This window comes from Typopeltis vanoorti, chromosome 14 (genome assembly GCF_054136105.1).
Source record: "Typopeltis vanoorti isolate ZY-2024b chromosome 14, IOZ_Tvanoo_1.0, whole genome shotgun sequence".
Lineage (NCBI taxonomy): Eukaryota > Metazoa > Arthropoda > Arachnida > Uropygi > Thelyphonidae > Typopeltis > Typopeltis vanoorti.
The window spans coordinates 71,334,908-71,406,996 of NC_143562.1; the positions used below are offsets into that span (position 1 = coordinate 71,334,908).

Genomic DNA, 72,089 nt, shown 5'->3' on the forward strand with positions numbered 1-72,089 from the left:
CCGGGTTTCTTGGGGTATGACTATGCGGTGGGGAGGATTCAGAGGCAAATGACCAAGATGGTGAGTGGCCTGTGGAATGTGCGTTATGAGGACTCTATGGAGGGTACTATTATTATTATTATTATTATTATTATTATTATTACATCCAATAATAATAATAATAATAATAATAATAATAATAATAATAATAATAATAATAATAGTATTCTCCAGAAACATCTGAATTACAATATACACCGTTGAGTTTTGCAGGCGTAGTCATTTCGCAATTATGTTGAATCCGAAAACATAGGAAAAGTATAGTGGTCAAAATATGTTGATAATAGAAACAACCATATAAGCTGAAAGGAATCCAAATTTTCATGCAAAATTTATTAAGTGCTTTGAAATATGCAGATAATCTGTATCGCATTATACACTCCAGAATATCAAACGGGTTACGACTTCTGCTAAGTTTTGATGGTTGTAATATACTGTTTATTCTCGATCATGTGTTAGGTAAATAGCCTGCAGTTAATTGAACCCTATAATTAAAGAAAGTAAAACTATAATTATTTTTAATTTCAGTTTTATCACAAACAAACATTAATGTATTGCACATATAAAGTTTGCTATATTATAGCCAATCAGATTTGTGGTAACTATTTTTTGTTCTTGTTTTCATTACAGGAAGTGGACACATCCCAGACCGACTACGATGTGAGTATTGGATGATTGAATATTTATGTATTCTATTCAACTAACAATTGCCGAACATATTTCGCAAAGAATTAGTGATTGTCTTATTTACTTAAAAGAGATATCTAGAATATTTATTTAAATAAACTATTTAAATACTTGGACCATATGAAATTTGATGCCAACTAAATTTCTACTGTTTTTGGATAACACTGCCAAATGCAAATAAGTAGAAGAAAATCTTTCGTAAATCTTATTTATACGTTTACTCCTAAAGAATACTCTCTCTGTCTCTTCACTCAATTTCCCCAAGTAATCCATTCTTTCTTTTACAAATGAAGCTAGTAGTATGTTTTCAAATTCAGGTATTGTCCCAGAACTGGCGTCCATACTGCCTGTTTGTTTTAGTTTTAAACCTTATGGTTAGCTGGATATTATTTTTATTTATTCTTTGGATTGGTGTTAAACTCTCAAATATGATGAGATGTGGTACATCTTTTGTTTTTAAGAGACTTTCTAAATGCTTAGGTGTTAAGGGGCTCAATGTTGAAATAAATCAGTAGTTTAAAAGCTAACAGGTGATTCAGTTTAGATTCTAACTCATGACTAATTATTTATATAATTTTTATATAAATATTGTTTATGGTTAATATCTTATTATTACTTTATTATATTCTTATAATAAAACAATATAGTGTTTTATTAATTTTTAAATTAATAACGCTATTGTAATTCTGCTATCACTCTTGTATATAGATGTAAATAATTCCTTCACTGATAAACTTTTAAATTCTCTTTTAGAGAATTCGAAGAGTTTATACTGGTTCTATGGATTTATTTTTTTCGTCTTTATTTGCATGCAAAAAAATAATTGCAATTTCTAAAGCGTGTTATGTTGAAGGTATTCTTAAGCCACAGAACCATGATTTCCATAACTGGCCATAATAATGTCAGGACATGTTTAATTACTCTTATTAAAATTCTTATAATCTGATATACACATTGATATTTTAAGGAATGTATAAGTAATCTCAGAAGTGGATATCCCGACTACCAATTATACGATGAAACTCTAGACGAAGATTAAGAAGATTTCAAAGGAAAACCACTTCGCCTGCCAAATGAATATTCATCATCAATATTGAATAAAAAAAACAGTAGACACTCTATTAGAATCTTAAATTAAGTTACTGTATTCAATTTTTTAATTTGACTATTAAAATCTGTAATTTGTTTCGTATATTTTTACGTCTAATTTCCAGAATTAAGCATTGTATTAATTCGTGTACTAGAAAATAAAACCTTGCACTTTGGCCAAGTTATATTGTATTTGCACCATATCACTGAATCCAAGTGATACGGCGAATGCCTCCCTTACACACACACACACACACACACACACACACACACACACACACACACACACACAAAGAAGGAAAGAGAGAGACATTCATTACGGATCATTCATAAGTTTTTTCGAAAGACATGGACACTGTTGTGGGTTTCGTAATAACAAAGTGCATTCGGTAGACGAACATGCTGACCGAAAAATAAGCTTTCAAATTTTAACCTTGATAATTTTATAGTCGCTCATATCCAAAAACACTACGAAGAAGAAATAACTAGCACGTAATCACTTAGCAAAATGAAGTAGAGAAAATCTCGAAGAAATGAAAACAAACCTAACCAGTTCTGCAAATAACTTGTACGACAAACAAGAAAGTGACGTTAATCTTGGATAACGCATACAATTTTTGGACTCTGGAAAGACAAAGAAAGAGGAAAAAACTAAACATGATAGAATATGATGGCAATTAAAGTAAAGTAATTTTAAAAGTTTACCAAAGTGATTCGTAAGCATATCAATTAAATGTGCATAGAAGCGTGCACAACTTTACAGTAATACTCATTAACAGCTGATTAGAAATACAGAAAACCATATCATCACACACACACATAAAACAAATAGAAACTATATAATGCAACTTTTTCCCAGGGATTATTTCAAGGGCTACATGAAGCTTTTTGCGATAACCCAAAAGATAAAGAAATATGCCGGAATTAAAAATAAAAACAGAACAGACAGTTAAACTAAATGATTCTGAAAAAAAAGCATAAGGAATTAACAATATATATTTAGAGTTGCTTTAAGATGATTTGGCAAAGAAGTTAAATCTATTATTTAACACCATCCTTTATTCTGTCGCAATCCCCAACTGGAAAAAATAAAGTTCAATTCAAAGAAAGAACAAATACAAAGATTAATGTCCAGCAACTCTACTAGGTATATATGTCAAACGTTATTAGAATTCTGCAAAACTGAATAACAAAGTGTGTGAGCAATCCGATGGATAAGGGCAAGCTGAATTTAGAAAAGCAGATCTACTACTTGCCCGATCTTCTCCCTGCATAGAACTGCAGGTCTAGCTTGACAAAAGACATTAATCTTTATTTTTATTTGGTAATTTCAAAGATGCATTCATCCTCTTAAAATACCAAATGAATATTACCAGAACCCCAAAATAATCATACAAACTATACATAATCATTCCTCAGGAAGAGAATTGTGATTCAAAGATATCCATTCTCACCTTCCATTTTAATGTCTTTATAGAAGATCTTATTAATAATGCAAAAGAGAGGAAAAAGAAATAATAGGTAAGCAGATCATTCGTATAAAATATGATATATAAATGGAATTATCACAAGTGTAGATAATTAATATCCTTATTCTTTAACTATCAGTAAATATCACTTCTAATGTGAGTCTCGCCCCCAACTAAGCCTAGAGTATTAGACTTTGTAAAATAGGGATAGACTTAGGGTAATAAACATGTAGACGCCTTATGGAAGTTTTTAAGCCTTTGCAGACATATTGTGAGTTTTAGTTTTTCCTTTAGTTTCATGAAATAGTAATAAAACATATCTGCAATATATGATGATCTAAACAAATATCATGTTAGAGAGTTTTACAATAATAACAGCTCTTTAATAATGAAAAGTCCCAGTTTGTTGATGCACAATGTTTATAAATTGTTATGCTTACACAATCCAACAAATATCTAATAATATAAAATGAAGCACTTCCTAATTCTTCATTTCTGTATGTTTACAAGTCATCCTAATTGTTCCTTTCTTGCCTTATTTGTATGGACTACTACTTTAGATCTGCCTTCATTAGGTATATTTTCCATGGAATCCTGCAGACGCACTTCATTTAGAATTCCTAACTTATGCAGAATAGCAAGCACAGACATTTCCATAATGATTAGGAGTATCACTACTTCTTGAAATTTTCTTAATTCTCTCTGTTCTTTCATCATTGGGCAGGCAGGGATGAAATGTATTTGGTGTAATCGTTCCTCAAATTTAGAGGTGATAAATTCTGCGTCTCTTTCATATATTTCGGTGCGGTTGACAATGAAATGTATGTTATGTAAATTCACATTTCGCTAGCATTCAGATTCTACGCTTGCAGTTTAGATTAAAATATGAAATCTATAACCTAGCAGAATTCACCAATATGAAATGTTATTTACTTACAATATATCAGTTTAGATCCGTTTCGATGACCGAAAGAGAAATGAATCAATTAACTCACAAAATAATCAGTTATTTCATCCATTCATTTCGTATGGCGATTCAACGTTAGTAACCCCCTTTTACGGGGAGGTACGGCACCACCTCGATCTCCCCCCATTTTTATCCGGCCTCTGGACTGGATAATTCTGACAATATAGCTGATATGATAGCTGACAATTCAGACCTATGGCTGGAGGGATTATCTTAAGTATTCCTGACTGTATCCGTGTGTGTTCACGGGGCCGATTTGCCTGGATGAAAACTTCCAGGTAAACTGGGGAAAAAAACCTACTTCCCGCGCCCAAGACCGGCTAACTTGGCTACGGCTGATGAAGATCCTTGAGCTCCTCACGTCACCAACGGGAATCGAACCTAGGACAATCCCACCTCAGGCATATGGTTACGAAGCGCATAGCCACTAGGCTAACCGCGCGGACGTGTAGTTAGTCTAATGGCTGTTTGGTATATGTGTTTGAAGGGAATCAAGCAGGTCTATGTGGTGGCCATGTCTTCACCATCCACGTAGATTTTGGTGATAGTCCTTTCTTTGCGGAATTTGATGAACTTTGTATTGAAGAAAGCTGCTGGAGGGCTATCTACAAAGTGCTGCTGTATTATTATTTAAAATTTTTTCTTCCACTTATTTTTGCCTTTTCACTTTTTTTCTCCATGCTGATCTTTCTAATGATACTGCTGCATTCTATACCATCTCTTCTCTTTTTGTACGTTTTTCTTTTTGAACTTTTTCCTATCCTTTCCTATCCCCTGTTCAAACTTTTCTCTGTTTGAACAGGGGATCAGAAGTTTAGTTGAAATTATCAATGGGAAATTCGGTGAAAGTCGCCATGGCCTGTAACTGATCCCTACTTATTATATTGAGTGGAATATAAATAGAACTGGATTATGATCTGATATGTTGATGTTAAGATGTTTTATCTGAATTACTCTATTTTTATGGGAAGGGGAGATAAATGTGATCAAGCATGTGCAAATACCTTGATTCATGTAAGTGTAAGCCTGGAGTTTAGGGTTTCGATTCACCCATATGTTTGCTAGTTGAGCATTGTCAAGTCATATTTTAAACTGTTAATATCTTTTTCACTTTTCCACTTTTGGGGTGTGTGTGCTCTTATTTTTCTAATGTTTGGTTTTAAATGCAGTTCCAATCTCCAGCTGCTATGATGCAAGGTACTGTATATATAAATATGGCTACAGTACCTGGAAGATTTTCGTCTAACTGTTCTGTTGCACTGGATGGAACATAAACATTTGTAAACTTTATTACACATCTGGTATTAACAGACTATTGTCAAGATTCTCCCCATCTGCATCCCTTTGAATATTACACAATGAAGCAAGTAGGGGAGAGATAATAAAAGTCCCTTCTAAAACTCTGTTAACTCTTCCACAGCTCCAATAAAAAAGAAGTGGATATCTATGCATTTTAATATCTCTATATGTGCTGAAGTATGTTTCTTGGAGAAACAAAATTTTCATATTATGCGTAGTATAAGTTCCCATACAGTTTCTCGTTTAACTGGCCTATTGAAACTTCATAAGTTTAATAAGACTATTCATGAGGGGAGATGATGTGATTAGTGAAGTGTCGGTGGTAATTCTTTAACTTCTAGATTTTGGATGAACCTGATGAGGCTTTTACATGAAGGAACAATTGTGTATACTGCTTTTCGTGAATTCTTTTCCAATTTTTTTTTACAGTTGCTTACAATTATAATAATTTCTTGTCTATCGTTCTTGATTTGGAAGCTAGTTATTTCTTTCATGTAGATGATAATCCTAATGAGAAGACTGTGCGTCAGTAAACGTTTTTGCTTTTTAAAGACAAAAAGTATTTTGCCTTTGATTGAATCTCTCACTTTCCCTTTATCAGCATCAGATGGCTCCTCATGGTCCATAAACTCCTCTGAGTGAAGAGTCGTCATTTATCAATCCACATCCTTCTCCATCGTTTCATTTTTATATCATTTCGTCTCCTTTTAGATTTCATTCGTTTTTTTTTAGTTAGTATTTTATTTTATTTTTTGGTTTATCTTTAATTTTATTATTAATTCATCTTTTCTTTTTAATGATCTTGTCTGCGTATTATGTTTTTTGGATATCTTACTTCTTTTTTCTATTTATTTTCCTCCGCTTTCTCCTTGTATAATAGTTTCATTTGTTTGCATTTGATTTGTGCATTTCTTATATTAGATTCATTATTGGAAATTTCAGATAATGTTATTCCATCTAGATTTGTTTGGAAAAGTGACTCCTGCAATTCTGATTTTGTGGCGCAACTTTTATGATTTCGCCAAGTATAGTTTGTTTAACACGTTCATTGCCAAATTGTTTAACACGTTCAGTTTTCAATATATTCCATTGAAAATCTCTTGATTTTTATTGGTTTAACCTGGTTTCTTACTATTACGCCGGCTTAGTTTGCCGAGTGGTTAGCGTATCCGCTCTCCAGACAAGAGGCTACAGGTTCCAATCCCAACTAGGACATTGCTTTCTGCGAGTGTCTTTCATTTTCATATGGTCATTGATACAAATGTGTATGCACTCTCTGAAGATGGACTTGGTCACCATGAGAGAAGCAGACCCAAATCTTCCGCAATGGGAGAGGCCTTCACCCCGCAGTTGGTGAAATGCAGGCTGACCATCATTATTCTTACCATTACAGGAATTATTATGTTACCTTGTGCTACCGTCTGTCGTACGGCATGAAAGAATAAATCTTGCTAGCTCCAATTATCTCTTTTAAAACCTCAGTAATTTGTCTTGCTTCTTCACATTCTGGAATTTTAATTGTTAGAAGTTCGCACCCATAGAGGAATTATTAGCATTACTTCGGGAGTAAAACCCTCTGCGTTTGATTACAAGGGAAATGTTTTAGTCGTAAGACTGAAAATTAAACAATCCCATAATATAGAAAGAATTCTTCATTTGGATATGTTAAAGGACGGGGATACTTCTCCACAAACTTAAATGATATAGACGATCGCTCTAATTATCACTGAGTGAGCCTAAAGCATTGCTACTAAACTCATCGCCAGTACAGGAAACGCAGCGGTGTCTCCATCCAATGTAAACCAAACTCCTACCGCCGAGCAGAGCCTCTCTACTCGTCATTAAGCAAGCAGATCCAAAGTCGAACTCTGCCAAATGTCATCAGTGGGAGACAGGCTCAGAAAAGACGGCAAGGCTGAAGTAACGCAGAATTCATATATTTCCCATATATAAACAATGAAAAGGTGTAACACATTATTATTAATATGTTCTGGATTAGAAATATTCTGGGCTTTTTGGAGGCCAGTCAAGTGTTGTGACGTTCATATCCATAAACCACATAATTAAAGAGACATATCTGAATAATTGGCATCTTATCTTGATGAAAGAGACAATGATCAGTACCGAAAAAAGCCATAACGTAGGAAGCATTGCATTATCCAGAATGTTCAGATACCTCTCGGAGTTCAATGCTCGTTGTATCACAAACAGAGGTCCAAAGGAAAAACAAGACTATACCATCACACCGACCGCCACCTCCGAATTTCGTAGTTGGGGTTACGCTTTTGCATATTATCATTATGTGGTTAATCCAATCAGGGTGGTGGTTCGTCCACTGCAGGTATCACTTGCAGTGGACGATTATTATTTCTTGAGAATCATTTTTGTTTCTTGATTTTAAAAAATGAACCTTGAAAATTAGGTGTATTAAGTGTTCTGTCGTATCAATGATTTTGGGAGTGACTACATGCATCTTCGAAGACAGACTCTTTTCGGAAGGCATTATGTATGTAGAATTGGAAGTGGAGACATTCCCTAAATAGCATAGAATTATACTTTCTACTGACATGATGTTAGTTCTCTCTTCCCGGCTAGTATCGTTAGGCATAAAAGATTGAAATGAAATGACGCCTATCGCTTTTACAGAAATTTTACATGAATTCTATTTCGTATATATTCTGTAATCAAAGGGATGTTCTATCGTTTTCGTAGGATGGTGTGTACATTAGTAGAATAATATACACCTAGTGGTTACTGAATTAAAAAAAACTTTAAGCAGATGTACATAAACTTCACTTACGCAGCGTATATGCAAAATACTTGGTCACATGCGTCACCACTTGAGCTAGACAATTATTTAAGCATGCTGCTGCTCAGTAATTATCAACGATGTTGATCACAATGGGAAAAAAAACAAAAGTATCTTATTTTGGGTGCCCGTCTGGCTGGAGACACGATTTTGAAAATAGCAGAACTGATTGGTTTCTCAAAAGGTAAGATATCCCGAGTGTTTAATCAGTAAAATAATAATTTACATTGCTTTTCTAAGAGAAGTAACTGTGGCCATAAAACATTCTGTCAGAAACAGCATCGCCTGAGAAGGCGTGTATCTTACGAAACGCTCTTCCTGATCCATATGTCAACGAACTATGAGCAGAAAATTGAAGGTGATCAGTATTAGCAGTCGCATGCCTAAAAGTAACCAATGATCAAAGTATTTAATTAAGTTGCCGGTATCTGTATATATATCGCACAGAGCTTAGAAACACGAATAGAGAGCACAGAAAATAATACATAAATCAGATCTAACAGACGAAATTTATAGCCCAGTCAATTTAAACAATATTAACTGCTAAATACTTATGAGATTGTTTGTTCCATTTTCATAAGTATAGCCGACTTGAAGGGAAATGAATTCTTAAGCTTATGGCAAATATATAGCCATTTATTAGGTCATAGAAAAAGTTTATATTTGCAGAATTAAAGAAATTCATTTTGACGTAGAATAGAAATATAATTCCGAGATATTGGTACAAGAGTCACCCAAAAATTATGGAACGTTTGGCTTTGTTTTCATTCTTTATTTCATGTTTAACAATACCATACATTAGAAATGAATTAGAGTATAGTGAATGTATATATTATATGAATAAATCTAACCAACTTTACGATAGATTTACAATCATAGATCATTATTTATTGGTTTTTACAATTCTTTATATAGCATAGCCTTTTTAGTTGTTTTGGTTATTTTTGTAACAAAAAAGCTCGGAGCACAGAGCATACATATTAATATTAGTTACTGTTAAAATATTAGTTTTTTTCTTAGTTACAGGATGCGTATAATTGATTAATAAAGGAGTCTTATTAATTAAGAAGGTGATTCATTTCCTACTGCTCATTCCTCCGTCAGTGAAAATTCTTCATTTCAGGGGGGTTTCCATTAACCAGATTTACTATGCAGTCCTTAAAAGATAAAACAATAGATTTTTATCGCAGTTACACAGAAACATGAGAAAAGTAAAGCCACTTTTATTTTTAATTTCTTGTTCTTATTTGTTTCTTTATTTATAGTTTCATCAGTGACCAAGAAAATAACACTCAGTTGGTTTTAGAGTGATGTAAATGCGACTTCAAAATTTTCAAATATAATACATGGAAATGACAAGAAATACAAAACAAAAAATTACGTTACACCGCAAATTCAGATCAATCGATTGGCGTAACTGACGATTACAAGTAGAAAGCGGGTACACACTCAAATTTTCGATTCGCGAGCGAAGGAGTCACGTTGTAACACTCAACGGGATTAAAGGCAAAACAGTGCGCTAAGCGAGTGTTTGAAGGATGATCCTTTCGTTAAGGAATAAAGTTGCAAATTTCGATGTTTTGTAATGTCTCAAAGACATTGTCTAAACGATTTCAAGCGGGAATTATTAGAACGCTTAAAAAAGAGCGCAGAATAACTGATATTGCCAGAGAGTTTAGAATCTTATATAGCGTAGTATCCAGCCGCCGTGCAGCGTTTCAAACGAACGGAATGTAATCCTTTGCTAAGAGACCTTCCTCGCTCTACCAGAGCATGAAGACAACATTTTGCTTATAACAGCAAAACGTAATTGAGACACCACGAAAGGTCACCTTGCAAGTCGGCTCCATTCAAGCACAGAACGTGGATATATCGACAAACTGTGGCAAGGTATCTGCAACAGTTATGCCTATACTCTCGACGACATATATCTGCGCCCCTATATTCACAGTTTATCGTAGAACACATTTTCAGTGGAGTTGTATGTATAAAAATTGGACGAGATTCCAATAAGCTAATGCATTCTTTACAGTTGAGATTCGTTTTAGTCTTTCCTCCGATTCTGGACAACACTGGATCTGGCATGAAATGGTGCTGCTTACCTTCGCGAGAATGATCTTGAAAGAGATAGATATGGCTGTGCTGGGGTTATGGTGTGGAGAGAGTATGCAATGGTCGCAGCGAGCTACAAGTGCTGGGAAAAGGGACTATGACTGGTAGACGATATCGTAACGAAGTTTTTCAACGTTATATTAGATTATTCCGTGGTGTTGTAGGCGAAGATTTCATTTTTATGGATGAAAAGGTCACACCAGATCGCACATGAGTAGTGAAAATACTTATGGGGACCAAGGATATTAGTCGAATCGAGTGGCCAGCACGCTACCTAGATCTCATCCCCAGAGAACACGTTTGGGACGCAATAGGGAGATGCTCTGCTACTCGAAATTTCTCTCCAGAAAACAATAATAAGGCCTAATCCATGTTCTGAAGGAAGAGTAGGACATTTTGTCTCAAGAATTTCTGAATCGCTTGCTACTAATTAGCATGGTACAACGTTGTCAGAGCGGTATCACAGTTCGAAGTGAACATCTTCCATACTGAAATGTCTCGCTGCATAGTTTTCTATAAGCACTGTATATTAATTCCTTAACTAGGTCCTTAGAAAATTTGTAACGTTTACGAAAAACGTACTGTAATTTACTGTTTACGAAATGTATAACATATTTTTGTATAAAATAATTTATTATTATGCTGACAATAATAAATTTATGTCCACATTTGGCTGTCGCAATGATTTTTTTTCATGTCCATGTAAAACTATAGTTCCTCCTTAGCTCTTGAACACCAGCGCAAAAAATTTTTAATTAATGAATACAATGATCGGATTCACATAACCATATCAGAAATGGCATGCTTAGGTGAATGAGGGTGAACTCGAGGTTATCCACTGAATTCATTACACTCTCTCGAGTGAGCCATCATATAGTGCATGTAAGCGTCCATACTCTTTCGAAAACTGAAGGAACATTTAGAGGCTATCATTTCGTCTAAGATGATGAATCCCAGATAGCGACAAATAGGATATCAAGGAAATGCTCGATTCGATCCGACAGACTGAGGATAGAATTGATTGGTGAAAATTATAGAATAAATCTCAACCAATAATATTCGTTTTTAATACAGTACCTACGTTGATGTAAACAAAAATGATAAGGAGATATAACTTTTAGCACCCGTTTATACATAAAGATAGCTAACCTTAGTGGTTTAAACATTAACATTAATTTCGGTTTCAGATGACAATGAACAAAAGACATTCGAGAGAGAAACGTATTAACAAAATTAAAATTAAATAATTTTAATTTTGTTTTGATTTTAATAAAATTAAAATCAAAACTATACATTTTGGAGAAGATTAGGATAAAGAATCGATCCTTATATAAAGATCTTACTATAAGTACCTTGAGATTTCTACGAAGAAGCTTTTCAAATGCAAATAATATATTTTTTTTCTTTTTTGAATATTGAGCAGTTTGCCAGAGTCAAAGCTGAAGGGATTCGATTAAATACACTGATCTGAATAACGAATAAAGAGAATCCCGTGATTTATCTACCAGACTTACGTGGTGAATTCCTTAAGTGGCTTTAGGCAACATGGATTCCAATTTGTAACTAAAGGATCAAGGAATCTAGCAGACCAAAAATAAGAACGTCTTCTACTAGTTTGTCAGCTGCAGTAGTTAAAATTTAGATAACAGAATTAATGCTGCATGAATGTGCTACAGGTTTACAATATTTCGTAGGTGGTATTTTCTTTAAGCCACTCCAGGCTTCACATCAGCAATGTGGTAGCCTCTCGGCTCTGGAAATTAAAATTATCTAAACACTTTCTGCAGTACATGTCACATGTACTGAATGTTGAATTCCAACCTACTTTGGAAAAGAAGGAAGACAATGTGCACTCAGCCACACTGCAAACACATAAATCGCATTAAATGTGTCAGTCTAATGCTATCTTAACCTAATGCAAATCAACTTTAATTAACAATACTTACAAAGTAATCCTTTTCTTTTCTCAGATCTATCACTGGCTGGAAAAATAAACAACAATGAGACAATAAAAATTGATCAACACATCTTTGTATACTACATCCATATTGAAGTGGTTGATTTGTTATCAGTTGGGATTTCTGAAACGAGCTCTCTTCTATTCCCATTTTTATACTAATTTGTAATAGCAAAATTTATTGCACACTAAGTTATTCTATTCCATATCATTTCATTTATTATAAACGTAATCATGCTTTGCCCTAAAAACCAAGGAAAACTAAAAGCAGCTGCAATTCGTGACATCAGCAACACATAAACAATTAAATAAAAAATTTAGTGAGCCTTACACTTTAGAGAGTACGGGCATGGCAAACCCGAGGTACCTGATGCTGGACCATGCCTTATTTCATGTAATATATATCTGTTATATTATTCTGTAGACTGGTCCCTCCTCTTCTTTCTTTGCTTCTTTCTCCTCTCCTTGCTCCTTCCCCCTGATGCCATTAGAGTATTCGAGGGCTAGAGGTGAGTCTTTCCTATCTTGCTAAGTCATTTCGTCTTATGCAGCCACGGAAGGAGGCAAGCTAGCCTCAATAGGTCCCAATCCCGGATAAATGCGAGGGTTGATGTCAGGAAGGGCATCCGGTCGGAAAACTTCAGTGCCAACTCAAACTATGATTATGAGTCGAAGAGAAAATGATATAAGGGCTAGGGCGTACCCCTTAAGCGACGCGCAGCCACATCGCCCTACAGCTGTGAGAAGTGGACGAGGGCTACCGCATCTAGGGCGGGTGCGGATAAAGAAGCGAGCCCAGCAGGTGGAGAGGATGTTGCGAGTGGGAACACTGAATGTTGGAAGCATGACTGGAAGGGGAAGAGAGGTGGCAGACATGATGAGGAAGAGGAAGTTGGACATTTTATGTGTGCAGGAGACAAGGTGGAAAGGGGGAAAGGCAAAGGAACTGGGAGATGGATATAAATTGTTCTACTCTGGAGCGAATAACGAGGGAAGAAATGGTGTAGGAATTGTGGTGTGTGGCAGAATGAAGGGTAAAGTACTGGACATGGGTAGAAGGAACGACAGGATTATGCGAATGAAATTGGGTCTTGGAGAAGAGCGGGTGGTCGTATTATGTGTATATGCCCCGCAAGTTGGTTGTACAGCAGAGGAAAAAGATGAGTTCTGGAACGTGTTAGATGAAGAAATGAGGGAATTGGAAGAAAATGAGATGGTGATTGTCGGAGGAGACTTGAACGGGCACATAGGAAGACAGAATAGAGACTGTGAAAGGGTGCATGGTGGCCACGGAGTGGGAATGATGAACCAGGAAGGAGAGAGGGTTGTGGACTTTGCAGTAGCGTTTGATCTGGCAATTGTGAACTCGTTTTTCTTCAAGAGGGAAGAACATTTGATAACATTTAGAAGTGGTAACAACAGCTCACAAATTGACTACATTTTGACTAGAAGAAAACATCTTAAGGTTGTGACAAATTGTAAAGTAATTCCAACAGATCAAGTAGCACAACAACACCGACTGCTGTGCGCAGACTTTAAAATAAGATCGAAGATAAGAACTTCTGGTTGCCGTGGGATGAAGACAATTAAGTGGTATTTCGCTTAAAAGAGGAGAGTGTGAGGAATCGTTTTAGGGAGAGAGTGTTAGAGAGGATTTCGGATGGACTGGAAAGTGTACAAGATTGGTGGAAACATAATTCAAAAGTAATCCTGAGCTGTGCAATCGAGGTGCTTGGTGAGACATCTGGAAAGATTAGAGAGCAGAAGGAGGGTTGGTGGTGGAATAATGATGTACAAGTGGCAGTGACAGCTAAGAGGAAGGCAAAGCAGAAGTGGGATGAGTCAAGAGTGGAAAGGACAGAGAGGTGTACAAAGAGAGAAAGCAAGAAGCCAAGAGAGTTGTGGCACAGGTGAAGGCCATGGCATATCAAGATCTGTATGATCAATTAGAAACAAAGGAAGGACAGAGGAAAATTTACCAACTAGTGAAATGTAGAAATAAAGCAGCTAAGGACATCTTACATGTGAGGCAGATCAAAGATGCTGAAGGAAGAGTATTATGGAGGGATGTGGACATAAGAAACAGATGGAAAATATACTTTGAGGGACTTTTGAATGAGGAAAATGCAAGGACTCACAGAGGAGATGGGCAGCCTTCTGAGGGGATGGTGCAGAACATCAGTAGAATGGAAGTGACGGAGGCCATGAAGAAGATGAGGAATGGAAAAGCGGTGGGCCCGACAGAATTCCAGTGGAGGCATGGAAGGCACTGGGGGAAGAGGGAATTGACCTGCTGTGGTACCTGTTCATGAAAGTTTGCCAACAGGAAAATATACCCGAGGAATGGAGGGAGAGTACTCTTGTTCCCATCTACAAGGGTAAAGTGGATGCACAAGACTGGAAAAATTACAGAGGAATAAAGTTGATGTCCCACACATTGAAGATCCTAGAAAGGGTTCTTGATGGTAGATTGAGGGAGGAGGTCGAGATTGCAAAGGAACAATTTGGCTTCATGCCTGGTAGATCAACAACAGATGCTATCTTTGGGTTACGACAGATGATGGAAAAATATCGAGAGAAACAAAGGGAGCTACATCTGGTATTTATTGATCTGGAGAAAGCATACGATAGAGTGCTAAGGCAAGAAGTCTGGAGGAGTCTGAGGGAGAAGAAGGTGCCGGAGAAATATGTCAGGTTGGTGTGGGAAATGTACAGAAATGTGAAGACAAGTGTTCGGACCTGTTTGGGACAGACAGAAAGTTTTCAAGTAACAGTTGGCTTGCATCAAGAGTCAGCATTAAGTCCGTTTCTGTTTAATATTGTGATGGAGGTGGTAACAGAGGAGGTGAGAGAAGATGCACCTTGGGCAATGTTGTATGCAGATGACATCTTACTGTGTGTAGATTCAAGAGAAGAAACGGAATATAAACTGGAAAGATGGAGAAAAGTACTGGAAGAGAGAGGTATGAGACTGAGCAGAAGTAAGACAGAGTATATGTGTTGCGCAGTGGGCGGTGGCCAGGAGACAGATCTGGAGCTGGAAGGAAATGTCATCAGGAAGGTGAGAGACTTTAGATACTTAGGTTCAACAGTGGAAGAAGATGGAGGTGCTGAGAAGGAAGTGGGATGCAGAATACAAGCGGGTTGGAGGAACTGGAGGGAGATGGCTGGAGTGTTATGCGATAAGAGGGTGCCGATCAATCTGAAAGGCAAAATTTATAGGACAGTAGTGAGGCCAGCTATGACATATGCTATAGAAACTGTGGCTCTGAGGAAAAATAACATAAGCAGGATGGAAGTAGCAGAGATGAGAATGCTTAGGTGGATGTGCGGTGTGACCAGAAAGGATCATCTGAGAAATGACTATGTCAGGGGAACAGTGAAAGTTACGAACGTAGGAGCGAAAATACAGGAGGAAAGGTTGAGATGGTTTGGTCATGTGATGAGGAAGGAGGACGAATATGTGGGAAGAAGGGTCATGCAGATGGATGTGCAAGGAAGGCGGAAGCGTGGGCGGCCAAAGAAGAGATGGAGGGAGCTGGTAGAAGAGGACTTGAAGATGAAGAACTTGGATGTGGTGACAGCCCAAGACAGGAAGTGTGGAGGAGACTCATAACAATGACCCCACTCAAGTGGGAGAAGCTGTAGAAGAAGAAGAAGAGTGCGCCTTACAGTTGTTGTCGGGTTTTATAGACACGAGAAATGTAAATTGCGTTTACATTAACCATAGATGTAGATGGAGCGTATACAATACTAGTAAGTAGTCGCAGTTATATTAGAGGGGGAGGACTAATCCATGTCCAAAGAGAGCTAATAATGATAACTTCTTGAGTACGTTTTAATCGTCTAATGCTTCAGAAATCCTACCAAGATAACAAAAAAACACCAGTTCCTGTTGTGCCTGATAAAATATTATCATGTAAATAACCCAATATGTTACTAAATGAAATTTATTTCGATTTACCTTCAGTAATAGTGAATTTTATAGTAAAATTCTATAAAATTTGCAAATAGCAAGAAATAAAATGTCACCATTATAAAATGGTGAGTATCGTAATCGCATTGTTGTATATCGATACTATTTTAATAATTCAACAGTTCCATCGAAAGCAGTTTTTGGTCTTATGTAGTTTAGGCATAATTTTCTTGCCAAAATTTGTCACTCTGATCAATAAATTCCTTCTAGTAGGGTGACTTCATATATAACAATGAGAAAGTCAAGATGATGGTTCTAATTATATCATAAGAATTTCGAGAAATGCAACGTAATGGCTGCAAATTCAATTCTTGTAATAATGAAGAGCATATTTTACAATTATGATATTGTGAAATGCAATATCTTTTTATCCTTATCAAAGGTCATTTCAGTAAATTTTAAATTTAAAAAAAATAATAACAAAATATAAAAACTTATGAGCTATACTTACTCCTGGTGTGGCTCTTTTTCCTAAACATTGCATTGCCTAGAAAAAATTAGAAAAAAGTATATTGCTCATTGAGTACATTTTACCGTACAGAATTATTTACATAACCCTTCTTCCAGTAGTCTAGATATACAAAAACAAAATATATCGTGGGAAATAAAACTGCATCTAAAGATCGCTTAAGAATCATAGCTAGATAACTGAATGGCATCGCTGCAAATTATGTAAGGAAGATAAAGATATTGAGGAGCTTCTCACACAATCTCTGAACCTCTCCTTATAAGCAGTATTACTAATATCCGATTGTTATAAAAATAACAATGATGAGATGGAGATTTTGTACATAATTGGAAATGTGCTCTTTGTTGGCTAAATATACGTACTTGACACGGTATGGCGCAAACAAACTGTACCGAATAATTACAACGATATACATTATGGAGCAAACGGGTTTATTAACAAAGGAATACATATTTGCACACGACATGACTTGAGACTATTGATAAATACTCAAGAACCACGTGATGTGTGATTGTTTGAACCTGTTTGAATACCTATTCAAGAAATGGAATGTTTTGCATGACATCCTATGTAAATCCTGGGTGAATTGAAGCAACATATTCTCAATGTAGTTTTCACTATTCGTCACGATTACGTCACCCTCTTCAATGAGGTAGGGCCCAATTATGCCATGGCCGGAAGCCGCACACCATGCGGTGACCTCGCTATGAAATGGTTTCTCTTGGACAAATTCAGGCTTCAAGAAACCAAGAGCCGGTAGGTTCGTCTGCTTACATGACCGCTTAGATGTAAATGAGCTTCATCCGAGAACCAGATATTATGGAGGAAGGATTGATCTTCGTTGACTGATCTTCGTTAGCACGCTTGCACAGTATTCCCGCCGTTGAGCGTAATCTATTGCTGGTAAACACTCACCTATTTGGATGATGTACGAAAAGGCGCCCAGATCCGAAAGGATTCTCTGCAGTGACTAAGGACTGCGTTTCGGAGACTGTAACACTTGCTACAGCACACGCCAGTGATTCTCATTTGTTTATCAGTTCGTTAGCTCCCCGAGCCAACAAACTGTTAAACAAATGTCCTCTGCATTGCAGAAAAACACTCCCGGTACGTCGGAACCCTCGTTTAAGGCGTTTTATAATAATCTACGAACAAACTGCTCACAAACATATCGTAGACTTGGACCATTTGCTCTACCAACTCTGTATGAACAATATTAATCCTCAATAATAAACGTGTATTTTACAACGTTAACATCATTGCTACAGCTAAATGTAATGGCGTAGACTCTACACTTACTCCTCTATTAATGTCCATGAAGTCGAACGACATATCTCATAGCGCGTGTACTGACGTGGGGTCTCGAAGTTCAGTACTGTTTTTTGCGCCAAGCCGTCCGTTATCGAAAAACATATACTCTGTCAGCTAGAGAATTTCTCGAGTATACAAATACACAGTTATTTGCAAATATCTCTAACTATATTTCAGCTTCTTCTTCTAGTAGGAAAAGCATCGCTAGAAAAGAACTAAATCATGAAGAAAAATTAGAAATGCTGATTTCTAATAATTAGTATTATTCAGATGAAGTGACCATCTGAAAGTATTTCACTTATTTTTTAAGTGAGATACTTTCTAAAGAGTAAATATGGCGATTTACTCAAGCAACAGGAATAAGAAAAAGTAAAAAAAAAACTTTAGTATTCAAGTGAAACATGAAGATTAAGTTTTTGAATGGGTGATAATTTCAAGCAAAGTAACTTGGGTAAATTTCACAAGGGAAACTTGGTAACGAGATTTATTTGCTTATCATTCTTTGAGTCATTAGACATGCCACTTAACTTAAACTTGCTGGTAAGTGTTGAAAATCTATTACTTACATAGCAATGAATCCAAAAGATAAATTATTCAAAACGATTTGCAGAAATTGGGGGTGAAATAATAATAGGAAGGAATACTTGCTAGCTTTCTAGCTGTGGAAAGGGCTATATATTATGTAGTAATATAGTATCACTACTGATACTATATTACTACATAAAATTGCAAAACCAGAAGCATCTTATGATTATGGTATTAGTCAAAGATGCAATGATGTTCAACCCGGGATTTCAGGGAAAAGTTGAATAACTCAACCAGGGAATAATTTTTGAACTTGAGTTAAGTAAATGCAGCAAGTATAGTCATAGTATAACATTTATGCAATGACCCCAATTAAACATGCGCCTAAAGACTTCGTGCTGAGTTCATTCATTGGGAATCATTTATTTAATTGAAAAAATATATAAAGGAGAATTATATTATTATTCCAGAAAATAATTCCTGATATTATTCCAGAAAATAATTCTAAAAATTCATTCAAAAATTACCACTAAAAATGAATGAAGTGTCGTGAATGTCGAACTTGGTTTAGACCAAATATGGATTGACAAAAATCAGATTATAAAAATTTCAAGAAACTATCGTTATATAATGACTTATTTCCAAAAAAAAGCATTTAAAGATTACACATATATAAGAAACAATTTCAGCTATATACTATCCTAAGTAAGTAAGCAATGCATTTTTATTTGAAAAACAAAATAGAGAATGTTGTCTAAAGGAACTGCATTCGATAAGGATGGCGGCTAATATACTTACCGTAACTGCATTTAGATCGTTTTCACAATAACTATAAGTGAAGGACAAAAGACGGTTTTCGCTCTGCGGATATGAAATTGAAAAGCATTCATGGACCCGTTCTCGAAACTGAAAAAAAAATCATTACATAAAGTTACCTTTCTTACGAAATTGGATGAAATATTTTAATCCTTCATTTATATTCGGAAATGAATTCGGTGGTAGCTAAAACGTTTTCTAGCGAACTTGAAAATTCAACTAGTTCAAGGATGTGACCGGTTGCCAACGACTCAAAAAATAGTTTGAATCATATAATAAACCAAGACCTTTTATAAATAATCCAATAAATTCCATAAGTAATTAGCTATTTTTAAATATACGAGAAGATTATTAAATTAATTTTCAATGCCGTAAATGATTTAGCAAATTGCATAGTCCAGTAAAAGTTCATAAGAAACAATCACTTTAGTTATCATTTAGTAACTGAGCTACACGGAACAGGAAAATCAAAACTATTGTCCTTGCTCGCGTATGGAATCTCTTTATAATATATCATATCTGTTTTCTTCACGAGAGCAGATTTGTCCAGAATCAACTAAAAGCTAAAATAGTAAATAGGTAGGTGGCGTGAGAATATACGTCATCAAAACATTGTTGGAACACGTCAGCCTGAATATTGTTTCTATTTCAATCAGTCCTTTTCATTTTGTTTCATCTGTGTTTTATTTCTGCTGAGTTTATTATTATTATTATTATTATTATTATTATTATTATTATTATTATTATTATTATTATTATTATTATTATTATTATTATTATTATTATTATGTGCGCTTCTAAGTAATGAATAGTAATAATAAATATAAAAATTTTATTTATCTAGTTTAAAAGATTTATAGATATTTTAGTTCTGATTCATAGTATTAAGACCATGTCTAAATCGTCTAGATACACTCTTACAGTATCATAGCGAAAGAAGAAGAGGCCTGTAAACATGGCACTATGAAAAAATGCTTGTGTATTTAATGAAATTCCGAAAAATCCTGAAGCGTTCTGGAAAGAGCGATTTTCTCTTTAAATAAGCATAGCAAATTCAGATATTGAGAGTTATTCGAATGAAAATACTTCCACAAATGTATATTTGTACGTTAAGTACAAATTATCTGCAATAATTTACTGTTTCCAATAATTTTCTATAGCAACTGTTATTTAAAACCATGAAGTATTTATATCCATGAAGTAATTGTATAATATTGCATAAACCGTTACGAAAATACGTCTCAAGACTTTCCCCCGACTTTTCCTAACATAACGATGCACGGCAATCAATGTCTAAAAATTCATAATAATTTTTAATATAGGAAATATATTAGAAATTGCATATTTTCAATTCTAATTATACATTGTACATTTAGAAATTATACACTGCGATATTTTAATATATGACATTTGATTATATGAATTTTTTTTTCCTTTTCAGTTATAAGCAGTACATACAGAAAAATAAAATAATATATAAGTACTTCACTAGCAATCAGAGTGAGGCATCTCGAAGCTTCAATTTTATTTTCTTCACTTCCTAAAATAAATATATATTGAACAATGAGTATGTTTGTCCACGTAATAGCTATTAAACTATAAATATTTAAGACAATTCTAAAAATATTCATTTTTATTGACTCTGCTTCAAATATTATTACTTTAATATGATTTGAATTAGATATAATTCAATAAAACATGATACATTGAATTCATTCGTTCATCCATTTTTATCAGTGAACTCTAAACCATGAGTTGTAAACATATGAAATTATATTTCTTATAAAATATCCCGTGGCTGAGATATACGTACTGTTTAAATATGAACTCAAATAATATTAATGACGTGTAACATCTCTCTCTCTCTATCTATCTATCTAACACACAAACACACATATAATGCACTGTAAATAAGCGAGGATTCATTCTACACTTACTGCATATAATCTCATGTGTGTCTATATCTTCAGCGGAGATGTCATTTTCAAGTGTAGGGGATCCATTCGTGTAGATTATAACATGAAAAATTACTAAGCAAATTCCCAAAGCCTTCATTGTACGATTCGTGAAAGCCGAATACGACGCAACTAACTAGCAACCAGTTTCGTGAAAGTCCTATATACGGAGCTCGAAAAGAACTGTTTCCACTCGATTATTTCCGATTTATAAACGGAGGTGGAAACACTTCCTTGTGCATATTTTCCTCATGTGCTAATTATTTCCTTTCAAATACAAAGTGATATATATATATATATATAGGCCGTATATACTAGCATAACTAAATAGCACCGTTTATCATAATACCAGTTGCATAGCATGGACATAAGCAAAACACAGCATAATGGAATATGTACACTGCTTGGAAAGAATTCAACGGACACTATAGTGTGAGGAACAGACAGCCATGTCGCCCACCTTAATAAAATGTACGACCTCCTTTCGCTGGTTATAGGGGAAGCATAGTTTTCACAAACCTACGATAGTAATCAATAGGACTACTGGACAGTTCTTCCTGTAAGCATGTAATGAGGTATATTTCGTCCTTTGACCTCACTCGACGGTCTAGTCACAGATATTCAACAGGACTGAGATCAGGGCTTTGTGGAGTCAGGTCCTGCGCGGTGACGATGTCCACAAACCACGGAGTAATAGCAGCATCTTTATCAAACGGTGCATTGCCTTACTGAAAGAGACAGTGGTTAATTCCGTAGAAATTCTACAAAGTAGGAAGCACTGTATTGTTCAGAATGTCCAGGTACCTATCGGTATTAAATGTTCATGGCAGTACAAACAGAGGTCTGAGTCCAAACCAGGAAAAACAAGACCATACCATCACACTGCCACCACCTCCTGGTAACAGACGTTCACCGAGTATCCCATCCCCACACACACCTACATCCGTCCATCTGTTCGGTAGAGAAGGTAGCGTGATTCTTAGCTCCATAACATAGCTTTCAATGGCATTGAGTTACAATGGTATGGAGTGGATCAACATTAAATGTAATTGTCACAATTCTCACCAACAATATTAACAAAATATACACTTAATCTCAACAAAATTTGATTATCTTTTCAAACTCCACTCTAGAAGACATTTTTCCCATCATCAATTTCCTCTAAAAGATATCATTTCCACGCCTTGTGTCACTTCACAGAATGATTATTGCAACGATATCATTCTCTCACCAGCCAATAATAAACATTTTCCATTTTTATCAATCGTTAAAGCATACGAACATCTTAAAAATATAAAATATTACCATTATCTGATTATCTGAAGAATGTTTCATACCTCGCCATAATGTCTGCTTCTTCGCTGACATCCTTGTAACTGAATTTTTGGTAGAATCGTATAAATAGTCGCATAGATCTAAACACCGCATTTGACCTTGCTCATTTTGTCACTAATTATACTGTTAAGGCTTTGTTAGCTTGCTTGTATGTGACATAAGCAGTATTTCATTAAGAGAATTATGCAAGTAAAATCCAAAAAAAAGAAAAAAAAGCATTTAAAATGTTTAATCGCGTTACTGTTTCGCAGGCACTTCATTATGAGTAAATGCAATTATCTTTCCCTTTAATTCCGATATTGTTTTATAAGCTGGTTAAATTGTGCCTACGTATTTTATCAAGACTAGTAACAAAGTCTCACAAAGAACTCGCTAATTTGATTAATAAAAATGACCATAAACATCTCTAAATATTACTGAAATAAGAATAAAAGCACGTCGGAAAATTAACTTCTCTTTTATGATCATCGTAGTTAACTATGTTGCTTCTATACCAGTTGGAAAATTTTACCTATAAAGCGCGTGATTTCGAGTGTTGGCGACCAATTCGTACGTCCTTCATTTCTTTCTCCCCTTCAGCATGAATTGACTATTCTTGGCAAGTCTCCAAGCGAATATCTCTAAAGCGTGGGCATACTAGACATGAAACATGTCCAGACTTCCAAAAATAATGAACACGGAAGGCACTGAAGCTTGTCATCTGTTAGTTACGCCATCTCCCAGTACCAGACTGAACTAAGATAACTTTCAGTGAAATCTTAAACAAAACTTAACACTATTCATTCAAACGAGCCCCGCATAGTACGTTGTAAAGATAATCAATATCTAGGTAATATCTTAAGACAAACTACAGGAACACTGCATTTCATCTGTGCTATTCTGTAAATCTGCTTGGGAAAATGCATTGGGAAAATGTATTGCAATTACTTAATTGCAATACTCTGCATGCAAATAGATTAAGTATAACGCTTTGGCTCTACATCCTAAAGTGGCTTTACCTATAGAAAGCTTTCTTTCTGCATTCTAATAGACTTTGCATTCTACCCTCTTGGGTTCCAGTTTTGTCTGTCACAGTTATGTGTTTCATGATAACGCCTTCTCCTCTTCAAAGTTCTCCAATTCTGCAGGAGTAAATGCTTAAAGACTTCGTTCTATCTCATGTAATCTTTCTCCTCTGCTGATCGAAAATGATCTGAATGTCTGAATGATCTGAATAGTCCAAAAAGAGGCATAACCTTCTTAGAACATCCCATTCATTGTGCGCATTTAATAACCCGCGAAGGATGAAAATATCCCCCGATTCGAGATCTATATTCAAAGGTTTAAACACTGATCTCAATACCATTCTTTAGCGGTGAATTGAAATATTACCAAAACCCAGTTATGTCTCCAACTCACAAAAAAATCCAAACCTCTCCCATTATCTATCGGTGATAATGTTTACATCACTAAATAAAAGCACGTCTCATATCTTAGGCAGCTATTTATCCTATAGACTTTAGCGTAACATCACAATCCAAGCTACCTAAACATTAACATTTCATTTATAAATAAATTATCAATGAATTAAGAGACCAATAAAAATAATTATGATGACCAGGTGTGATTGGAACAGTTCAATTCTCTTCCCAGTTCATTTTTTCACAAATGACTGGAAATATTGGTCTAAAAGTACAATCATTGGTATACCGAATTATTTGTGGTAGCAAAGATCTATCTAACACAGATAGTGATGCTTATCAGATTGCTAGATAATCCTACATGACCGTTTTCTTAGCAATATCTCTATACATGTGCACTGGAGACGTGACGTCTACTGTAGTTTTCCTTCTGATGTAATAACTGTTTTCATTCTCCAAAACATTCCCACTCCTCATTCAAATTCCTGACTGCTATTTAAATCTTGTGTCGCCAACCAGTTAACGAAGCAGTTTCAATAAAAAAAAATGAAAAGAAAAAAGAAAAACATACCACACGTGACTGTAGAGCTGAACTCTACCTTCGCACTCGCCTTACACTAAGGCTCGCAAAAGCTGAAAAAATATGCGAAAGTGATTTCGAAAGGCTCAAGCTCTTTCTAAATCACAGTCTTTTATGAAAGAGATTTCTACTTTTCATCATGAAAGAATTAGTGACTATATTATCGAATTATTAATCAAATTTTATTGCATTTATATTTTGTATGTAACAGTAAGGGAAAAAATGCTGGACTTCATGGCGACTGTAAAGGAAATGCATTCCCTATACTCTGTTTGATAAAGTGTGAGGCTCTAAATCGGTATCCGAAATAAAGGCTCATTAAGAAATAAAAATAACACGGAAGTGTGCACAGGATACTTAAGTCGACAGAATGTTTCCGTCCATTTAATTAATAACAAAGGGGGAAAGCGAGGAAACACGTGATAGTTTCATCGTCTATTAAAATATGTTCAATATGATAACATCATTCATAACTGAATTGTGATTTTACTGTTCTCCTAATAACAAAAATGCAAATTCATATTTTCGTATTCGTATTTTTGTTGTTCCCGGTGTTCTGTTGGACATTTGCATTTCCTACAGCTCAGGAAGATAGGGAATTAGACGACGCTGTTTGTGGTAATTATGTATTTTTGATTGTTGTTCTCTGATTACTAATGCGTGTATTAACAAGAGGATCACGGATAATTGATGATATTAATGTATGCAGCATACATGTCAAAGAACCTCTGAGTGTATATCTGATAAGACTTTCGAGTACATCTTCTTGTTATACTAAGATACGTCAAGTGCTTTAAATTTATTACCAACTTTGATAAGAGTAGTGAGAAAGAGAATTTATTAGAATGGCAGCATTTTACAAGACTTCACTCTGGACTAATAAATTCTACAATATGAGTAGCGTAATAGTATTGTATTTCATCACTAAGATGTCATACATTTACAGATCTAATATTAGTTGCTAATGAAATGCAAACACTCACTATTTTTATAAAATAACGACATTGCATAAGACCACATAAATTTATTTTTTTAATAATTCATCTAATTTTGGACATGCGATTATGCTCGTTAAGAATCTACTACAAATTATTAATAACTAATTGGTAACTAATCTCATCGATATCGGTTAAAAATATAGAAAAGAGATTCTACAATTTTCTGATCCACTCAATAAGTATTGGTGGCATAGGGCAGTGGATATTATATTGCTGAACGCAAATCACCTAACACATAATAATGAAAAGCGTCTAATGAAAAAAGAGCAGTCACTACAATATAAATGCGCATATTCCAGTATAAATTTATCAAAAATTAAATAAAAAAGATTCAGCTGACTAGTAGACAATGCAAGGCAGTTAAACGGTAATATATAAAGAAATTGATGTCACAAGTATCACAAGTACACATTCAGTGTATTACTACCATTTTCTGAAATTTAGGAACCTTTTAAACTCTGAAGTTTGGTTCAATTTAATATAATCAGTTCTTATTTTCTTTATGCAAAGAATGTACCAAACTATTCCTATATACACACGTTCTATCAGTATCATTTCAAGTAACATTTAAACTAATTGAAAACACACACAGGGGAAATCGTTTAAATAAAGCAGCCTAATTCGAAGAATACGATTGCTTTAAAATTTAATAGGTTTAATAAAAGATAGACTCCAATTGAAACTATTTGCAATTCAGATATCCTGAACTAGATCAATTAACTCCGTCTTGGTTTCCAATTTACAATAAATAGTAAAAATCCCATTCAAATCATACATTAATGAATCTCGCAGCAAAAATCTATAAAATTACATATTGTTATGTTGACTACAAATCCAATCATATCATGTTAACTTTTCTTTAATTCAGATCTTATTTTACAAATTGGAAATTATTATTTTTAGGTAGCACTGAAACGATAAATGAAGCTGCAAGGTGTCTAAATCTGATGGAACGACAGGTGTGTGTATATATATATATATATATATATATATATATATATATATTTTTCCTTATTATACCTACCTGAATTAAATATATAACTTTATTCTTCTACCTATTCATTACGCAATCTAGAATAGTGCCATTGGATATGCATCATCAGTAAAATTTTTTCTGTCAGTTCTTGATCTATACTCTGCACTGAACTCTGTAAATGATGTGTTGGGTCAATTTATATATGCCAGCCTGTCTGGCTGAGTGGTTAGTGTATCCACTCTACTGATAAAAGATTGCGGGTTCAAATACCGCCGTGGACATGGATGCTTGTGATTGTCTGTGGAAATACTATTGTTATTGGTTGGCGGCAGATGGCGTTGGTGTAGTTGAGGTCAGTTCGTGGATTGAGTGGTGGAGACAGAGTTGTAGATGAGTCCTCCCTCGATGAGTCTTTAGACTCCTCGGAGGTGTGAAGTAATAATATATATATATATATATATATATATATATATATATATATATATATATATATATATATATATATATATATATTCGCTTTAATGTAGGATTCATCGTATTCTAGTTTGTGGAATATTTCCTCAATGTAAAGACGTTTGATAAATTGTTTCCTTGGAAATTCTTATGACGTTATGTCTTGTACCAGCAGGGGGACTCGATGAGATTTTACTAAAGAATTTCCGATATCTTCAATGTATTGTGATATTTTTCATGAATATGTCTAATTTTCATTTCTATAGAGATACATTGAATTTGCAAATACGTCAACGACATGCAATGTATCAACAACTACGGTTAGATAGATAATTTTCTCCCTCTCGGAGAATTCTGATATTATAGTGACAGTCACGCCAACATCACAATCCCCAAGGGTAAAATATGCTATATATTTGAGATACTAGTTATGCAGACTACAATTTTAAAATCTTAAATATAATTAGAGTTAATTACCAACATTGCTATTTGGTAGATCAGTTGTAATTCAAACTAATACAGCTTCTTTTCCTTATGATTCGTTCACGTATTTTTGTGTACATTCTTCCTCATTTGTAATCTTTGGTTAAAGTGCATGCTTTAAAAGTTTTTAACTATATATTACCTGATTAATTTTTATGAAATGTAATATTATCCTTTCGAGTAGCATCCATGTAAACACGAAATAACTATAATTATATAATTCTATGCTCACTTTAGGTGGATGACTCATTACAGCCTCTGCACTCATTCCATTATTATTTTTTTACCTTCTGTTTTCTAGCGTTGTGCACATGTATGTGCATATCACTACAGCGACAAACATCGAGACTGGCCACGGTTTGTTTTCTCTTTAACTCTGTGTGTGTGTGTGTGTGTGTGTGTGTGTGTCCCAAACACACTGATAGGTGTCATGATTATTATATAAATATTAAATTAAATTAATTAATTTATTTAATTATATAAACTATTCTGGTGAATAATTATGAACCATCTAAAATGTGTTTTCATTTTATTTCAGCTGCGTGAAACAGTTCACGATTGCATTTCAACTACATTCCCTCACGACGAAAATCCACTCTTAGCATTCGTATACGCTTATTGTGATAAAGATGCGACCGCATTATTTATGGAGGTAAATAGAATAAATAGCTATTATATATTTCAAAACACAATGGTGAAAAAAATTGATCATTATACGTTGGTAATATTATAATTTATTTATTCAATCGATAAATGACAAATATTAAACAAGTATCAAGTACGACTGAATATTCATGGGGTTCATAATTGTTGTTTTGAGCTATGAGAAGTAACTATATAATAACGTAGAATATTATTTCTAGACTGTTGATTGATAAAATCTCAATCAACGATTTCTATTGTGTCTTCTATTTTCATTTTAGAAAAGATTATTCTTTATTAGATAAACCAAAAAGCAACAAAAGACCTGTCATTGTTTTAAGCGAATATCGCTATTCGTTTATATTTTACATACATCAATTATTAGGTATCGGACAATTTGTATCATATATATATATATTCACTTTGGATTTGAATGACTATATATTATATTCCTTATGGAATACATCAAGGGGGAAGACTGTTCCATAGTATTCCAGTTGCAGGGATGAAGGAGGAGGAGAAGAAACTTATTCTGTGGGTTTCAAGGTGCACTGTGTAGGGATGTTGAGCAGCCGTTACACGTGTTCTAACGAGCTTAGTACTAAGTGGGGAAATTATTGATGCTATTTCGGATGAACATTTTTTATGGAAATATTTGTCGAAATCACAGTGCAGAGACCGATCGTCTGTGCGAAAGTGAGGGAAGTGAGTTGGTAAGAGATGGGTCATTTATGAATCTAATTGTTCTCCTCTGTATTGCGCCAAGCAATTCGAGGAAGCTTTTAGGAGCCTCACTCCAAATGTGAGCAATTTGTATAAGGTTAATAGCTGTTGAGGGGTGAAGTAACGTCTTGAGCGAAAGAGAAATCCTAGTTTTTTAGAAGCTGAGGATTCAACAGTTCTAGTTCTTATGTATTCATGCCAGGAGAGACCTGATGTCAAAGTAATTCCGAGAAGAGAAATCTCAGATTGTCTGGAAATTTGGGTGTTATCAAAATAATACTGAGAAAAAATGGTTCTTTTTTTATGAGAAATAAGACATTATTGTGTTTTATTTGCATTGGAATTTACTAGGTTATCTGAACCCCATTGGAGGATGGCTTGGAAGTTTGAATTGAGGGCAGTGGTGGTTGCTGTTCTGTATGTTGAGGTGAGTTTTGTGGAGTTAAATTAATCAAAAGAGAGGGAGGAGGGCAATGTGCTGTCGTCAGCAAAACTGTGTATTGAGTTTGAGGTAAACTGAAGTAGGTCATTGATATATAATAGGAAGAGGCTTAGTAAGACAACAGAACCTTAAAGAACCGCGGCATTAATTGAATTGTAAGAGGATAAGGAGCCATCCACCACCACACATAGTGTGCGTCCAGAAAGAATGCAACTACAGTGATCTTGGGATAGATGAAACGATGGCAGCTTGCTTAGTAAGTCCTTGTTCCAGACCCGGTCAAACGCTTTGGAGATATCAAGTCCGTCCGCTTGAGATTCACGAAACTTCTCCATGGCATTTGTCCATAGATGAGTGACATATGTGAGCAGATCTCCTGTTGATCTGCAATGACGGAATCCATACTGGGGGACGTTTGTTATACGGGTAGTTTCAAGGTAGGGCAGGAGTTGGGACTTGATGATTTTTCCATTATTTTAGACAGGCCTGAGGTGGACGAGATGGGGGCCGTAGTTGTACGGCAGTGACTTGTTGACCTTCCTGGGAATGGGTTGAATACAGGCCAATTTCCAGGCTGTGGGACAGATACGAGTGGAGTGAAACAGTATATGTAAGCGAACTAGGATATGAGATAGTTCTGGTGCACAAACCTTCAAGACAATTGGAGGAATGTCATCAGGGCTGGGAGACGTTTTGTGTCTAATTTGGACTGTATTTTGCTTTCTGGCAAAAGGATATAGTGGGCATTGTATGTTGGGCATCTGGAATGGTCGGGGACATTTGCCATTGTCAATTATGCGTGTATCGGAAGCAAAGTGAAGCAAGGAGATTGGCCTTTTCTGTAAGTGATGATGATGCAATGGAGTCATCTGGGTAGGATAGAGGTGGAAATAGTGTTGGGCAGAAGTTACGATTATTGCTTTGGCAAGGGACCAAAATGTTCGACTGCCATTTGAACAGGCTACTAATTTCCTGCCTTTTGCTCTTTTGAACACTTTTTTGGAAGCATTGATTGTTCTTTCGCATTTATTTCGAGCTTGGGAATAAGTTCCAAAAGATGTTAGGGCTCTTGATTTGAGCCAGTAATGGTTTGTTTGGTGTTTCATTTGTACAGCCTTGGCACATCTTTTGGAAAACCAGTGTTTAGTTAGAGAATGCTGATGGGAGGCACAGAATAGGGCTGGTTAAGGTCGATATATATCTTGTCCGCCGATTCGTCCATTTTGCGCAGTAAGCGTGTATCCAGTGGCAACAGAATTCGTACATTATACCATTATTTTATCGCTGATATCAATTTTACAGCTGCGTCACTTTATTGGTTTGTCAGCAATCGAGGCCACACTGGTCAGAGTACTGTGGGGAATGTATAATTCATGCCAATGAGGATTATTTTTGCTCTGAGTTCAGTGCAGGAAAGTCGGAAGCAATAGCCTAACTATGGGAATGAGGTATAGAATTTGCAGAGGCTGTCCCACTTGGCACTGTTATAATGCCAAACTACTCTTGTATGGTAGTTGCTGTGTAGGCTTTGTTGCATGGGAGAGGAGATGAGCACAAGTTGTGGTCAGAATTGCATAGCGAGCTCTCTACATTCACTGTGTATTTGGAATGGTCATTGGTCAGGAAGAGATCTAGAGTATTTGGAAAATGTTTTGGGTTATTGGGTATTCTAGTTGGGATCTGAACTGTAAGGTCATTGGTAATGGCAAATGTTTCAGCATCTATGTCTGCAATGTCTATACAGCTGAAGGAGGAAAGCCGGTTGGTGTTGTGAACATTAAAAGCTTTTGCCGAAAAGAATGATTTCAGTGTTGGGAAAGCGGAAATGGAGAAAGTCCATTTTTAAGGAGATGAAATTAAAGAGTGTTTTTTTTTTTTTTTGCATTAGGGGATTGATAGAGACGGCAAATAAATTTAACTGAGTTGGGTAGGGGTATTTTCATCCAAAAAAGGTCAAATTTGAGCGATTCTAGGTTGGGTGCTCTCTGGCATGATATGTCGGAGTAGATGTATGCACAGGCGCCAGCGTTGGGTCGAAAGGAATTAACGGGTGTTTAGTTTGGAAGGTTGAGGTGAATAGTGCTATAGGGAGGTGAGATTTGATCAGGTGGTAGTGGACACTAATAATTTGGAGTTTAGGCCACGGTTGTGGGTGAAGATGGATGTGTAGGATTTTGTGTGTCATATGTTTGACCGCAGTGGTCTTGCAGATTTCCTATGCAGGGCCTGCATACTGGTCACCATGGTGGCTGCTAGTGGTATCACTTGGTTTTTGCACTAATTTAGCTTGTCTGTAGTCGATGGCTGTAGTCACCATTTTGACGTTTTACTGCAAGTTGTCTTCGAAGCTGGCGTCCTTGGTCTCTTTGTACAAATAAATCTGGTCGAGCACGTATGTGCGATTGCAGACAAGTGTTTTTGAACTTGTTGATCGCTGTTATTAGCTTTGATGTCCTTGTCGGCATGTCGCAAGTCACTTTTGAGAGGCGTAGAAAGTTCGTTCCGTCCTTTGTTTTGTTTATGGGTCCGAAACGATGGCACCTGACGATGTTGTTAGGATCGATGTTGCATTCTTCTGCTAAATTGACGATATCTTCTTTCATTGCTCTTCCGTTTTCTTTCAGAAAGTTCAAAATGACAGCGTTGAGATTTTTATTTTCGTCCATCGAGTCGTGCACTGTTGATGCGATTATTTCATGGAGTTCATTCGCGGGGAGGGGTGAACTTGCGTTGCGGTACTGATTGTTAGTTGATTCGAGCTTAGTTTCCTAGTGCTCGTATTTTGGAGGAAAGAGTTTCATTCATAGCACTGATGTGCTGTTCGAGGTTTTCAATTCGTCGGCCTAAGTTCAAGAGCTGTTTTATAGACGGGAAACACAGCGAGCCGAAATAGGGCTGGTTCAGGTGGATATATATCTTGTGTGCCGATTCGTCCATTTTGCGCAGGGAGCGTGTATCCAGTGGCAACAGAATTCGTACATTATACCCTTTTTTATCGCTGATATCAATTTTGCAGCTGCGTCACTTTATTGGTTTGTCAGCAATCGTAGGCGCTACGCTGGCTAGACACGGGTTGCTTGTTCGTCGTTGGCTTTCGTTTCCGCCATCTTTGCTTCGCACACAGTAGGCATAGCGGGCGCTTGCGCTTGGACGATTTTTTAGATCCAAATATAACTGGATTAATGTACTAAAGGGACTTACATGTTGTGCTGGAGTTTTCTGCTCCTTAGTACCCGCAGTTAAGATTTCCGTTCGATATTTAATTTGAATGGGAAACTCTTGCAATAGCGATAAAATACGGGAGCACTAGTTATAGTAGCTTACTCACAAAAGCCACTTGGAACATTCCTATTTATACAGATCTATGGCCAATATTGAAAATTGTCATGAATATTATTATGGATAGAAATTTCTATCCATAATAATGTATGAGAGCCTCTGTATCTCAGTCAATTTCCACGATGCCGTTTGGAAGGAAAGATCAAGGTTCGAGTCCTCTGCAAGCTAGATAGGATTTGATCCCAGAAATTCGGATTTTTATCCGCAAGACAAGCCAGAATGATAGGAACAACTGACTGTCATAATACACTATGAAGACAGGATTAGAGAGTATAAGAGGCCATTGAACCTAACACGCAATTTAAAACAGGAACGAGAATAATACTTAAGCAGAATTTTAGTAATAGAAATTAATTTATTTTTTTTTAATTTATTGTTCATTATATAACATTTTATTATTCTGTTTGGGATTTATCTGTAAATCGATTTTTTTTTTCTTTTTTACAATTATTGTTACACGAGGTTTAGCTAATAGTTGCCTTTATTTGTAATTATTTGTTTTCGTCTTTAAGACGTAAATCATTCTCATTATCAATTGCATATAAGACTGGGACTTTTTTTCCGGCTAAAAAAAGGTGATTTTTTTTTCTTTTTCTGAGGACGAGTACAGCTTGGAAAGTAAAGATTTAAGGATATGGAAATTCATTCAAATAAGATATTAATTAAAGAAGATATTTAAAAAAAAGTGAAATCAGATTACCACAGAGATTAATATATTATCTTACCTTGACATATATCGGATGTTTTGGTCACAAAAAAAGGGAGAAAAAATTATAATCCACATATGAAAAACAGGATGTCATCGAATGTAAAATGACTCTAAAATTAAATAAAATTAATGATTTATACAGCAGTGAGTGATAGAGAAATTTGGAAAGGGAAAAAAGAGAAAAAAATGGCGATCTCTAATAGAAGAGGTAATGTTGGAGACATGCAGTTATGTAGTGGATATCCGTATATCACTCTCCGTAGAATTTAAAGAAACTCTAACGTGGAATGATTTGTCATAATTTCCTAAATATTTAAAATATCCTGAACCTCAGGTTCCTGTGGCTCCTTAAAAATAATACCCAATACTACTGAGGAGTTTATAGTTTTAAAGAATCCTACTTAGGCAATATCGGATATCCAATTTTATTCTTCCTTCATTCTTAGAAAAACAAGATTTATCTTTCTTCCTTCTTCACATTTATGATCACTGTATTTTTATTCATTTGCCACATCATGTTGTAGCCGGATATTGTCCATAAAGTATTATTTTATTATAAACTATAATGCTATTATTAATTAGTCGATGCTATTCCAGATAAGATGGAAACCCAAGTTTCTACGTTATATTGAAAACCTTGGGTCCGATGTTTACCACACATTTTATAGCAACATAACCTTCGGCATTGGAGGTTGCTTCGGTTCGCACTAACTGAAAAACATGGAGTTTCCAAGGGAGCTTATATATTTGCGTTCTATTAGAGTTTTTAGGTATCACTGGTCTGTCAGCTGTTTCGAACTGATGGTTCTCAGCACAAACAGACAGAAATCAAGAATACAAAATCCCTCTCTCCAATACCATAGTAATCTCATGCAGAAAGTTATATTATTCATATCCGACTAACATATGTGACTATAATATCAATGAATTAATAATATCTTAAATTAAGGGGATATTAAATCCCACATAGTTTTAAAACCGAATAAGAAACTCAAAGATTGGAATCAGAGAGTTTCTTGCCGAATATAGTAAACTATAAAGTATCGGCGACAAAGTAATAGCGATCTGAACTTCCCCCACCTTTGCAACGAGTCGTCCGGTATTGTACTACGTACTCGGATCACTTGCATTGGCTAACGCTAGTGTCGCCGATACTTTATAGTTTACTATATTCGGCAAGAAACTCTCTGATTCCAATCTTTGAGTTTCTTATTCGGTTTTAAAACTATGTTGGATTTAATATCCCCTTAATTTAAGTAATGTTTTCATTGCCGAAATGAAGCTTATTAGCTCTTTATATTTAAGTATTTTAATAATATCTATTATTTATTTATTTTCCCTACCAGATTGAAGCCTTCTGGGCTCTTTATTTCAACACTTTATTTTATTAATTTTAATTGTGCCTTTATACTTGATTTTATCTTTGGGTTTATAGAGTAAAGAACTGTAGGAAAGTGTACAATGCGCTGAAAATAGCTGAGTTATTTAGGTAAATCACTTTGGCAAAGTATGCAATCCTGACAAACCAATTAGTTCTGTGCAAGTCTAAATGGTTCAACATACAATTACAGAGGTCCAAGATGTAAAGGAGGGGTCGCCAAACTTCTTTGACCGTCGACCCCTTCAAGAGTTTCTTGACTTTTTATTGACCCCCTCTATTTTACTATTACGTAATTATAATAGGATAAGCAAAAAAGACGTTTGTTGGTAAATACGTCATTTTAGCCTACTTGATTGGCTTCCGTAACTATTTTCATGACCTTGCTCCATCTCACAGGTCCTATTCATGTCGCTGTTCCCACGATTCACTGTTAATTGCGTTGTCATTCAGGATGGAGGTAATCCAAGTTAACCGAATTAAAGATTACTTGTACAATGATGTCTTATATATTTCTATCGACCCCTGAGCCTGAATCGACCCCTAACAATGTTATATCGACCCCTGGGGGTCGATATCGACCACTTTGGCGACCACTGATGTAGAGGGTGTTAAAATATAGCAATAGCTCGAGGCTACCGCTGCAGTGGTCTTCGATGAGATTTCAGCAAGTGTATTAAAGGAACGTGATAGACTTGGTTGCTTGAGTTGCAACTCGTATACACTCCTGATGAGTAAGGAGGGCAAGATATGTAAGGGAGTAGCTAGAACTTATGCAGCTAATTTTAATGCAATCTGTATCTCTGGGTTGTTATTACAGTTACAGTGGAGTTAGATAAGGGTAATGAACACTCCATGGTTCTTTTAGATTTTGTTAATGCAGTTAAAAAGATTCAGGAAGTTATTATACAAATTGACTGGAACGTGATTATGTGACAGGTATCGAAAAGTGTTATCCTATTTAACTTGCATATTAATGACATTAAGGTTGGTCTGGAGGGAGACATTGAATTATATGTGAACGATGCTAAAGCTGGGTCATGAGGACATTTCAGATAACAGAATCTATACAGGCTGATTTGAATAGTTTGTCCTATTAAAGAATGACATGAAAGTTTAATATTAGTAAGTGCAATATTATGGATTTTGCGTTGAATACATTGCAAATCGAGTATGATATTAATGAGTTATTAGCTGCAAGCGGTTAATGAAACTTGAGACTTGCAGGTAGTAGCAGAAAATGAGTTATAGCTTCAAGGCCACATTGTCATAGCGGTCAAGACATTACATCTGATAACTGCAGTATTGAAAATATATAACTTCCATTTCACAAGACCTTGATAACACCACATATGGACTGGCTTAGTCTTATTTTAAACCATATGCATATAGAAGAAGGAGTAGAATTTAGTATATTTAGATTTTGGAATTATAGAACTATCTCTCTCTCATACCACTTTCTAATTTTAAATTTTAAACTTAATACGATGCATGTGATTTATTTTGAAGCATGTCATTTATTTATGACTAATTTATTTTGAAGCATGTCATTTATTTATGACTAATTTATTTTAAAGCCGCATTTCAATCCTTAGTTTTCCATATACGGTAGCTAAGGAGTCATTGAATACAGTGCTACGTAACACTATAAGCTTGCTGTATTATTTAATATGTATATTTTTCTAAGTATAAATAAAATAAGAATAAAATAGTATTATTGAATATAGATCTGATTTTGATAACAGAAAAAATGATTTTCGAATTTATTTCATTTTTAACTCAATCCAGGTGATTGACTGTGCAAACGAGAAACTTCCCGCTGTAAGTATTGTTTGTAACTCTTTTGAGATTATTAAGTTTGAATGCAATATTAGCAAACTTGAATTAGAATATCAGGCAATGTAGTTTAGATTTTAAATGTGATAAATTGATATTCTTGTAAGTCAGGCTTTTAATAATTATATCCATAATTATATCTATGCAAATACCTAAACTTGGATTTCGGAGCTAATTTAAAATAAATAAATAAATAAACAAAACTCACAGTTTTGCAACACATGGTATTCACTTTTACGAGCGAAATCAGAATTTCATTATTTACTTCATGATCTGTTTACTTTAGTCATGCGATCACTAGCGAGGAAGTAAGAACTTTAACGCTTTCTAGCCAGCTAATTTCTTTGAAAATTATCTGGCTTGACGATAACAACCAGAAAAATATTAGTTTGGCTATGCATAGACAAAGAAAATGTTAGGTACCTTAATGATGAACTCATACTCTCACTCATTGTTATTAGTGTTGCTCCCCATAATTACAGTTCATCCATACTGCAGATCATTTAAAATCTTTGAAAATTAAATCATATTATTATCTACTATGACACGTTGAGCCTCTTATAGGTTATCTGCCATATTCTGTCTTGTCTTATGCAAAATCCTTCATCATTTTTTGCCACACGAAGCTTAAATTTGTTTGTAATTTCCATCATCTTGTTGATAGTGGTCAGTCATCAATTTGATCAGGATCCTTTGATGTATCTAATGCACTATCTTATCTAAATACATTCTGACTAGATGACAGAACCATCCAAAGGCTGCTGGTGTGATGTTATCATTACTACACGTGATTTAACAAATGTATATCTTGTTAAAGATGCCAAGCTATTTTAAACCTGATTTTACTCCATTTCTCAAGTAAGCAAACAGACAAATAAGTGAAGTTTGCGCCTGCACGTAGTGCAAGTCTAAGTGACCTGCAAAGTAGTACAAGTCTAGGTAACGTGTGGTAAAGGTGGAATAACCTCTGCTCACAATTACCCTTAATGGCACCTTGCCTAATGGTAGTGGCCTTTAATGCATAGCATCATACATCTCCTAAAGGAGATGGGCTTTGCATTAAGGGTAAATATTAAGAATAGTGATCGGAGCTTATTTGACCACGAGTTGCCTAGGCTTGTACTAATTCACGGGTCACTTAGACTTTCACTACCTGCAGGCACAAACTTGACTTATTTGTCTGTTTGCTTACTTGGGAAATGGAGTAAAACCAGGTTTAAAATAGCTTGGCATCTTTAACATATATTATAACCAAGGCAAACACTTCTTACATTTAAATGTATATCTTATTTGATTATTGCATTGGAACCCAGTGCAGTTTTCCGTAGTAAATAGTAATCTATATAGTTTTAGAGTCGACTGGGCTGAGAAAGACGGTTTCATTTATGTACTGGTCTTTAGTGTTAAAGTCATGTACTATTATAATAAATATTTCTGTTTTGCTGTAGTATTTGTTTTATCTTGTAATCTATGATAAAATTCAGTATGATCTCTTTCTCTTCCTTAAAATAGTTTAATCTCTCGTTTGTTTATTATTTTTAATGAGAATAAATTGACTTCTTGGATGTTCTGAATTAATAACTTTTCCCAATAATTTTCTCTATTCCCTCTTTATAAGTTATCTGTTTTTATCAGAGCAGTATCACCCAGCTTTCTTTGGATTGGTGATTCGCCTTTTGTCCAGTTGCTTTCGACAAAATCCACAACGAATAACACGAATTCATCCTCAAAGTTTTCTCGTAATGATTATTTGCCGATTTACAGTAATATAGGGATATACTCTGTTTCAGTATAGGAGATTCGTTTTGCAAACCACATATATTTTATTCTTCGCTCTTGTGAATTAGGGTGAGGCGACTATGCTTCCTGCTTTTAGCAGCATTAATTCTCACTTCGGTGAAATGACTACAATGTTGCCACTTAGTTACTTCTCTGTTAAAACTGCCTATAATTTGTACAAGACAGTAGTAACCCAAAGGGGGGATGTCGAATGTTATTTCAAACATTGAATTTCCTACAATGAAGATTTTATGCATATACCAACAATAATCGGTGTGAAGATTTTCTCTCTCTTAAAGGCATGGCGGCAATTTTATTGAGATCATTTCATGAATACGGTTAGAATGGATGACATACAAATGATTGTTTATTTGTATGTCATCCATTGTAAAAAACAATTACAAATATGATGTTCAAAAATTTTGAACATGATATTTGTAATTGTGCTTTAAGGATATGTTAATCTTCAGCTACTGTAGAGGAAAACGTTTACACGTGGATGGTCGGAAATGTTCTTGGCCTCGACCATACATGGCAACACTATCAGCAAGATTTTTGTTTCTAAGTTGGTACATCTCTCATAAGCATCCAGATGAACTTGCAAGTCATCTATCAAGTAGTTTGTTTTATATAGCTGTCTGAATCAAAACTGTTGACTGTATCCCTTGAAATGGATAACATTGAGTATCGTGCGGTTAGGAAATTCTTAGTAAAAGAAGGTTTAACGCCAAAAGAAATTAATTCGAAGTTTATAAAAGTTTATGCGCGCGCTTCTACTTCGTTTTCGACAATTAAGAAATGGGCTGGGTGCCGAGTTTAAATATGGCCGTACATATTGGATGACCGTCGAGTCAAAGTGCGTGAAATTGCTGAGACTATCATTTCAAAATGATATATTTTGAACCGGATATATTGAGCTTATATATCCCATGAAAAGGTGAGGATATCTCTTGCATGAAGAATTGCAAATAAAAAAGTGTTGCGCAAGATGGGTGCCGCGCTTGCTCACATCAGATCAAAAACGCACTCGCATGGAAATCTCTGAACATTGCTTGCAGCGTTGTAACAACAATAAAACTGATTTTGTGCGTCTATTTATTACTATGGATGTGACTCGGATTCACCCTTACACACCAGAATCCGAATAGCAATCAAAACAGTGGAGAGAAGCCGGTTGTTCAGCGCCAAAGAAAACAAAATCGACTCCATCAGCAGGAAAGGACATGCCATCGGTGTTTTGGGATGAGAGTTGTCAGTAATTTTGTGGTTTTCAGGCTTACAGTTTGTCATTTCTTGTACTGTTTACATAATGACCACACTTTGCATTTTTGTACATATTTCTGCTTTATGCTAATTCGTCCAGCTTGTCTTTTGCGATCAGTTTTATAAAAAAAAAACATTATGGTAAGCATTTATTTCATATCATTATATGAAAAATCTTTAGTCAAATGGCATTTTGTTTATTAATTATCTTGAAAAGGGTAAAACAATATCTCGGGATTATTATTTCGATCTTCTAACCAGACTAGACGAAAACATTCATGAGAAAAGACCCACTTTGCAGAAGAAAAAAATCATCTCTTATGAGGACAAAGCACCTGCATACAAAGACGTTTTGGCAATTGGAAAATTAAGAATTATGAATTGTTGGAACATCCACCCTATTCCCCAGATTTGGCTCCCTCTGACTTCTATCTATTCCCAGAACTAAAATTCCTCCTCGCTGGTCAGCGTTTTTCTTCGAATCAAGAGGTTTAATTCAGCTGTAGAGGAGTATTTTGCAAATCTTACTGAGATCCACTACAGGGACAGAATAATGGCATTAGAGCATCGCTGGAATAAATGTATTAGTCTTAAGGGTGATTATGTTGAAAAATAAAATAATTTTGAAATTATAAATTCGTTTTTTCATTGTTAGACCGAGAATTTGTATAACGTTTTGACCTGCATCACTATAGTTCGAGTCATTAGTATTCATTAAGATTAAGCTATACTGTGAAAGACACACGAGTGATTTATCTTTTATTTGTATATTCCGGAAATATTTATAAAATTAGAAACAGGTCAAATAAAAATATTTGGAATATCATTGGCTTTATTTCCCATGTACGTTATTCGACAGCAACATAATAAGTAAAGTGATATTAGCTTATTTTAGTTTCACACTAATTGATGAAAGTTCGTGACAAATAATTTATTTTTTTCTCTTTATTTTCTTATGACCTCCAGGTACCCATTGAAGAGGTTCAAAATAAGGAATACTTTGTAAGTAATCATTTTAATCATTCTCATTTGTGTGCATGGATAAGATCTCTGTACCTGCCTTTATGCAATCTACAGTTATTTCTGTCAGTCTATTAGAAATATAAGATAACATGAAGAAAAAATATATTTCTTCATTGTAGACATTTCCCAATCTATTTGGATTACTTGTTTTGAATCCTCAGTTCTTTTGTTTTTCTATCTGCTTGCATTTTCTGTTATGCTCCTTCTTCCATGTATCCCTGCAGTCAAATCAATTTAAAGTATATTATTTCAGCTTTGGCTAATTAAATTTTAATAATTGGATTTCAAGTGAAGGTAAAAATCATATTTAGTGATGATAACAACAATTATTTTCTTCCTTTTCTAAACTTCAATAAATTTCTATTTATTTACATTTGTTTACTAATTTTCTTAATTTTATCTTTTAAGGAATGCATTGCCAATCTTCGTGGAAAATCGGACTGATAATCAAAATGCAAGAGACGATAACATTGAACTGAAGAAAGTACGCCAAATTTAATCAACGCGACAAACATTTACTAATATACTGATATTTATATCAATTAAACTATACAGCCAACAATATACCCTGTTAAGTAGGTCATAATATATTTTTGATTACACGTTGTGTATACTTTTAGAAATCTTCAATGGAATTTCCTCCAATAAAACTTAATCGTGTGAATTCAACTATTGTGTAATTTTCAATAACTTAAAATTGTCATGATTTCCTTCCAGTTGAATTACTTCTAATGTATCATCCTTAAGCAGAACTTTAAATTATTTCTAAATTTATTTTCAAGCAACAGAAGCATTGATTCCCAAAAGAAATGTCATTGATTGCTTTGTCCTTATTGTTATGTTATTTTATATTAAAGAATGGACAAATAACGTAATACTTGATGTAATAAGAGGAGATAGACGATGTTGAATAAATGCGTTACTTCGTTTGTTTGTAGCACATATTTTGCACGATCATTTCTGCTGGGATTAATTAAAATTCTCGGGTAGCCGTTACAACAATTTCCTATCATTTTAAACTTTTAAATCGTCTCGAAGAAAGTATGCCATACTTTGGTAATGAATGTTCAATACCCACAATAACTTGAAAACTTGTTCCAAAAGCCTGCTTTCAATTGTGAGCTTTAATACAGTCGCAGAAAAAATTCACATTTCTATATACAAATAACTCCCACTGAATTAGAAACCTTTATGCAGATAGACGTACACGTCACTTACGCTGCTATATGAAAAATACGAGTACTTGGCAGGCATCTCCACACCGCACCATAGCACACGTTCTGTACCAACAGAACTATTGGTACAGAACTGGTCCCATGGTATTGCTTGAAGATCGGGTGTCCACCAAGGAATATCTGAATATTGTTGCCGATTAAGTCCGTCATACAATGTTGACTTGGTATCCAGCAGGTGACCGTTCTTTTATTGACGACAACTCGCTACCAATCGAGGCAAAAATTGGTAGCGAGTTGGCTCAGAGCATGCTAACAACAAATAAAATTTCTAATTCAATCTCAGGCATGTGTACAATATACGAGGGGAGTCTGGACAGTTCTGATAAACAATTAAAGCAAATTCTATCCTCATATGTTATTTTTTTGTGGTTCTATCAGTTGCTATAATATCATTGTTGTTCTAGATGCTTATCAGAACTTTGCAGACTCCCACTTTCCCTCATAGTTCAATAGTAAGAAAAATTAGAATTATAGTTATTAAGCAGCACAAAGAAAAACTGTTCGTATGATGTAGAAACGCTGTATTTCTTGGCAATAATATATTTTCTACATGCACATTTGATGCACAATATTCAGCATATTACATATTTCTACTCTTAACATGTAGTATTCATCCCTGATTACTGCCTATTTTTATTATAAATGCAATCCACATAAGTGAATTACATATTATATTACATTGTTTCATGAATGTGTCCGGGTTTTAGGTTGGTATTACCCGACACATAAATGTAATGAGCATGAAATTCAAGAAATTTATAGAATTATCTTCTTCGTAATCAACGGAGTATTACGAAGAAGATAATTACGAAGAAGAGTAATCCTCCGTTGCGAAAAGTGTCAAAAGAACAAATTAACTCTTGTATGGACAATGTTCTGTGCATCGGTAATGCGATGCACAGAACATTGTCCACGTATTTACGTAATAAGAGATGCCAATGGATGGAGATGGAGATAAGAACTGTGTTTCCAAATGTGTAAGAGAAAGTTTAGCAAATAGACTGCTAATGGTCTGAATTTTTCTGGATTCACTGGAAAATTCCAAAGAATTTTAATTGGTAATCGAAAATTTCTTCCTAAACTTGGTCAATGTATTTAAAGTAAGTTTCTGAGAATATTAGTCTAATCGGCAGAGGATATCTTTGAGATATAATTCTGTACGTTCCAATAGGGTCTGATCATTTATAACAGAACTTGCAAGCAAAACAATTATTTTGTGTTCTTCTTTGAGTTGATGTAGATGTTTTACAATTTATTTTATGATGTTTGTAGTGGGATATTCAGTGATTATTTTGTAAATGTTAGAATCATTGAAGAAATGCATCCGTGATTACTTGAAGAGCTCCAGTAACAGCATGGTGAGCAGTTAAGAGTACACTAGCTTGCCTCCCCATACACAACCTGCATCAGACTAGAAACAGGTGAACCTTGATTCATCCCTCAAGAGTACCATTTTCCACTGGTCAATTGTTCAGTTCACATGCTTTATGCATCAGGATAGGCAATCAGCTTGTTCTTTTTTGTGATGATTGGCTTGTGTACCGCTGCTCACCCGTGGAAACCCAGTAAATGGTGTTCTTTCCATACAGGATTAGTGCTCATCATGGTGTTACTGGCACTCTGATACTCATCACGGATTTTCTGTGCTGATTTTAGCCGGTTTTTTAAAAAGGACCTTCACCACCAAACTGTACAGTGTGTTGTACCCACTGTAAAGTTTGGGTGAAGGAGTAATGGCATGGGGTGCATTGAAGTGGTTTGGAGTGGGACCACGGGTAGTTGTCCGTGGTTCCATTGAAACTGCGATATTCTAGATAATCAGGTGCTGCCTATACTGGGAATTTTTTTGAAACGGACCCGTGTTACTATCAAGACGGGAATACCCCATGCCACAAAGCTGCAGCTGTTATGGAGTAGTATGAAGAGATAGTTGTCAAGCGACTTCCCTGACCTGAGCAGAGACCTGACCTCAACCCCACCGAGCATCTGTAAGACACAATGAAGCTGTGATTGAGGTCCAGACCAGCATTTCTTCGACCTGTCGCTTAACTAAGTGCTGTGTTTATGGAATAATGGACACAAATTTCACTTGATGTCTGCGTAATATTGGGGAAAAGCCTCCCGCAAATAGTGCACAAGGTGATCAAAGAAAGCCAAAAGTGAACATCCGCGATATTAAGGTTTCGTCCTCCTTATATCAACTGTAAATTGATAAAGTAACCAGACAATTATTTGTGGTTAGTGTATCTTCCTCTCTTGAATTTATTCCTTTTGGGAAAGGTTTTAAAATTTACATCAGAATTATAGAAATTAAGTGGATACTGAATCCAACATTATATCTAAGCCGAATATATAAAAATAGAAACTACAAGAGTTTCGTGCCGAATATAGAAACTATAAAAGTTTCGGGGGATCCAAACGTAAGCAATCTTTCAGGACAGGTACTGAAGGGGTCATTACTAAGACCGGTGAGAGCCAGACGTACATATAAAATAAAATACCTAGGTTGAAGTGATGTAGAACTCATACTTTCCCATACGAGTTGCCAAAAGGTGTCACATCTTAAAAGGTACCAAGCATTACTGAAATAAAGAGCCAACAGTCTTCACTTCGGCGATGCAAAATTATACAAATTAAGCGGATATTGAATCCAACATTATTTCAAAGCCGAAATAATGGGTAGTGACCCCTTCCCATAATGCATAGCATACATGTCCGCAAGGAGATGTGCTTTGCATTATGGAGAATACAAAGGAAAGCGATCAGAACTTACTCCACCTTTACCACGAGTTGCCCTTGTCCTGAAAGATTGCTTACGGTTGGATCCGCCGAAACTTTTATAGTTTCTATATTCTGCACGAAACTATTGTACTCTCCATTTCTATATATTCCGCTTATAAATAATGCTGGATTCAATATCCACTTAATCTGTATAATTCTGCATCGCCGAAGTGAAGCCTTTTGGCCCTTTATTTCAGTATACATCGGAAATTATTTTGGAGGGTATAAAAGAAAATATTTCCTTTATTAACATTTGCTATTTTCTATGTTAGAATATGGTGGAAAGACACTTCGGTTCTTGATCATATGAGAGAGAGAGATTTTAGAGATAGTCTGGACAATAATATGAGTTACTTTGATGTGACCTCCATTAGACTGTTATGCCGTGAGAAAAAAAAATCTTCTAGAAGGAAAATCCTACATCTTTTCTAACACAGTCAATTCATTGTCATTAAAAGGATTAAAATGTTATCCCAGTTATGAATTCTGTTCAAGTCTAAACAAATGATGCGTCATACTGTTATTGATATTTGCTTAAAACCGTCTCATTTACACCATCTGTCCAAAAAGAAACCGATCTTTTTGAAAATAGAAGAAACTAGTGACGTCACCTGTGGTATCTTTTTGTTGTCGAAAACGACAACCTTCGTTAGTGTTGTTTCAACTGTTTATGACATTTGTTTCATCAGAAGCCGAGATACAATGTCAAGAGTGACAGTGTATTTTGAGGAACGGCCGGAAAATGAGTTTAGTGAGAGGCGCGATCGACTTTTGTGTTAAACTTTGTAAACTTTTTACAGAAACGCATCAAATTCTTCAAGCAGCATACAGTGATGAATGCGTATTCCGTACTCAAGTTTCCGAGTGGATTACGTGATTTCAAAGTGGTCGTGAGACGCTTGAGGACGATGAAAAGTCGAGCAGCCCAAAAACTGGACTGAGCGAAGTTAACATCCAAAAAGTGCGTGATTCCTCAAAGAAAACCCGAAATCGTGAGTGAGATTGATTGAACATGAATTGGGGATTTCAGATCAACTGTGCACAGCATTTTGACCGAGAGCAAGGACCCATCAAGGACCTTGTAAGAACTCAATCTTCCTTGAGATGATCATTACTGGTGAAGGGACGTGGTATTTAGAGTATGAGCCCGACATAAAATGCCAGAGTGCTGAGTGCAGACCACTAGAAGAGGGCATCCGAAACAAAGTCGCCTGGAGAAGTCAAAAGTAAAGACAATGCTGATTTTTTTTCTACGATTCAAGGGCATTTTCTACAAAACATTCATTCCTCCTCACCAAACAGTCAATGGTGTATTTTATCTCGAAGTTTTTAAGAGATTGATAGCGAAAATTTGTCGTGTACGGCATGAATATCGTGACGACCAACCGTTTGTCAAAACACACTGTCGCTCTTGGCACTATAACTCGGCTTGTAATGAACCAAATGTCATAAACAGTTAACAAAACACTAATGAAGGTTGCCGCTTTCGAAAACAAAAAGACACAACAGGTGACGCAATTAGTTTCTTATATTTTCGAAAAGTCCAGTTTCGTTTTGGACAGAGGGTGTATACTGGAAGGTTCAATGTCGGGGAAGTGCGAATCTCTGAAGACAGTGAGTTTTTGAAACTAAATCTGCAAAATTTCAAAGGATTAAACTATTTATGCATCCATTAGGATTAGAAGCCATTACAATAAAAAGTAGGAACTTGCACTTCTTCAGTCTGATAAACATGATATCGTTATCTTATCTTTCTTCAGATCTTCCTGGATGAATTATCTGCTTTGATAACATTTCGTCTTTTTTTATGTTAAGCCACTTTTCCACCTTAAAACAGCTCTCCTCACACATTCATGAATGCTCAATTTGATTTCCCTTTTTTTAAATTTTATTTCCCTGAATTTTAAATCTAACCCTACTCTCAGATTCATAAACGCAAAAAAAAAAGTAATTTTGGTTTGAATATACCAAATATATGACGGGAATGTAATAGCTCTCTCATAATACGTGTGCATTTATCTCTGTTGCGAGTTGGTATACCTGCGAAACTTCACATGAAATCACTTACATTCCGTATCTCTCTCTCTCTCTCTCTCTCTCTCTCTCTCTCACAGTGATATATGGTGAACTGGTATTGGTATCCAGGTTGGCCTAGGGTTTAGCTTATTCTCTCCCTACCTCAAACCAACAGGCTGTGATTCGAATTAAACAGCAGCTTAACCAGTCACCAGGACCTAATAATTCTGGATATTTTTCATATGTTTTTGCATCGTATGAGATGTTAACCATCTAAATGCCTTTCGTAATAATGAACATATCATACTTACTGTAAATCATTGACGTATGACTAATCTATGTAATTATTAAAATATTACGTTTTAAAACAAATCCTGTTTATAACAGTTCGCACATTTGTGTATATTCTGTAGTGCGTTTATTTTCCTGGTGTAACCATCAATGGATAGCCAGTGTAGAATTCATTTGAATTGTTTGAGTCGTTTATGCTGTGCTACAATTTTATAGAGTTCCTTTGTCCAATCACAGTTACAATGCTCAAGAAAAAGCACCTTATTTTTCTACTTGTGCGCAGTATCTGCCATAGGAAGAAAGGCTTATATCTTAGCACAAATCTTCTACATATTATTATCGTCAATGGGCTCTATGGCCAAAATTAGCATTGGCAACAATACCAGAGCAAAACTCGAATACTCATTTTTATATAATTATTAAGAAAATTCCAATAAAAATTAGTTGGAAGAAGTAACATACATATGTAAATGTGTCTCTATATACAGTATATAAATGTGAATTTATCTAAGCGATTACTGTTATTAAGGCACTGCAGTTGAAAAAAGAAGTCAAATCATGACATTTGCAATAAATAGAAGTTTGTATGAGGAAACAAACAAAGAAAAAATAAAGAAATTAAAAATATATGGTGTTTGGAACCACTTTATTCTCTCACCTCTGGAGTTATTAATGTAGTGGAAACTTAATCACCTAATGCATTTTTTCATGATAGCTGTTTCTAATTTGTTAACCAACAGGATGTCATTGATGATTGTAAGGAGATTGTAAAACAGGAGGAATATTCTGTCAAGAAGGGGCATATGTGGAACTTCACGGCAGGTGAATATGACACGTTTGGAGGAAGCTTAAATTCATGCAATGGAATAAAACATTGCAAGAGAAGGATGTTAGTAGTGCATGGCAGATAGCTCAGCATCATCTACAGGAATCAATATTAAATTGTAACCTAAGATAAGGAAAGTTTATCGGGTAGAAGTTAGATGGATGAGTAATATCATTATCCATGTGCTGCAGAAGAAAAGGTCGTGGGAGGCATATAAAGAGAAAGGTGACCAGCGAACTCATGGACAGCACAAGGCTCTGCACACAACAAACACAACACAGCAAACATCACAAGAAAGGTGATCAGCCTGGCAAGGAAGCAAAATCAGATTATGAGAAGAATCTAGCCAAGTAGGCCAAAGGAAATTCGTAAGCATTTTCGTGTTATGTAGCATTAACCTTAATGATTGATGATGGTCATGATGACACAGAAGCAGATATAATAGGTGAGCAACTGTGTGACTAGTTTGCAACGGTATATCATTCTGTGAGTTTACTGCTTTATCCTATGTGACTGACATTGATATCCAAACAGAGGTGGAGGAATTGAGGTGCCTACGATATTGCCGAATCATACTCTAAATACCGCTATTGGCAGTCGATCGGATATCAGCGCAGCTTTTGCGAGAACGTGCAAGAGAATTGGCGATGGCTCTGACGAGACTAGCCTCTGACAAATTAGAATTTCAGGCGTGGTGGTAAAAGTACTGGAAAAATTAGTCATTCAAGAATAGGTTGATAAATATATGATACGTATATGACGAGCTACATGGCTTTTTGAAGCATATAATGAAAAAAAAAACTTATTCCTAAATGCATTGTTTCTTTCTCTGATTGGTGAAACTGGTGGATATCTTCCTCATCAAAGAAAAATTTCTTTGGATTCGAACAAATTATAAAAATCGAAGTTCTTTTTCATAAATTTACATAAATTCAACTCACCTTGTAGTTAACAATAAAAAAATCTGTGATTATTCAGGCGTTGTGATAAAAGTACTAGAAAAATTGGTAAAAAAGAGAATTCAAGAAAGGGTAGATAAAAACATGATACTGTATGAGGATCCACATGTCTTTATGAAGTCATGCCTTATTAATTTACAAACTTTTTATAATAGTTTAACAGCTGAGGTCTGATAAAGGAGATGACTACACAATGATTTTTCTGGATATTTCGAAGGCATTTGACAATATACCAGATGGAACTCTGTTAGTTAAATTAGAATAAATGAGACTGGATATGACACTGGTTATGTGGATAAGAAGGTGGCCTCTTGACAGATAATAAAAAGTGGTATATGAAGGGAACAAAGTCGAGGCGAAAACAGGTAACTAGTGGTATGCCACAAGGTTCAGTGCTGGGACCATTGCCGTTTTATTTATACGTAAATGGTATAAGAAATAACCCGAAGGGAAATATTCAGGTTTTTGCTGATAATGAGATATTACATATGGCAACAGACAATCACGTCGATATGGAGAGCTTGCAGGACGATTTAAATATGGCTGTCAGTGTGGATAAGAGTTAACGAGGTCAGTTTAATGTCGAGAAATGTAAAGTTATGCATTTGGCAATGAACAGATTACAAGCTGTCTATCACATTGACAGACGTGTACTCCAGGAAATAGATGAAGCTAGAGATTTAGGAGTGGGTGGTATTCAGTGAGTTAAAGTTTTTAAAGACATATTGCAAAGTTTGCTAAGATAGTCCATACGATTTCTTGGCTAGTGCAGAAAATATTAACAAGTAGAGATAAGGAAGTTGTAATTCCTCTTTATAAGGTCTTGATACGTCCAAATCTGGATAACTTTGTTCAGGTCTGGCCACCTGTGTTTCTTCGGGATGACGAAGCCGTGGAAAGATTCAGAGGCAAGTGACCAAGATAGTGAGTGGCCTGTAGAATGTGCCCTATGAGGATAGATTGAAGGTGTGTGGATTGCAGAAGTTGGTTAAAAAAGCAAAAGCAGGGATATGATAGAAACATTTGAGTTGCTTAAAGGGTTTTATAGGATAAATGCAGGAGAAATGTTTTAGCTCTTGGTCAGAGGGACCATAACAAGGGATCATCCCTGGAAGTTGAATAAATGTATGCTTAGGAGGGATGCGAGGACTAGATTGCTTGGAGAGTTGTGAATGAATGGAATGGGTTGCGAGTCAGTTGTGTGTGCTTTTTTGTTAATGGTTTCAACTTGGTTTCAACTAGTGCTGTGGTAGATTGTGTAGATAGATTAGTTGTCCCGCGATTAGTCTTTGGAATCCATGGAGGTGTCCATATAATAATAATAATAATAAAATAATAATAAAAATATAATTATTATACCCTTTCGTCAATTATTTCAAGAATGTTTGGATTATTTCTAAAATTAATTTACGGAACACGTTTCGAGAAGTACGAAAGAATTGTCGTAGTTTTTTGTTTTTTTCTCTCCTAATTTTCGTTTCAATGCCTTACATATTCCGTTCTTAAGGAAGGGATGCAAGCATTGCATTTGGTGTAATAAGAGATAAAAGTAAATATTTAATAAATACTTTAAAATTCTAACCTTATTTCATTGAAGTAGTGCTTGTTATGGAGGAATACTGATCCTTTGGATGAACGAACAATATCGGTACAGTTAAATGCGGAAATCGTACGTATTCTTCGCTATCAAATTAATATGCATCTCTTATGAGTTTTAATAAAGTTACACGAGAAATTTTAGATTATCCTCTCAAGTACCATTTCAATAATTAGCACAGAATAAATGAGAATTCTAGTTATTTAAAAACATTACTAAATTCTCTCTATCTAATAAATGTTTATTTGATAGTGGGATGCAGAATTGCTTTTCTTTTTCCATAGTTTTTCTGGCAGTAATAGATTTCCTGTATTTACAGCAGGAGGTAGAATGTTTCCGCTGTTATCTTTGTCAGTGTTGTGAGACAACACTGATATCCGAACAGAGGTGGAGGAATTGAAGTTCCTATGATATTGCGGAATCATACACTAAATACCGCTGTGGCAGTCGATCGGATATCGGATATCCGATCGACTGCCTCATGCGCAGGTGTATAATGCTACGTTAATATAAACGCAGCCGTTCAAGAATGCAACGAATATTGGGAACAGATAAAATACCTTTTCAGAGGAGAATATTTGATCGTGGCTAATTATAAGGATTTATTAGAGTGAGAAATTTCGGAGCAGAATGTTAACGATTGATTTAACTAGAATACATGCATCGTGGATGAATGTATGTGGATCACAGTGTGATCGTTAGATAGCAATGCAGTTTTAAACAGCACAAAGTAAAGAAAATCAAATATGCAATGAATATAAACAAGACATAATAACAATAAAAGGTAAAAACGAAAACTGGAATTTGAGTTATTTGATTATTTTTGTTTATTCTGTAATTATCGATAGTCTCCTGTAAGTTAGACGAATCGGAGAATTGTGAGAAATTTATGTGCACACTGAAGAAAAACCTCATAATCAACCCTGAAAATTGCTTTAGTAGCGACAATGTGGTAAGCTTATGTCCAGTTATTGTGTTGGTAAACTATAATTAATAGTGTGCAGTTAAGAGTCAGGAATAATAATATAAGGTAAAGCGCGTGATTAAATAATAACTGTAACCAATGTAACCCTTTTAATGAAAGTATCAAGGAGAAAAATAAATTCAGCCCACACAAGAAAAGTGGGATCCAATCCGTTCGTCTACTGTTTCAAGTAGTGAATTTTATAATTTTATAAGTATCAGAGAGCTTGCTGAAATAAATATATCTTCTACACATGTAATTTATTTATTTTTAGTATGAATAAGAGCGTAACTGATTTGCAGTTTTCAATAGACAACAATTTCTTCGGATTCTTGAATTCATACTTGAATTCATACGGATTCTTGAATTCATTCACACTGCTTGCACTCACAACATCCAATGGCAATCCATTCCAATCACGCACTACTGTGAGAGAAAAATCAACCCCTCACCTCCCTCTCATTCTTGGCGCATTCATTCTCAGCTACCAAGGATGCTCTCTTGTCCTTTACCCACCCTCAATAAATTGAAAAATTCCATCAATTGAAATCCTGTAGAAATTTTCAGAAGTTTATAACTCTCAATGATATCTCCCCTCTTTCACCTGTTTGCTAGTGTCTGCATTCTACAAATTCTCAATCTGTCTTCATAATCAGTATTCCACAATTCTGATATCATTTTAACACTGGAGACTTTTAACCAGGAGACCAGGTCTAGTAAAAGTGAGGTCTTATCAAGGCCTTGTAAAGAGGCAAACTATCATCCTCATCTTTGCATGTGAACATTCGTTTCAGCACTGCAATTATCGTTTGAGTCGTACTTGCAATCTTTGCCACATGGAACTTGAACTTCAACTTCCCTGTCTATTAACACTCTGAGATCCCTAGCCTCGTCAGTTTTTTCTAGCTTAATCACACCAATATAATATTCAAGTCTATTCACATCATTCTGTAAATACTGCATATCAGAAACATTCCTGTAAACCCTACCTATCTTTGTAACATCAGCAAATAACTGTATGTCGCTTATCAAATCCTTCCCGCTATCATTAATATATAGATTGAATAATAGTGAGCCAAGCACTGATCCTTGAGATACACCACATGTTACCTAAAATCTTGCAGACTCACATTCCCTGTATACCATTTTTTGATATCTGTCATTTAGATCCATGCTCATATTTTATAACCCAAATTCATTTTCTCCAATTTATGTAACAGTATACGATGTTGAATTCTGTCAAAAGCCTTAGAAAAATCAAAAGGTATCATGTGGTATCCATTCCACTTGTCTAGTTCAATGGTAACATTGTTATTGAATGTGAGCAAGTTGCTAAAACAATATTTCTATTACAATTATGCACGAAATTCATTGCACGGAGTATAATTACTAGTTGCTAGATGTTCTTCACTTTTATAGTACTATTCGTGACCATATCCATTACAAAATTAGTTTTATTCTGCTAACAGTGGCTTAGAAAACGCGCCATGCTTAGTTTCTAGAGCAGGGAGTCCACGCTAAGTGAAAAATACTGGATACGAGCACGCGCGCGAGTGTGAGTGGGTGTGTGTGTGTAGAACCGATGAACAACTGAAGGATGATAATTTGTCGTTCTTTGTTGCGCTGTGAAAGATTTCTCCTCATCTTGAGGTATACAAAGGTTTTTTTTTTATATTTCCTATTAATGTCTGAACCCGTGTTATTGTCGGCTTCATTACTATCCAGAAGATGATGCACTAGTCTTTCTGAATGCGTTCTCTCTCTCCCTGTTTGACGAGTTAACCAGTCCAGTTTTCATAGTATGAAAACATTGCTACGCGATCTAGAAAATTCAAATTCGATCACTTCTTTTTGATTCTGTTTCGTCTGAGTTAATTTCAAAAGTTAGCAAATTTCTTCCATCTTCTGTTTAATTCTCTATGTGTCAACAGTATAAAAACTGCTGAGAATAATAATTGAATCATAAACATTAGTTTCAATGCTTTGAATGATTTGTTCCTTTACCATATGTTTTCCATTTCACAAATGCGGATTTATGACCTTTCTCTCTCCCTCTCTCTCTCTCTCTCTCTCTCTCTCTCTCGTGCACTCTCTCACTGAACCTCTGACAGCACCCATAATTTAGCAAGGACATAAGCTTGGATCTTATATAATCTGTTACAGGTGGTACTTTCATAATTCTGTAAGTGCTTACTGAAATAGATATAACTTTTTTTTTTTCTAAATGTTGAATTAATTTCTTTGATGTCGAAGAAATTACAATATATTATGAAAATTATTATGAAAATATAAAAAAACAACATTACGAAAAACCTAAAAAAAATACGTGGATTGACATCATATCAGGAAAATCGAATGTGTTTATGAAAGATAACGCATTGATTCATTGTGTTAGATTACACAATGAAAAGTTTAAGTGACAGGTCTTTTATCACGCTCCAGCGATTTGCATCATGCGCCGTTTTAATAGTAATCGTTTGTTCCATTTTCTGGTCAGACTAAGAGTATGTTTACTCTGTGTTGCACAATATTCCTGGAAATAAAAAAAATGCGGGTAGAAGATACTGTCATGAGCAATGTAAGACTTACCCTGCCTGCTCAAACACAATGAATGAAATATTCGAAATGCAAAAGTTTTTTTTTTATACTGAAAATTTGTACATACAATTTTTTCTTTTTGTACTGAAAAGTACCACAAATATGATTACCTCTGTTATAATAAGCTGAAAAATAAAACAGCTCTCAGGAATATCAGTGGTGCCTCATGCGGTTGTTCCATTCACCTTGTGTGTTCGTCTTATTTCTCTCTTTCTCTCTCTGTATGTCGTAACAAATCATTCTTTTATGAAAGGTTTATCCAAAAGATTGGTGAATAATTCTCCATATACCTAACAACCAAGTCTGATCCAGTACCATTTCCATCTCAATATTTCAGAAGAAGTAGTTTATGTCAGTTTTTGTTGTTGAGAGAGAATTTACAAAGAAGGACCGGCTGAGAATCGAATCCTTAGATAACTATTACACAGTGGTAATATTTTCAATAAACATACAAGAAATATGATGATGATTATGATGGTGATGAAGAGTTCCCTTTCATCCATACGGATGGTAGGGGCAGTTCCCTAGTTATGCTAACATACTAGGGAAGTGACTATGAGCAATCTGGTTTCAGGTTGCCTTCCTTGTCGTACTATATCCTATTGTTGTACCCTGTGTGTTCACGTATCCGGTTTGCCTGTTTGTGGGATGAAAACCCCCAGGATAAGCTGGTAAAGCACCCTACTGTCCACGCGCAAGAACGGCTAAATTGGCTACGGTTGAAAAAGAACTTTAAGCTCCTCATGTCTCCGACATGAATCGAACCTAGGACATTCCTTGCCAAGATATATGGTTGCCAAGTGCACAGCTACTAGGCTAACCGCATGGACACGAGAAATATAAGAACATATCAATACCTGAAATATTATCAATGGACGTAAATGTAAAGATAATGTAGAAGGAATTGCAAAAGTTAGAGATGAGTTTGTGTTAATCGGAAATGTTTGATGAAAGGAAATGTACAATATGAATAAAGAGTTAAAAATAAAGGTAATATATGCCAGTAAATTTTATTTTTATTAATTTTTATGATATTTTATTATATTATACTCTGCTTCTGATTCTACTCTGCTTACAATATTTATTCATTTCCCTTGGAAATGAATAAAATATTGTAAGCAGAGTAGAATCCGAAGTATTCCTATGGAATGTTTCAACCGTTCCACAATATTGCTGAAATAACTGGATCCCACTATCCTGTAAACTTACAAATACATTATACTGCTGGCATTACATGTATAATTTAAAGAATAACATCAGATGCCTGTTTAATATTACATGATTTTTTTAATTTATGTACTTCTCTGCATAAATGAAAAATAATAATAATGACACCGATGCATATTACTAATACTGAATATATCTTAACCGTCATTCACTATAAACCTACAGAAAAACCGATAAATTAATGTACCTTGAAATGTCTGCAGGATTTTTGCTGATTATATAAATGTTTTCATTATTTAATGATTGCAGGAAATTTTATCACCAGTGGCATACACGAACATTATTTCCTGCGAACAATTTGATAAGATTTTCATCTGTAAATCAGTAAATGAAAAAAAAACAGAAAAAAGAATATCAAGGAAGTCCGATTTTATTAAAATCAAAAATGGCAGGAAATACATGATTATTCCATACACTTTTTAAAAAATTTAGCAAGTTGTGAAGCTGTAAATCAGTATTAAAAACATACCAGGAAACAAACCACACGGAAGTCATCAGGATAATTAAGTCGATGGAACCTTTTTTTTTGATTTAATTGAAAGCAAAGAAAAAAGACAGGAAACACGTGATCATTCCTCTCCCTTTTAACATATATCCTACATAATAATCAATTACATTTTCATTACGAACTCCGTTTGAACTTTCCTTCTGCTAGCAAAAATGCAAGCTCAACTTTCCCTATTCGTATTTTTGTTGTTTCCTGCGTTCTGTTGGACATTTGCATTTCCTCAAGAAGATAAAAATAATCAAGATTGAATAAACGAAGAAGAGGTGAGGTAGATTCGGGTCGTTTCCAGTAGTTCTAACAAGTGAATCTGGAAATAACTGCACTTGTTTAATAATCCAAAAGTATGTGGAGAGTGATGGTTACCAATCCAGTGAAGGAAGTATCATTGTAATTGCCTATAGAAGCGAATAGACATAAAACATTGGTAACCGAGATTGAAATCAGTCCAGGTGGAACATCATTTACGAAACATAAGGTTTTTCAAACCAGAGAGAGAGAGAGAAAGGGTAAGTTATTCAAATCCTTTCCGAAAACGAGATTATAATAAGATCATTTCTTGCAGGAGGAACTCGTTTGCGAATTTAAAAACAGAACATATTATAAAAAGAAGCATCGATCACCCAAGATAACAATTCTTATTATTACGTCACACCTCCAGGGAGTTCAAAGACTTATCGAAGGAAGGCACCTACTACAGAATTCTCTGTCTCCACCACTCAATCGAACAAGCCGAAACTACACCAACGCCATCTACCCCCCTCCATAAATATTTTCACAGACAATCACAAACATTCATGTCCAGGATGGGATTCGAACTCGCAGTCTTTTGGCTGGACAACGGATGCGCTAGCCACTGGGCCAAGCAGATCGGCTAAGGAATAATAATAAGCAGAATATTGGTGGTAGCATTGTGCAGTTAAAGAAATAGAAAAATTTGCAGAACACATTAATGCGATGACTCCAAAAACACTTAGTTATCTTTGAATTAAGAAAGTACATCACTCCTATACTTCGATGTTTCGTGATATTTCAAATCATAATGAATTCGCTTATAAAATTCAGCTGGAAAGGAGAAGTAGATGGACATAAACCTCTCTGTGAGACAGCAGTAAAGTAGAACCATAAACAGACACGTGTGTTTCAGTTATGGTATCTTCATGTTTAGAAAATACAACTCAGTGTTACCATACCTTACCACGAAGGACAATGACTATTCCTCTGCACAAGAACGTTTAGAACCGAAGCTAACAACGTGGGTTTCCATGGTAGGACCACAATGTGAAGTCCCATATTACCCCAACCAACATTCACCATCGACGTAAGTGGTGCAAAGAGCATGCACTGTACACCGGGACCTGGAAGCTATGCAATAGAACAAGAAATCAGGCAGCTGACGGACTGATGACGGGTGTATGACGCAGATGTCCGGAGAATGTCTCTTTCCAGAGTGCATAATCGCAGCTGTGAAATTAGGAATCCGCGCTGTGACGTTAAGGAGAGGGTTTCGTTTAGCCTGGGACTTCTGTTTGTGGTCCCACGAGCACCGAACTACCAAAGGTATCTGAACATTCTGGACAATGCAATGCTTCCTACGTTGTATGAGGTGACCATTATATTACAATGAACCCCCTCATCAGGCTGCAGCTGTTACTGTGTGTTTTATGGATATAAACGTCACCACACTTCCACACTTGGATGGCCTCCAGAGACCATTGATGTCAATGTTATTTAACATTTGTGGGATGAAATGGAGCATCGGGACAAGTCATGAGACGTCCGCGCCACAACATTCCATTACCTCATTACATGCCTACAGGAAAAATGGTCCAAATTTCCCATGGACGTTTGTTTCAATGCTATCCGTTTACTTCTTTCCGAGAAGCTTAGTATTATGAACGGTTACCGTTCATACATGATGACAAGTAAGGACCTATGGATATATAATATTCTTACTTCGAGATTTAGCAAATTTGCTTCATATAAATCTCCTTCATTATTCAATAAGGTTGGAAAAGCACTAATTTAAACCGGAAGTACTTAAAATGCAACTGAACTTCGAAGTAAGATCGTGGATACGTTTTGATCTGCGAAGTCCATAGACTGAATAGAATGCGCTAATATTTTGATGATGTAAGAAACACATTAATGCGATAAGAAAGCATTATAAGTGAAGTTTCCATTTAAAAAATAATAAATTCGTTGTTGGTTGTAAGACAACGACTGCACATAAAATCTAATGGCTAAGAAAATTTATTTCAAAAGTACGTAGTTTCCTGAGAAGACTACGCTAGTAAATCCCTTGAAGAAGCAAATAATGGATGCGTGTGAAATTTTAATAAGACTTCACTATGCACATAAGGTTTCGACGTATTAGCTTATGTAAAAAAGTCAGTTTCGCTTCAGGTATTTATGACTGCTTGATCATAAATACTTGAAGGCTTGTTCACAACTAAGAAAAGTATAAAAACTATTGCTATTAGACTTTAACTTAAACTATTCTGATTAAAACCTTTCATTCTATTATTTTTATTTGCTGTTTTTCCCATATACATTTCTCCATCGAGCCTCAGTGACGTTAATAATGTTAACGTTGCAACATATTTCAAAATGTGTTTAGAAACTGGACATTAATATTTTCAGGTACCCCCGAAACAAAAACATCAGTAGTAGGGTGCCTAAATCTAATGGTTGGAGAGGTAAGTAGAAGATGTTTTATAGCTATCTAAAATAAGTATATAAGTATATTCTTTTTCTTCTCCTTCCTGTCAAATCGTCAGCTGACACTCCTCACAAAATTCAGTGGATTTTGGAATGTGCTTTGCATACACATTATTTTTTACTTATTTATTTTTTTGTGACATCTATTCCTTTTATCATGCGTCTTACACTTTTTTGACTTTTTAGAATAAATCCCTCATGGAAAGGCTTTCTTTGAAATGGGTTCAGCTTTTTCTTCCCTCCAGCTATACTGAATTGAACTGTGCGCTAATACGACCAGTCTCTTTAAACTCCCATAGAGGTTTAAACAGATTGATTTAAATACAAATGTTTAAACAGAAGTTTAAGCATTTCCGTAGCTGTTCTAAGGATTTATGTTGAAAATTTGGAATGAAATAACGGTAGATGGCGTTGGTGTAGTTGTTGCGGTTAGAATGAACTGTAGAGCGGACAGAATTGTAGATTAGTGTCTTCCCTCGATGAGTCTTTGAACTCCCTGGTGGTGTTATATAATAATAATAATAATAATAATAATTTTTTTTTTAATAATAATATATTTTATCGATTGCTAAAATATTTATACATTCAATAAATATCTTGGGTGACATTGCATCTTATAATTTTACAGAGTTCAGCACTAAGTGCTGCAATTCCTACATTGGATTTCAATTAAAATTTTTAATAATACTTTTTTGCCTTTATATTATGTATTTACAACACGTGTTCTTCTAATATTAACAGGAAGATTATACAGAATTTTTTGTATAAATTTTATTTTGTTTATAATAATAATAATAATAAATATTATATTATTATTATAAACAAAATATAATAACAAATAATAATAATAATAATAATAATAATAATAATAATAATAATAATAATAATCAGAAAGGGATTAAATCATTTAAAAAGTGAATTAACATTTACAACCTATCGTGTTGCCATTTCAAGCTAGCATTTGTTCAGTAAGAAACAAACTTACTGAACAAAAATTAAAATGACCTCAGGAACGATGACAGTCACGTGTAAAAATGGAGAGCGGTGACATTCTGTGATTACTGCTGACCAGTGAACAGGAGAGTAAGCCAAAATTTAGGAAGGAATTCCCATCGGTGTTCGCTTCCAATTCTTTAGTTTCTGTACCATATTCAGCAGTTTCCAGGTTTTTTAATGTGATCTGAGCAGCTGCCGTGAATTTTTATGTCTGATGAAAGGTTCGTCACTCAGAATATGCGCTATTTCGTTTTTTTTTTTTTTTTTGGTTGTCCACATTTATTTATTTATATGGAGTTTCCTCCCTTTTTTCCCTCTTCCCTATTGGGGCGAGTTGAGCCCCCTCATGTGGGGGTTAAGTATTAATGACTGTAGATCCGTGTGGTCACGGGCCGGTTTCCCTGCTACCGGGATGAAAAACCCCAGATAAACTGGGAAGAAAAACCCTGCTGTCCACGCCCAAGACCGGCTAATTTGGCTATGACTGAGAAAAATCCTTAAGCTCCTCACGTCGGCGAAGGAAATCGAACCCAGCACACTCCTTCCCCAGGCATATGGTTGCGAAGCGCATAGCCTCAAGGCTACCGCGTGGACGATGTCCACATTGAATATATCTTTATGTACATTTCTAATTACCATTGCACACATTGCATTTTCCTGTCTGTCCCGAGTATCGGATGCCTTGGAATTAATCGATTACGAGTCTTAATTTATCAGGGCTTGCACTATGAGCATTTATGAAAATAACTAGTAAGAGCATGTTTGCAGATCACTCAGTGTTTGCATTATGAGCCGCAAGCATATATTTTAGTTAATTCTTTGGTTTTTGGTACAATGCTGCTTCTTTTGCGATATATATTCTTAATCCAGCTTATTTTTTACAGGTTCATTTCTTTATTTCAAAACAGACTTCCCTATTTTAAATCTTAAAAAAAAAATTCAGATTAAATCTTATTCAACTGTATTCTGTCGGCTTAAACTTTATGAAATGTATCATTGCTTTTTCAAACAGTATCATTTTAAGTTATGCATTCATGAAATCGATTTTTGGAATTTCATTACTATGAACTACGTCAATTATGAAATTCTTGAATTATTCATGATGGATAGTGTTTACTTTCTATTGCCCAATTCTCACTGTAACCATTAACGTCGACACTCCAATAAAATTAATTAAATTCCAAAATTGTTTTTTTTTTTTGTTATTTCAGAGTGATCTGCAAAGAAGCTCTTACTAGTTATTATAATAAATGCTCATTACGCAACCCCTGATAAACCATAGTCTGATAAAAACTGATCCCGTTTTGGTACTGTCTATAACTGTCTATAACTTTTTAGGATATAAGTTATATCCTACAATATAACTGTCTATAACTTAAAAGACTTTTCACATGTCCAGAAGAGCAAAATTTGTCCCTTCATACGATTAAACTATCCTTCCATACGATTAATTACACCTTAACTTTACATTATAGGAAGTCTGCAGTAACGAAACATTAGTCTAATAGGAATGGAAAGTCAGTTTTGATTCCTTCGTATTTGGATGAATAGTTAGCTATCTAACTGGATCCATTTTATATTTAAGAGAAGAAATACAATAATTCACGATTAATTCCGAATGTTTCACGTATTATTGCAACATGCACGTTCAAATTTTGTTGTCATGCTCTACGGAAAGAATCGCTTGCCAGATCGTTTTCAACGTGTGTTGATATTCTATAGACGTACTTAGATACTCACTGTTAATATTAGTGAAGAAGGGCTAATCATTGCAGTGAAGTCAATTCACATTTATATTTTGTTTGCTTAAATGATGAGAGCAAGAACATGTACGTGAATTCATTCCACATACATATGTACATACCTATGTCGTTTACTAATATTAGTTTGAAATGTCTTGAGATGTATTTTATATAGATATCTAGTTTTGTATATTATACTGGGTTATAACTGAAAGCGTGATCCACTATTAATGCGTCTTCTTTCAGTTTCGTGATATAGTTCACGAGTGCATATCAATTCACCTTCCCCAAGAGGAAAATCCACTTTCAGCATTCATTAATAGCTACTGCAGTGACGAAGATGCCGGAATACAGGTAAATTTAATACACAGCTATTGCATTTGAAAATATACATATAAATAAAATACAGCGTACTACAATTTAGATTTTATTATAGTTTAATCCATTTTCAATTCATTCAGTCAGTATACTTCCCAAGAAATCGATAAATCTTACATATATTCTGCAACGTACCAAGTAGATGAATTATTAATTGCAAAATAATAAACTGATTTTTTTGTTTGAAAAGGTCAATGCTTATAAGGTATTATAACTAGAAAATTCTATCCATAAGATGCATTTCCTACGCCTTTCTTCTATAGTGTTTTTTTATTTATTTAATATGGCGTATTTCATTAATACTTCTTACATATGTTTGTAATTTGAGTTCTCCTCCAGAATTAGTGCCTCATGAGATATTGACAAATAACTGCAATTTTTTCTACATAAATTATGGTATTATCTTCGTCAATTGAATGCAACGTTTTATATTAAAGAGTAGATCTTGAGATTTACAGCATTGAGAATGTGAAGACTCATTATGAGTATAAATTATTTGGATTTTAAATTAATGGCAAAAGCAACACAATATATGAGGCCAGTGTATTATGCGTGTTAATTATGTCTGTACATAAGGCTCATTTGTTTGTTCTGAGGTAGAAAAATGTTTGTCCTTCAAATTTGTCGGGAAGGAAAAATTCTTTCACCACTGTATGAGACTGATTAACTCATCTTCAGTTGAAAAGCCCGGATAAGGTTCTTTGCGTATTAAGAAGGGATCAACCCCGGTTTTTTACGAGTACATAAATACAAATAAAACAAATACATACATATATTGAATATAAATTTGAATTCAACAATGAATGATTATAAGCAATTTATGAATATATTTTGTTTATATTTTGTTTTCTTCTGATTCAATTTAGATTATTTCTTGCGGAGACCAGAAACTCGGCCCAGTAAGTATTCTTTGTACCTTATTCAGAAATCTGTTTCCTTTTTAATGCAATATTAATAAAGTGTAATTAGCATACTATCTGGAATGGCTTAAAATTTAATAGAGAGAAATATGATTTTTTTAATATATCAGTTTAAATGAAGCATTTACTTTTAAATAAACTATTAATTAAATTGTCTTCGAGAGCAATTTTTTTAAACGTAAATTTTAGAGAAATCATTTGTTTCCTTAAACGTCAATCATAATTTATTTATTGCTCTCTTTGCCTTGGTCTTCACATAGCAGATATCACTCGATATGCAGTTTCAGCATCAGCAACTTGGTTTCTTTGGTATTTATTGGGATTGGAATTAACTACGTCAGGATTACTGATGAATTGCTTTGGTTTTCTTCTAATATACATTTAGTATATTAAGATTTGTTAATCGATTTTTATAATACGTAAGTGGTATTTTTTCTCATATTGTTAGAGTGATTAATATTTCATTAAAATCAGCAGGGAAAGTTTCTTAAGTTGATTATTGGTGATTAAATCTAAAGTTGTTCTCGCTGTCTTCTTTCATATGAACTGATCTTAGATTTGCAGTTATTCAATAATTCTGGGAGAAAGCATCTCATCTTAAATGCTTTGTTGCACTTTGCGAATATGATTCTACATGTGTAAGCTACTCTGAAATATAATTCTCAATTGTTTAGTGTGTTTTTCTTACAATTATTTGTTAATTGTTCGATATGATTTTAGGTTTTAATAGTTCTTTTCCGTTATAATTATCTTTAGACGATTCCCAATGGTTTGACATGAACTTCACGCATAAACCGTTCTCATCTTTGATCATATATTTTTATATTCTTCACTTTTAATCTCAAATCATTTTATTCTTTTGTAATCTTTTACGGTTTTTACATTCTAATTTTTAATCATTAATTTTTAATTTTTATATTTTACAATATTTAATTTTAATTAAAAAGTAGAATTGCAGTCAAAATACACGTTCCCATCTATAATGCTATTTAATAAAAGCTTTGCTTATCTCTTTATATCAGTAGCCCAAATTTTTGATTGTGCTTCAGTGGTTTGTTAATCATGATAATCTGTACAGTGAATATAAAGAATATTTGTACGTTGTATATAAAGTATTTGTTCACTTTCTTCATGTTTTGACTGGCGTAATGGTATCCTTAAAAATATTATTACTTCTTTTTGTGATGCCAGTGATATGATGTAATTCATTATAGGAAGGGGGTAGAATGAAATGCTCTCAATCAGTTTAATAAGTCCAATAAAGGCAAGTGTTGCTGTAAATAGCCCAATACGCCAATTGGCTTCCTTAAAAATATAATATTATATAATAATATTCTATATATGACTTATAACTAAACCGTTCTCGACCATACTCAGATCTTTCAATAGTCGTCGTCATTCTCTATACACCTTTTCCATTACTGAGGTAGTGATGATGCTGGAGGTCTTCGAGAATAGCTGAATTCAGCTTATTTTCGTCCGCCAAAAAGAGTGTGTCTAAGAAATACTTCCATCAGACGACAAAACAGGTATACTCTGCGGTAGGTGATTCGGGCTATTGGCGAGAAGGAACGATCAATCCACACAGATGTTTCGATTTTATATCTATGTGCAGTCTGTGTGAGCCTACATTTGGAGGTCTTCGAGTCTCTGTTAAATATGTAACACTTAAAGAATTAGAGAAATAAAGAAGAACGACTTGTCTTTGATTTGTAAATTTAAAGATTCTGATGAAAATAAAACAGGTTAAATGAAAATATTTGGTAAACATTTTGGTTTACTTCGTAGATAAATTAGTCTATAATTAAAATATTGCTTAAGTGGTATGATTAGCTTATATTTAATTTCAAAACTAGAAGCAAACCATAGCTCTTAAATAAACATTATTTGATAATGTTGTTGTAAATTTCAGACTCAACTAGTTAGAGAAGAACAACAAGAATACTTCGTAAGTACTCGTTTTAATCATTTTCCTAAGATAGCATAAATATCTCTGTACTTAAGCAATCTGCACTTTTATTATAGACATATTGTTCCTATAATAATCTGCCTCTGCAGGTCGTGTATCTTCTAATGGAGGACAATTCTCACTAACGATACTGCTACTTTTAATTCTTCTTTATTCCTCTATTTTGAGCTACTCGTCACTTGGCTTGCTGAGAGGGATCAGTGGTATCGCAGTAAGTCTACTATCCCATTGTTTCAGAACAATGCCTAAGGGGTTCTGCTTGTTCATATATAAATCTTTCGAAGTAATCCTGGTTTCAATTCACAGTGTCAATTTTTTAATTTGATGTCCAAATTGTGGTCATCCGAAATATAAATGCAACCCATTCATCCAAACCACTGTCATTGAAGCAGAGTTCTATATTACAGATTTGCAGGCAGCAACAATGATAAAAAAACATGATCATCTATCAGTTAAAGCAATCAGTGCCAAAGCTGAGTGATGAGATTCGAAAAATTGTGAGTATAAAGAACAATATTTGTGTCCTCTAGAACACGATATATTAACAGACCTCTATGTTCTAAATTTGAGGAATATCGTACTCTTTTCATTGACACTTACTTTCTATCCGAATCTCTTAAATTCGTTTGTGTACATGATGCCAACCACTTCACCAAGAAGGGTGTGTGTTCCATACAGATGTAGCTTACGTTTAGTGTAGTAAAGTTAGCTGTCAAGGAGAATTCAATCACAAAATGACTTCCTTCCATGGTGGCAGTCAATGCTCTATATGCTGATGATATTGCAACTTTATGTCATTCGATTAAAATGAGACTCAATGAAAGTCAAATACAACAAGAAATCATTAATTATCTTCACGGGCTCTTAATAATTCGTTCAAGTTTTTAACAGGAAAAATGTGTCTGCGTACATTTCATCCGAAATCACACTCGTCATACAGATAAAGAGTTCACGATGGTAGTAATTTTTTCCCGGTAGCAAGAGATGCAAAGAACACATATATGAAAGAAACATCTATGCACTTATATTCTTATTATGAATACATAATTGTCAACCAAGGAAAATTAAAAGAGCATTAAATACCCTTTTAATGCCAAATGGGATGGAGAATTTTCTTTCTTCAACCAGAGCATTATTAAAAACACACACGCAACACGATGGAACCTGGTGCTTCTTAGCTATGCCCTAAAAATAAAATATCCTTCCAGAATAGGCAGTTCTGCAAATGTTGATGGCATAACAATTTATCCTTCTTTTAAAATGAGATTCATTGAAAGTAACTTTAGTAAGCAAGTTTCTCTGTATTTTCTCTGTATCTCCAATTAGCATTCTTCCTATTAGCATTCTTCCAAATCAAGTTTAGAATTTCTTGCTGTAATAGCAACGGACATCTCATTATCAGACGTCCCGATAATATCGTCAAGATAATCAGACTAACTGCACTTTTAATACTCTCAGAACCAAACACTCTGATGTGATTTTAGTTTAAAGGTGTCATTTAGATCTGTTTTGGTATTTTTGAATATCTGCTTAACATTCAAATTCCGCTTGTATACTTGAAAGAATTCGCTAACAAATATATATGACGATCGAGACTAATTAAGTTCTTTACAGATAATTTGGAATCCTATGTACAATCTACTTTGGGTACGTCATTATATTCCACAACGATTGCATAAAATTAAGATCCTTAATTTTGATGTTCGGTTGAGTTTGGAATCTCAGCGACCTTGAGATTATGGTTTTCGAGACTTATAACATAGTCATTATGCCATCTCACGATTTTCGCAGATTCCGTTTGTGAGTCCCATATAGATAATCTGTCCTGTCCTGTCCTGGTTTGCGCTCACGCGTAGACCAAGACTTTTTACCGTGTAGGCAATCGGAACCGAAATTCTACGGAATAGGTTGTTTACTCCTTATTCCTAGAGTTATCGTATGCCTGTAGAAGAGTGTGTGTTCACGAGGCCAGTTTGCTTGCTTGCGGTAGGAAAAATCCAGATAAACTGGGGAGAAAAACCCTCCTGTCCACGCCTAAGACCGAATAACTTTGCTATGTCTGAGAAGGAGCCAAAGCTCCTCACGTGTTCGAGGGGAATCCAACGCACGACAGGCCTTTCCCAGGCATATGGTTGCGAAGCGCAAAGCCACATGGCTATACGCGCAGACATAGATGTTACACACAATGAATATTAGCAAGTTTAGTAATAAATGTCCTTCATCTTTTCGAAGAGGACTGAGCAATAAATTACACGAGATTAATCCTGAAATTTAGCTTTAGCACTCTAGTCACCTTGAAGATCATATAGATGAATAATAAAGAGTAATTTAGATATTAAAATTAAATATAATTTCCTACTAAAGATCCATCGTTCCTTCTATAGTGAACTAAAATGAATCTTAAAATATTTTAATTTTGCCATAGAGTTTCTGAGCATATAGATTTCGGCATAGGCGTAATATTTGTTTATGCGAAAGACACAATCTGTTTCCTTTAACCTGTACTTTTCTCTCTTATTAATGCACTAATTAGATCAACTATTTCCCCACTCTTTTGCTTATCAGTGATGAGGGAAAACCTAAGAGAGAGAAAACGCAGCATGCAATATCAGGGAGATCATTGACCATAGGGTCATATAATTACTAAGTAAATTTATTGTGGGAACTTAATTTGGTGTTATGAATATTCAAGTATTGTTCTTTGTCCTTATTCCGTTTCTTCTTCTATTTCTCAATCTCGCATGTCCTGATGTATGTGGATATGTTTCATCTTCCGTTAATGCTGTTTTTTCGGTATTAGAAACTATTAATAATCTCTGAGATTTCAGGGATCATTGAGATATTCGAAGATCTGAAAAGATTTGAAGCAAGATATTTGAATCACACTTCGTTATAGCATTATTTAATTAATTGGTAAATATAATTGTATTTCAACTGAATACAAAAATGAAAACACTAATAAAAATAAGGATTTCTTCCTTGCTTTTCACCTATAAATGTCTTTTGATTTTTTTTTATTTTGCTCTTGTTAACCAATTTTCTTAATTATATCTCTTAAGGACTGCATCTTTGATCTTCGAAACAGCTTAGCAACACCAAATATCTAATATCCAACGGACGACGATATTGAACTTCAGAAAGCACACTGAGATTAAGAAGCACGACGAAGTTCTGTTAATATACTATTAATTTTCTTAATTAAAGTTATACAGATACAATATGTCTTGCGATCTATACTCTGTAATAACATATTGTAACACGTAATATATATTTGTAGTTCAGAATTTAAATGTGTATTTCTGTCATCTATAAAAGTTCATGTGTTCAGGAAAGCAATAGACTGAAGGAGAGAAAGAACAAGATGATTTTTAAAGCGAAATATTTGATGAAAATCAGTATGAAATATGAATAAAAATAATTAAGAATAAACTTGTCTTGCCTGCTTTTCCGTTAAAAAGACGTAAACACATCACATTGAGAGAAAAAACTTAATCCAAACGTCATGTGGTGACATTGATTGAATTTGGAATCACGTCCATACGTTATCAATAACAAAGTGAAACAACACAGATAGCCACAAAAAAGTTCATGAAACTCGTGAAATTTCTCATTAAATAAACAAACAAATCAGCTATACCAAAAAATTACATTAAGCATTGGTAATGTTGCTGGTGTAAGATGATTTCAACTCTTCATCATTAAAATGTTAAGGGGTATATAATTCAATTACTACCTCAATAAATCTTATAGTAGATATGCTCGATATCTAATACAAACTAAACATTTGCTGAAACTTACTAATGAAAATACTGCACAGGCATCGATATTACTCTTTGACACTAACTGATGATACTTTGTGCGCTATATGAGCTCCCCCTTTCTCACACATCTATGTTAAAGAGTAAGAGCCGAATCATGAAAACAGTGGCAGCACAAATAAAACACTGTAGGGCATTTGATCATGTATCACTTTGTAGTCACCAGTTTCTTTTTTCTGCTGATTCCATCCACGCAAGTTCGAAGGAGTGATAACCACATCAGTAACAACAATGAGGGGAGAACTATATTGATGTTTACAGACGTTTATTGACTTTTTTAAGATATGCAGAATTTAGTTGTTTGGAAATTCCTCCTGAGGAAGGCTGAATCTAGACGACAGAGGTGTATGGAATTAAATAGGAAGAGGAGAAGCGATTTACATAAGGGTTTATGTTCAGTGTCCAGCAGCCATTTTCTGTACAAATGCACAGTAAAGTGGCGCTGGAATTGTGGTTGGCAGTTACTTGGACCGATAACCATTCATTTACCTATAAAATAGACATTTTTCTGAATGCCTGTGAGGTAGATGTTGTAATAAATCAATAATAGAGGGATGATCAATGAGCTATTGGTGTGATGTATTTATGCCTCGACAGACTAGAGGTACTCGTAAACATTCAATGACGAGTGATCAAGTCGGTTTGATATTAATGAGAGTAAAGTTAGGCGATCTTGAAGAAAGAAAAGAAATTGGAATAATATGCGCATGTACATGAAACGCGAAAGTTGAAATGTGTTTTTGTAATGAATCGTCTTTGGCCCAATGTGCAAGTTTATTCCGATGTCTGTGAAAAGGCATTTATTATTGAACAACTAAGCACATCATTTTTAATTTCAAAATGAACGAATCGAAACTAGTAGAATTTTGAAGAACAATTGAAAGATAATTATGTTTTCGATGGTATATCAGGTACTCTTCATGCTCTTACGTTGAAAATTTGATATGTAAATCGTTATCCGAATGTGTATTTCTTTCTCTAATAAAAATATTCAATCATGAATTCTACGAGTGTAGTGATTTGTTTAATAATCAGCAGAGAGTAAAGTTTCTCATGACTACAAGTGCTGTGTCACGCGGTTTGATTTATTTGTTCTGTCTCCTCATATATTCTGGAAAGCCATTTCTCTCCTGAAATTCTCCGTTCTTCGCATTCTTCTTATTCTTCCTGTTTCTCTCTCTTCTTTTCTCATCTTCTATCTCTCCCTCAGTCTCTGTCTCTCAGTCTGTCTATTTTCCTTTCTCATTTTCACACTCTTATTCCATCTCTCTCTCTCTCTCTCTCTCTCTCTCTCTGTCATTCATTATCCTGCTCTCTCCCACACTCAATCACTTATTCACTCTCTCGTTCTCTCTCCATCCCTTCCTCTCTCATACCATCCATCTCTCAATTTCTCTCTCTCTCTCTCTCTCTCTCTCTCTCTCTCTCTCTCTCTCTCTCTCTCTCTCTCTGACTAGAAACAATTCATTTGATGTAGCATTCATCCCGAAGACTGATGTACAATTCTCCGCATGCAATTCCTCCATTACCATACATGCCAATATCTAGAGATAGCGTTTCCTTATCTGGATATTTTAACAATATCCAAATAAGAAAATGTTTTTAATGATATAAATAAGGACTTTATAATACAGACAATAATTTTTGTTTTTGCTAAAATTCTTGACAGGTTTCTATAATGAAAATTACCTGAAAATGTCTACCCTGTTACTTGCAAAGATATGTCAATACAATCTGTATTGACATATCCTTAATTAAATTGTTTCAATTAAATTAATTTAAGCAATATTGACGATATTGTTTAAGTCAAGAACAGGAACAAGAAGATATTATTTTCATCCAAATAATGAATATATAGATCAGTGTATATTACTGGAAACATAACCTCAATGCTCAAAAATATGTGTATTGGTTTAAAAAAATAAAAATGTATGCATTAATATTACAACAGTCAACATTTCCCAGATGAGCACCGATATGAATAACATTTGTCTGATGATCACAAAGTAGGGTAACATCACAGCAAGGCGATATCGAGAAAGATATTAAAATATCATATGAGAGAATGTTATATTTTCCAGGCTAAACTAACCTATTACGGACAAGACTCGAGTGCACCTTCGGTTTAGTTCAGTTCATTTCATTCCAGGTTCTCTCGTGTTGTGTTGTGTTGTGTTGTGTTGTGTTGTGTGTCTGGTAGAGTAATATAATGTGTTTGCCGCAAATGGGGAAATCTGCGACAACGATGGAACTATATCCTCTGTTATCTGCAGTGTTGTGTGGATTATGAAGTTAACATCGGAGACGATATTGTTCTCAAATTCCAAGATCGTTAACTCATCTATGAAACGGAAATGGTGTAGTGTAAAATTTTTCCTTTTGACCTGTGAAGAAACTGAGCTATTTTTGCCCAAAACACATGATGTTAACGATGTCTACTCTTCACAGATAGTGAAATGCTAGCTATCCGTATTATGGGACAGGTTGTAGCAACTCATCTCTACTGTTCAATGGAAAAATTAGACTTTCAAGATTTTATTCGGTTCGTAAAGTTTATTAATTTTGGGACATTTACGAACACTACAAGAAAATCACTTGTGTATATTTCATGACAAAGGAATAAATGGTATCTTTAGGCAGACATCGTTTACTTTCACGACTAACACTGCATCAGATGTATGTAGTCGTTCTTCCCATGAGGCCACATCTAAAGTTTCGTTTGCGTGACCAGCTATTTCGATGTACTTTAACCAAAAACAGTGAGAAAAGAGCAATTTTAATCATTAACTCGTGAAGAGTAAGTGTTTTTTTCCTTAACTGGAAATGTGAAGAGTGTAAACTAAATCATATGATATGTTTCTAGGTAATTACATGTTCGAATTATTGTCAGTGAACCACTGTCAGTGAACAAAGTTCGATATTACAGATCTACAGGTAGCAACAATGATAAAAAACATGATCATCCATCAGTCACTGCAATCACTGCCAAAGCTGAGTGATGAGATTTGAGGAATATCGTGCTGTTTTCATTGACACTTACTTTCTATCCGAATCTCTTAAATTCTTTTGAGTACATGATGACAACCATTTCACCAAGAAGGGCGTGTGTGTGTGTGTGTGTGTGTGTGTGTGTGTGTGTGTGTGTGTGTGTGTGTGTGTGTGTGTGTGTGTGTGTGTGTGTGTGTGTGTGTGTGTGTGTGTGTGTGTGTGTGTGTGTGTGTGTGTGTGTGTGTGTGTGTGTGTGTGTGTGTGTGTGTGTGTGTGTGTGTGTGTGTGTGTGTGTGTGTGTGTGTGTGTGTGTGTGTGTGTGTGTGTGTGTGTGTGTGTGTGTGTGTGTGTGTGTGTGTGTGTGTGTGTGTGTGTTCCATACAGATGTGGCTTACGTTTAGTGTAGCACAGTTAGCTGTCAAGGAGAATTCAATCACAAAATGACTTCCTTCCATGGTGGCAGTCAATGCTCTATATGCTGATGATATTGCAACTTTCTGTCATTCGATTAAAATGAGACTCAATGAAAGTCAAATACAACAAGAAACCATTAGGCAGACTTTATAAACATTTATTAGAGTGAGAAATTTCAAAGCAGAATTTAACGATTGATTTAACTAGAATACATGCATCGTGGATGAATGTATGTAGATCACAGTGTGATCGTTAGTTAGCAATGCAGTTTTAAACAGCACGAAGTAAAGAAAAACAAATATGCA

At 34.9% G+C, this 72,089-nt stretch overlaps 3 protein-coding genes across 3 annotated transcripts in view; 2 read left to right on the forward strand and 1 right to left on the reverse strand.

Annotated features, from left to right (window-relative positions):
- Window positions 1-2,000, forward strand: part of LOC150099619 (uncharacterized) — an 8,372-nt gene extending 6,372 nt beyond the window's left edge. The window contains exons 5-6 of the mRNA XM_090404188.1: window positions 670-699; window positions 1,694-2,000. Of these exons, the coding sequence (XP_090260314.1) occupies window positions 670-699; window positions 1,694-1,765 (102 nt within the window). The 3' untranslated portion in view covers window positions 1,766-2,000. The remainder of the gene's footprint in view (window positions 1-669; window positions 700-1,693) is intronic.
- A 7,225-nt stretch (window positions 2,001-9,225) lies between these two features.
- LOC150099620 (uncharacterized) lies at window positions 9,226-21,653 on the reverse strand. Its single transcript, XM_090404191.1, has 6 exons — window positions 21,463-21,653; window positions 21,010-21,065; window positions 19,508-19,615; window positions 16,856-16,891; window positions 12,418-12,453; window positions 9,226-9,516 (listed from the first exon to the last, which is right to left on the reverse strand). The coding sequence occupies exons 1-6, from the start codon at window positions 21,578-21,580 to the stop codon at window positions 9,460-9,462; spliced, it is 411 nt and encodes a 136-aa protein (XP_090260317.1). The 5' UTR covers window positions 21,581-21,653; the 3' UTR covers window positions 9,226-9,459.
- A 3,621-nt stretch (window positions 21,654-25,274) lies between these two features.
- LOC150099621 (uncharacterized) lies at window positions 25,275-41,779 on the forward strand. The gene is made up of 6 exons (XM_090404168.1): window positions 25,275-25,413; window positions 26,697-26,752; window positions 28,244-28,357; window positions 36,727-36,759; window positions 40,783-40,818; window positions 41,248-41,779. Exons 1-6 carry the CDS (start codon window positions 25,305-25,307, stop codon window positions 41,281-41,283), a joined length of 384 nt encoding a protein of 127 aa, XP_090260294.1. The 5' UTR covers window positions 25,275-25,304; the 3' UTR covers window positions 41,284-41,779.
- Window positions 41,780-72,089: the final 30,310 nt, after the last annotated feature.

Bases quoted from the DNA above. Each gene is read 5' to 3' on its own strand.
- LOC150099621 (XM_090404168.1), top strand. From the start codon at position 25,305: ATGCAAATTCATATTTTCGTATTCGTATTTTTGTTGTTCCCGGTGTTC. The intron at 26,753-28,243 runs GTGTGTGTATAT...ATTTTATTTCAG, and splicing joins TAAATCTGATGGAACGACAG to CTGCGTGAAACAGTTCACGA. The intron at 36,760-40,782 runs GTAAGTATTGTT...TATGACCTCCAG, and splicing joins CAAACGAGAAACTTCCCGCT to GTACCCATTGAAGAGGTTCA.
- LOC150099620 (XM_090404191.1), bottom strand. From the start codon at position 21,580: ATGAAGGCTTTGGGAATTTGCTTAGTAATTTTTCATGTTATAATCTAC. The intron at 19,616-21,009 runs GTACTTATATAT...TTTTTTTTTCAG, and splicing joins TCACTCTGATTGCTAGTGAA to TTTCGAGAACGGGTCCATGA. The intron at 9,517-12,417 runs GTAAGTATTGTT...TTATCTTTTAAG, and splicing joins GAAAAGAAAAGGATTACTTT to GACTGCATAGTAAATCTGGT.